We start from the raw sequence: 72,089 nt of genomic DNA, 5'->3' as shown, positions 1-72,089 counted from the left end.
CGAAAAAGAAGCATTATCAAAAGAAGATCTTACAACATAGGGGCAAGTGTAGTTTGACAAACTCTAAAGGATCAAGGAAGTCATTTGATTTAGTTTTAGAAGAAGAATCTGGAAATATTTTGTTCATGATTATCTTATGATCATTATTTAGGCACCTTTGTTTAGACTCAAACACTTTGCTATGCATTTATCATTAGTTTAATGAGATATGTTTTCTTTTCTTTAATAATACCTATCCATTCATTTATTCTCATTTGATATTTCTGTTCACCTCAAATTAAATAGGAGAAACGTGTGATTGCGTTTTGTTTGTCTTGAACTTAAAATGATAAAAAAAAAATGAAAGATCTCAGCATTACTTGTTTTTAAAAAATTGACACAGACAGATGAAAAAGGATGAGAAAAGCATGACAAGGCATTGATGTTGTAGATTTTTGAAGAAAAAATATTCTTAAAGAAGAATACAATGGTCAGATGTTAAGAACAGATTGGTCATATGGCAATTGTTGAGAATTCAAATAAAAGAAGTAAAAAACGAGAGATTTTGAGAACCTTTTTTACTATAATGTATAATTTTGATTGCATTACATGCATTGCATTTAGAGCACTTAGTACATGCATCCATGAGCAGTTATAATAAAGACAGAAACTTTTTATTTCTTAATAAAAAATAAGATTTTGATGTTCGGATGAAGACAATGATCAAACAAAAGGTTTTAAAAGAGAGAAATTTACTTTTCAAAGATGAGAACTCAGTTTTGAGAATAGAAGATTTTTTTAAAATTGTTAAGCCTCTGCTGAGATGAGATTTTTCAAGATTAATTTTAAAGTTGTTGAGCTTCTACTGAAATGAGCTTTTTCAAGATTAATTTTAAAATTGTTAAACCTCTGCTGAGAGGAGCTTTTCCAAGATAGAATTTTAAAGTTGTTGAGCCTCTGCTGAGATGAGCTTTTTCAATATTAATTTTAAGATGAGAACTCAGTTTTGAGAACAGATGATTTTTTTAAAGTTGTTAAGCCTCTGTTGAGATGAGCTTTTTCAAGATTAATTTTAAAGTTGTTGAGCCTCTATTGAGAGGAGCTTTTTCAAGATTAATTTTAAAATTGTTGAGCCTCTGTTGAGATGAGCTTTTTCAAGATAAAATTTTAAAGTTGTTGAGCCTCTGCTAAGAGGAGCTTTTTCAAGATGAAATTTTAAAGTTGTTGAGCCTCTACTGAAAGAAGTTTTTTCAATATTAATTTTAAAGTTGTTGAACCTCTACTGAGAGGAGTTTTTCCAAGATAAATTTTTAAAGTTGTTGTACCTCTGTTAAGAGGAGCATTTTTAAGAATTTTTAAAGTTGTGGAACCTCTGCTTAGAGGAGCTTTTCAAGATGAATTTTTAAAGTTGTTGAGCCTCTGCTGAGATAAGCTTTTTTAAGATGAGATTTTAAAGTTGTTGAGCCTCTGCTAAGAGAAGTCTTTTTCTAAGATAAATTTTAAAATTGTTGAGCATTTATTGAGAAAAGCTTTTTTAAGATGAATTTTTAAAGTTGTGGAGCCTCTGCTGAGTTGAGTTTTTCTAAGATAAATTTTAAAGTTACTGAGCCTCTGTTTAGAGGAGCTTTCTTAAAATGATGAATTTTTAAAGTTGTTGAGCTTCTACTTAGAAAGGCTTTTTCAAGATAAATTTTTAAAGTTGTTGAGCCTCTGCTTAGAGGAGCTTCTTAATTTTTTTTTTTAAAAAAGGGTTTATGCTCAATGTTTCTTTTTTCTGAATAAAATGGTTGTCTATTTATCTTTGCCTTATTCTTGATTCTCAGGAATAGGCAAAGAAGGACAGTTGTAGACACTATTTTATTTATTCCTTCTATTTTTTTTCTTTTTTTTCTTTTTTCTGGTAGCGGCTCTGACAGCCGCCTGTAAGCCACTAGCAGCTGTTCTGACAGTCGATGGCCGCCTTAACCATATGTAATCAAAATTTCAAATTTTTTGAGATTTTGATCTTCTTTTTGCTCTATAAATAGAGCTGTAAAAACATATGCAAGACAAAGAAGGGAAGAGAAGCCCATAAACCTTACAAAAAAAAAACAAAAAAATAGATAAAAAAAACACTACCAAATCCAAAAAAAAAGAAGCTTTACATAAAAAAATCAAACACCAAAATACAAGCAAACTAACAGTCTTTGGAATGGGAACCACAGCACTAGCCTATAGAAAAAAAATCACAAAAATAAGAAAATCTAGTATGACTGAAACCTTTCAGGCCAGATCTCTGCTATTTGGAGCTCTTTTTTGTAAAACTAGGCTCGGATCTGAACTCAGGATGCTGGAAACATTAATTTCAGATATTTTAGATTTTTTCAATGATTGTTAGATAGGGTTGGCATTGGGTCGGGTTCGGGACGGGTTTTGCTCGCCCTGAACCCGACCCTACCCGAAAATTTTTTTGGTTTTTCATACCCGAATCCGACATAATATAAATCGTACCCGACCTGACCTGAACCGAAATTAATAAAATATTATTTTTTAATATAAAATATTATTTTTAAAATATAAATATTTAAAAATATCATTATATAAATATATATATATAATAAAAAATTAAATAATTAATTAAAAAATAATTTTTTATATAATATCGGGTCGGGTCGGGTTTTAGGCAAACCCGACCCAAATTATTTCGTTATTTTACTCGACTTGACCTCGACCCGATACCCGAATTTCAAAAACAAAAACCGACCCCGTGGGGTCGGGTCGAGCCGAAACCCGTCGGGGACGAGTTAGTTCATCGTCCCTATTGTTAGACAGCGGTCAGCGACCACTAACGATAGTCGATGGGGTAGAGCAGTCACCAGATTCTGGGTTTTAGAGAGAGAAAAAGAGTATCTAAGAAGAAAAGAGAGAAAGAAAAAGAAGAAAACTGAAAAAAATAGTTGATTCGACCTTTAAATAGGCCTTCAAAACGACGTCGTTTAGGAAAAAAGCAAAATGACGTCGTTTCGACCCTAGAACATCCGCGCGTCGACCCACGACCTGACCCGAGATCCACGCACCCGACCCAATGACTCGTTATCCCTTTGACCCTCGATCGATCTAGCTAAACCGACCCAGATCGGATCAAACCGTTGTTGAATCATCGAACAGATCAAACTGCCCAGACCAACGTTGATCGATCCTGTTTAAGTAAAAAAAATTTTTTTTTAATTTTTTAGATATTATTTTTTATTATTTTAAATTTTATTATTAATATTTATGCATATAAAAAATGTTTAAATTTACCAAAATAAATTTTTATTATTTTATAATAATAATTAATAAAAATAAATAATAAAAAAATTTTATAAATATAATCAAATAAAAATAATATAAATTAATAAAAAATAAGAACAAGAAAATTTTTACCCGACGATGAGATTTAAAGGTACTCCGAATAGTGATACCTACGAAATCTCTAAGTGAGAAGATTTTTTTTTAAATACTACCAGTGTATTGGAGTATTTATAAAAAGTTTTCAATATAATAAAAATTTTCTTTAATAGAATAATAAAAATTAATTAATAAATTAAGAATAAAGTAATAAAAATGAGAAAAAAAGAAAATTTTACTCAATGATGAGATTCTAAAATTATTTCGAGTAGTATTGCTTTACGAAATCCTTATGTGAGAAAATTTTTAAAAAATATTACCAGTGTATTGGAATATTTATACAAAATCTTCAATATAATAAAAATTATTTTTTCTTCAAAATTTAAATTAAAAATAAAATATCAAATAAAACAATTAATAAAAATTTCTAAAAAAGAGAATAAAATGTGTGCATTAACATGGTAACATTTTGCATTGCATGCATGACATAGTTTTTTTACAAAAGGTAAATTTAAGCCCCCAAATATGAGATTTTAAGGTATTCTGAAAAGTGATGCCTAAAAAATCTCTAGGTGAGAAAATGTTCTTTTAATGTTAACAATGTACTGGAACATTTTAAGAATTATTTCTATAAAAGGGTTTTAATTTATTTTTTTTGAATAAAATTCAAGCACTAAAAAAAACTAATTTCCAATAAATAAAAAAAATAAAAAAATTATTTTTCAAATATCGAAAATAAGACTATTTTTATTAAAATCATAGGATAACACGTAGTTAAGTGGTACTGTTTTTTAAACGGGCATTGTGAGGGTGCTAATCCTTCCCCACAGGTAACCAACTCCCGAATGTAGACTGTTTCGCAAACCATAAAATTAGCTTTTTAATAAATTTTAATTAGTTTTAAAATTTTATTAAAAAGATAAATTTTAATAGGTGGCTAATCGCACCTAGTAAAAAAAAGATTGGTAGCGACTCTTTTTTTATTTTATTTTTTTTCAAATTCGTCGGGCAGACAAAAAATCGTTACGATAATTACTTTTTATTATCATTTTGATATGTGCCAAATTGTTTAACAGAAAGTGAAGTAATAGAGAAGGAAAATAGGAAATGAAGGAACAAAGAATAGAGGAAAGAGATAGAATAAGAGAAGAAAACTTGGAGAGAGAAGTTTTTTTTTAGTATTCCTTATCCGAATGCTTGGTACAATGCCCTTTACCCTCTTATGTTGGTTTAACAACTATGCCAACTACATTATAAAACTCTCCAATTAGCAGCATAATCACACTTTGTTTTCTCATTTTTCTTAGCATTAACAATTAAAAATACAATAAAAGCATAAGGCAAGTAACTTGGCTTAGGCCATACATAAGACAACTAATTACAAATACTAGGCTCATACTTAGTGTTTAAACCCAATAACATTTTATCCACACCTTCAACTTGTAATAGTACCATATGGCTTGAAAAATACTCTATCCCTAAAAAAGATACTTGTCCTCAAAGACCAAATGTTGGGAAATCAGTGCTGTAGAATGAACAAATGCTTCTGCTTTATCCTTGATGATTAAAGCAATTTGATAGCAAGTTTTGAATTTGGGTTAACCATTTCTAATAAAGCACCAGTTGAGGATGGTAACAATACAGTAAGCATTCTTTTCATTAGGCGTGCAATTATGTTTTAGGAAATAAAAGACCTAAAAAGAGTCACTAGTGATAGAAGCTCCTTACATGGAGAATCATATCTAGCTAATAACACCTCTACACTACCAAGAAAAACTAATGACTGTCTAGCTTGAAGATTTGAAACTACCATAGTTTCAACATAGGGGAGACTCTTAATTATAGCATCTGCGAAGTAAAAAATGAACATTGTTTCACATCTTAGCATAAAAACACCTCTCCTATTTTTTGTACTAGATTTTAAAACCAACTTTTTATACTCAACATCAATCTCTTCTAGAGTTTCAATATGCGCACTAACAAAGCTAATCAATACAACTAGAAGACTTTTAACTCTTTTTCACCCTAGCTCAACTATTACTTTATTAGTGTAAGGATTTAACCATTATGTAGTAACATCACTATACCATAAAATCTCTTTCCCATCACCTTGGTTGCAAGCAGATATAAGAACATTTACAAATGTAGTGCTACCTTCTACATTAGTATTATTAACTTTCTTGTCCACTTTTAGCTCTTTTCTTCTACATCAGTATCACTACCAGCATGGTCACTGTTAAATAAAGAAGCTAAAGTTGACCAACTAGCCTAATCATAAGGGTTATAATTACAAAGTTGAAGGTAGAGTTTGAGAGTTGAATTCTACCACCATTTAAGTTGTCCAACTACCTGTTGCCTTCTGTAATCAAGATCCAGCTCTATAATTTACCATTATAAAAAATGAATACCATAGTCATCTTAAAACAATAAGAGTATCATCATAAAAATCAAAAGGATTATCAAAATCTACATCGAATTATTAGGTTTTATTTTCAATTAGTAATGCTAGAAAAAAAGGGAAAAAAAGAATTTGATTGTGCAACTAATCCAAAAGTATTGAAATATGGTTGGCATAGCTGTTGAACCAACATTAGAGGGTGTAAAAGGGTGTTGTACCAAGCATTCGTTTAAGGAATACCAAAAAGAATCTTTTCTTTGCAAGGTTTCTTCTTTCATTCTAACTTCTTCCTTTATTCTTTTTTCCTTCATTTTTTATTTTCTTTCTTCGTTACTTTACTTTTTGTTAAAAAATTTTGGCACATATCACATTCTCGAAAATTACCATTATTAATTTTTTTTGTATTTTACTGAAATCAAAAGCAATTAGATACATCAAAATTTAAATGATTCAAGAATTCATGAAACCTCTCATATAAACTATAAGATATTGCAGACAAGCCTAAACACTTTTTTCTTATATTTCAAACTTCATCTATATGACCTTGAAAACTATTACCTGATTAAAAACAAACATGAATTATAGAGTTCTAAAACAATAATGTAGATTTTTTAGGAAAGAATCTTGGTTTATTTCACATTGTGAAGTTACAATGCTTGTTTCGTATGATCAAGAGACTAATTAAAGCCAAAAAGAGAAAAAAAATGCTTTATGAACAAGAAAGTAGCTATAAGCTATAAGTAGCAAGTGATAGAAGTAAAGACAGTCTCACAACAATTTCAAGAAGTAAAGATAAAAGCAAAAAAGATAAAAGAACAGGGGGAAGATAAAAGACTTAGTCTCAAAACCATACTTTTTTGGTTCATATATGAACAAAAAAAGGGGAAGAGAGTTAATAAGAAAAATTATGGAAAACTTTTATATGCTTTTTGATAGTTATAGTCGTTTTAGACTGTAACTAAAAGATTTTGCAAACAAATCAATGTCTACATTGTCATTTCAACATAAAAACCCTAAAAACTCTTAAGAGGTGTTTAGTTGAGAGGAATTTAAGATTTTTTTCGAGAATGTTACTGTTAGGTATTCGAATTTTCACATTTGGTTCAAGGTATCAAATTTCTAAGGGTAATCTTAGATTCCTAACAGTACCCAAAGTTTCAGAATTATAAATCCACATCTTCTTGTAGTATTTTAATATTTGGGAAAGAAAGTGACTTTTGCCTCACATTTGACCTTAATAATTTTTTTTTTATATATTTTACTCCCATGAAATCAACATATGAAAATTAAGTAATTATGAATTGTTTTTGTTTTAAAATTTTTTTAATTAAGTACTCTTTATTTTTATATTTTCTCACTCAAATACTATATTTGTAGGCTTTGAAATATAGTAATTGTGATTATTTATTACGTTTATTTAAACAAAAAATACATTACTTGACTTGATGACATTTGATTTAATGAGCATTTATTATGGGTAAGACAATTACTGTGTTTCTTTGAACAAAAACGTAGTATTTGACATTTATATTTTTTTATCTGTTTGATTTGATAGCTTTTAATTTAATGAGCATTTATTATGAGTATAGCAATTATTGCATTTCTTTGAACAAAAATGCAGTATTTGGCTTCTTTTTTTTTGTATCACTTGATACTTTTGAGTTAATGAGCATTTATTATGAATTTGTCAATTACTGCATTTCTTTGAAGCTAAACGTAGTGATTGTTCATTGTATTTGTATAATTACTGTGTTTCTAACATTTTTTGGATGAAATTAATGCAGTAATTGATGATTTTTTTTTTTTAATAATTGGCCACTTGAATAATGTGTTTCCTACATTTCTTAAATGAAATTAATGTAGTAATTGACATATTGTTGTATTTATTATATAGTGAAAGATATTATAGTAAAAATACTTGATTAAGTAATCTTAGATTCCCCCAACCAAACACATAAATCTAAAACGAGATATCATGTAAAATCACACTTCCCCCAAAATCACATTTCTTAAAGATCACACTTTCTCTCAGAATCTAAGATTTAGTAAACCAAATGCTTCCTTAATATTTTCAATATATAAAATATTAGAAACTTATTTCAAATCATTGTTTAATTTTTTATAGGTTAAAAGTTAAAAAAAAATCCTTAAATTATAATTCAATAATCATTTAAGTTTTTAACATTATATTACAATCAATCAAGCCTTAATCTTTTATTTCGACTCAATTCAACATTTAAATGGACGAAATCTAGTCTATGGACAAAATTTAATCAATCAATTTTTAAACTACATTCAATTGAACTCTTAGAATAATTTTAGAGAGGGAGAAAAAATTAAAAAGCAAAAAATATAGTTTTTTTATTTAATTTTCACTTATATTAATTGCACTAAGTGGCAAAATTTCATCTAATTTATTAATATCACATAAAATTTTATCTAACAAAAAAATTAATGGTGTTAACTTTTTCATTCAAATAAGAGTTTAATTGGATGCAAATAATATTGAAAGGATTAGTTGATTGTAATAAAAAAAAAACAAATATTTTTTAATTATAGTTATGAACATTTTATAACCTTTAAGCTTTTTCATAAATCTAGAAAATGGTAATGGTTTTCAAAATTCATTTTTATCGATTTTATGTAAAGTAAAAATGAAGATGTATTACATATATTTGCAAATTAGTATTTTGTTTAAATTTGATTTTATTAATAAAAAAGTTGAATTTAAATTTATTTTCTCTCAAATTTTACTTGATAAAAGAAATTAGTATATTTTTAAAGTAAAAATTATTTGTAATTTTGGAAAAGAGGGATAGAGGATGCTGCATATATAGTTGAACTATTGGACCAAACTCTTAAAACGGAGGAACATGCATCATCAATTGGTTCAAACAATCAAATGCCATGTTTCACTTTAGAATTGGCAATCGAGTAATTAGCGATTGTTACTTCAGCCTTGGTAGTTTTAAGTGAAAAAAAAATACTTAGAGTTCTCGGAAATAGGTTATTTGCATTTACACTAATTTTTTTATTTAAACTATTTATATTCAAATTATTTATTTTAAATAAAATAAAATTATTTTGGATTTTAGTACACAAGTTCAAGTTGTAATCTTTTTTGTAATCCAACTGAATTGAAAAGTGAAAAAGGCTTTAGTATTGTTTCCAGTCTGTGGCAATACCTTTTAAAAGCCGCCCTCTACATACAGGCCAGAGACTTGAACATTTTGAAGTCTTATTAATTCAATTTCAACTGGGCTATGAAATGGGTTTTCAAATTGTGGCAGACCAAGACCATTGATCAAGCACACGATTCAAGCGCCCCCCCCCCCCCCCCCCCCCCCCCTCTTCCAGATTTACAGGCCGACGACTCAGTCAGAAAGCATATGCACAAAGAAAAGCTCCATTTTCCATTTCCAAAACATTCCCCAAAACATTTCGACAAAGTCAATTCCATGTTATATGACATTGTCCAGCATGGGTTTTGAAGGTTGAAATCAAAGTCTAAACTGTCGACCATGACCCTGCCTCTGCCTATTTCTCACGTTTTAATTCTGTGTCGACTTCTTGGCTTAGTAAATTATTTTATTACGATTAGCTTCTATCACAAGTTTTCTAATACAAAACTTTGCCACAAATTTCAAAGGGTAAAACCCTACTCAATGGCTAAAGGTTGCTGAGCCAATACAGCAAAATAAAACCGCGTGGACAGCCATGCACATTTATAGTTTCCTTTCCTTTATTTATTGACTTGGGCTTTTGTAGCCATACATATTTTGTTATTTGTTTTTTAAAGGATCCTCTCCACTAGTGAAACTTTTTATTATTTAAAGGTGTAGTTTTATCTAAATTCATAGTTAATATTTATTTAAATCATTTTTATTTTTTAATTAAATTTTATTTATTTTTATATTTATTTTTAAATCATTAAATCTCAACCATAAATTTAGGTGAAAATACATTATTGACCATTAAATAATGTAGTGAAAACTTCTTTACTTTTTAAGTAGTGAAGAGGATCTTTTCTCTTGTTTTTTTTTTCGCCAACTACACTTGGGTGTATTTGAGGTAACACTCTAATGGTGTAGCTGGGAATCCCGATCATGTCATCTCTTCACTTGAAAATTAGGAGGGAAAAGTATTGAAATAAGGCTCTGTTTGCTTAAAAAAAATGATTTTTAAAAAATAAATTTATATTTTCATGTATTTATTTGGTAAAAAGCTAATTAGTTAATAGAAAATGATTAATTAATCAACAAAAAATAAGGTAATTTTTTTAGAAATTATCTTCTCTTAGACAATTTTCAAAAAAGAATTATCTATAAATAAAACTATTTGTTAATGAATTTGAGTATAATTTTACTTAAATTAAACTTTATATATGATTTTTTTTAAAACTCAAATTTAATTTGACTTGACCAAAATATTATTATGTTAATAAATAATATTTTCATTTAATATTACTTAAAATTAAAATATTAATATTAAAAGTTTTTTAAAATTTTAATTTTAAATATTTTTATAGTTTTACTCGGACTTTGAACAAATATTTTAAGCCAAACTTGAATTGATTAGACTTATAATATTATTATATTAATAAAATTATTTTATTTAATTTTAATAAAAAAATTAAAAAATTAGTATTAAAAGTCTTTTGATATTTCAATTTTAAATATTTTTATTTGTATATTATTAAACATAAATATTTTTAGTATTTCAATAGTAAATAGTAGTGTATTATTATTTAAACAACAAATAATAACATAGATAATAATATTTTTATTCTTTTAATAATTAATTTTAAATAATATAATAATAATTTTCAATTAATATAACTATTTTAAATAATTTATTTTTATTTATTAATTTAAAAAAATTTATTTTTTATTTATTAAAGTTTTTATATTGTATTTTAATAATAAATATAAATAAAAAAGATTTTTGTTATGATTCAATAATAGATACTTTTAGTATAAAATATAAATATTTTAATAATAAATATTATTATTTTAATTTTAATAAAAATAATATTTTTAGAATAATAATACTATTTTAAATATTTTAGAATATTAATATAAAAAATAATAAATAGTTTTATTTTAAGTATTTTTATATTAATATAATATTTTAATATTAAATATTATTATTAAAATACAATTATTCTTGAATATTAATAATTTTATAGTAATAAATAATTTTAATATACTTTAATAATAAATAATTTTTAATATTTTAATAGTTATATTAATATTGTTTAAAAAAATTTTCCAAAAAAATCAAATAATAAAAAATATTTTTCATTACTTCATCCAAACAACAAAAACCTTTAATTTTTCAAAAAATATAAATATTTTCTAGTAAACATTTTTCAAAAATTAATTTCAACCAAAAAAATAAAGTTTAAAAATTAATTTTACATTCCCACAGTTAGATTGTTTTTTGTGGCGTAAATGATTGTTATATTTATCTATTACAAATACATATTTTATCATTATTATAAATAATTTCATAATTATCGTTATTTTTAATTTCAATAAAACTAATTTTACTTTTATTTAAATAGATTCTTAAGTTGCCCCTTTTGAAATTTCTTTAAAACCCTATTTAAATTGAATTATCCAATGACAACAACCCCCCGCTTGTAATCTTTTCGCAATAACAATTAAAATTTTAATATTAAAAACAGATACTATTACTATTGCAAATATGGATCCTCTCAAGACAAAACGATGGTGAAAGGTATGCGAAAACGTGTAACAGGGGCGTTTTCAAGCGTGTTGAATAGCAGGGTAAAGTTTTCGAAACATGTACGGAAAATGGATCTGCTCGTGCAAGCAACGCAGCGTGCTTTATGGGGGTTGAAAAAAATAATATGATGGAAACAGTCCCCGTTGTCCCATACTCGTCTCCAGTCTTGCACTTTGAATGCTTTTGTAATTTTGTCTCCTGCACATCAAGCCCTTACAGCTGTTTTAAAATTTTAATTTCCCATATTTTACTCACTATTGTACAAACACAAGGCAGATTAACATTTTAATTAATCTCAAAGCTTGTTATATTAAATAAAAAATTTTTAAATAAATTTATCAATTTGTATATTTTATTATATAAAATATTAATAAATTTATATATTATATTATATTTTATATAAAATTTACGTATAATAAATTATGTTACTAAAAAATACAAAATATATATTTTTTAAATTTATATATAATTTTTATAAAAATTTTAAATTATATCATTTTTATATTTTTTCATATTATTTTCGTGATACTTACGGATATTATTTTTATTTTTTAAATTTATATAATTTTTATTAAAATTTTAACTTATAATATTTTTATATTTTTAAACCATTTTGTATTATATCACTCAATTAATTTGCATAGCCACTTCTTAAAAAAAAAAAACTCATACGGCTGGAGAGTGAAGAGAAAAAAAATTAAAGCAATTTACTAGTACTGTAACAACCAACCTAGCTCATAGGCTTGATTTGACTTTGATTATTAAATTTTTTTAGTTTTAATTATAATTTTAGCAAAGAAATTTCACTAGACTTCCCTACGTTGGAATTCTACATAAACCCAGCTCATCTTGAGCTATACTCAACATACACACATACTCTTCTCTCTTTTTCTCTCTCTCTGTCTCTCTCAAACTTTCCTGAGGTTCTTTTCCAGGCAACCAAATAAAGAAGCATGGGAGATATACTACGTGAAGAACAGATTGTTGAGTTCAAAGAAGCGTTCTGTCTCTTTGACAAAGATGGCGATGGTTTGTTTTTCCTTCATGCTTTATGCTTAAAATTAATGAAGCATAATTCTAGTATTAGTCCTGTGTTAATGGTATTACTATTTGCGTATTTGTTAGGTTGCATTACTGTGGAAGAATTGGCTACAGTGATTAGATCCCTGGATCAAAATCCAACGGAAGAAGAGCTCCAGGACATGATAAATGAAGTTGATGCTGATGGAAATGGAACTATTGAGTTTGCAGAGTTCTTGAACTTGATGGCCAAGAAAATGAAGGTAAAAAACAAATTTTTACCATAAGCATTTTAACACTGCTTCAATTCTATTTGATATGACAATTGCAGCCTGAAAAAAAAAAAAAAAAAAAAAGGACTACAAAAGGGGAAACAAAGTTTAGCATTCAGCACAAGAACTGAAAAAGATTGAACTTGTTTCTGTCAAAAACCAGGAAACTGATGCAGAGGAGGAACTCAAAGAGGCTTTCAAGGTTTTTGACAAGGATCAAAATGGGTATATCTCAGCTACTGAGGTAGGTTTTGATATCTTTTTCTTCTTTTTTTTTTTTTGGGTTATTGAACATTTCCAATTAATAAATCATTAACAGGTTAATCTTCCATGCATTTTTTTTGTACTTTTCCTTTAAATGCAAGTAATACCTTAACCCAACTTTTCTTTTATTTTTGTTTTCTTCCAAGGTTTGTTCAATGAGAGAATTGTTGCTTTGAAGATTCAATCCAGAACATCACCCATTCAATTTTGAAAACTTTTACTTGGAGTTACAACATTCTTTATCTTTTAGATTTGCCTTCATATTGAAAAGTATGCAAAACACAACTAGCTAGGGAGGGCCATTACTATTTGACCATCCATGGAAGTTTGTTTAGAAATTTTCAAACATTATAGTGGTAGCTGGCATGTGAGGGAATAAAGCGAAGTAAGAGAGAAAAAGAATTGGAAAAAAATACCAAAGATTAATACAAGACAAATCTATTAATGTACTGTCAATATGTAAATGTTATATATTGTTAGTGAATCTATGTAAGAGATTTTCATAAAAAAATTAATTTTAAATATATTTTAAAAATTAAATATATTTATTTTTTAAAAATTTTAAAAATTTAAAATTAATTTTTATTAAAATATTATTATATAATTCATTGACAGTGTATTAAATATAATATTCATAATATCATATGTTAAATGAGATATTGACATTGTTGCATTGTTTTACATTGAAATTTGCACATAAAAAATTAAATTATTTATATGGGTATTTCACATGTTTTCACCTAGTTCAAATAAATTTTCATGTGGGCATCTACGCATAGATGATAGGCTGTAATGGTTTTTGCATGCAATGAATATTAGCCATAATCTTTTTATAAGACATTGAATTTGGGGTTTTGCTTCTGAACTTTTTTTATTATATGGTTTGAATCTAAACCAAATTAATTTAAAATTAGTTTCCTCATTTGATTATGCGTGTAGCTGAGGCATGTCATGATCAATCTTGGTGAGAAATTAACTGATGAAGAGGTAGAGCAGATGATCAAAGAAGCTGATTTGGACGGTGATGGTCAGGTTAACTATGATGAATTTGTCAAAATGATGACTACCGTTGGATGAAAAACTAGTACTACTTCATCAACGATTTGATTTGATCAAGATGTATTTCATTAATTCTGAATTCAAAATTCGTTTTGTTTCTATCTCCAAGAAGTGACCAAAAGTTAATTAGAATTACTTGGCAATTTACTAGTACCTTTTAACATTTGTTCAATATATTTCCGCATTTTATTCTTGCATTCTATTTGAATTTTCTTTTTGTATGTTAGCCTTAAGTAATTTTGTTAATTTGTGTATTTATATTTATTTATTTATTTTATATTTAATATATGTAAAATATAAAAAATATATTTTATAATTTACATCAAATATAAAATTTATATTTATATTTTTATTAAATTTACATATAAAATTTTTTAATTTTTAATTTATATTATTTATATTATTTTATATTATTTTCGTATTATATTATAATAGTATATTTAAAATTATCAAATCTAAAACATTGGTATTTTTTTTTTGCCATGATTTTATTTAGTGGTATTTTTTATTTGTTTCAAAATCGAGATTCTATTAAAAGCTTTTTTCATTTTATCTTTTCATTTATTGGGATTTCCCTCTCTTTTTCTCTCTCTCCCCTCCAACTCAGTGGAAGCAAATAGATGTGAAATTTTTCCAACTTGTTGCGCAATTAATTTCTAACTTTGACCGAGGATCAAATGGTCGGCTTGACTACGTTCCAAGATGCCCTCTGGCCTCTTAGCTCTTTCCTCTTTGGAAAAGCTACTACTCAGTTGTCCCTTTCTCTTTAGCTTTTAGCCTATTGCAATATGCCCTTTCTCTTTGCCTCCATAAAGAAGGAAAATACTAGAGTTAAAGGAGGTTTCTTTCATGGTGTTATATTAATTTTCGGTGCATGACCAAGTCCTCTAATATTTTTACATCAAACGTTAGGAGAAAAGAAAAGAAAAAAAAACAAAACAAAACAAGGATAAAGCAGTTAGGAGTTTGGGACTCCGCGTTTGGATCAGGTCATACTTTCCTTTTTCAATCCAAAAAGTAGGGATGGCAATTAATGGGTCAAGTTAGATTTAGATTAGGCCATTTTGAATTAAAAAAATCATATTATTTTAAGTTTAGTTCAAACCATTTAGGTTTAGCAATCGATTGATTTAAATATAAAATTTTCAAATTTAAATTACTGATTTTTTAAAATTAAATTAATTTAAAATTTAATTATTTCAAATTAATTTTTTGAGTTGTTCAAATTAAAATTAATTCTTGTTTACGTCATTTCAAGTTTTATATTGAAAGCAATTTGATAATAGAATGGAGCTCCTCAACTTGAGTTATTGGAAGGTCTATATGGATTTACCGAGTCCAACGATATAGTTAGTTTGGATATACGCTAATACTAGTATGTATAGATACTTTATTTAGTTTGAGATTTAATTCCCATTTTAAGATTAAATTTTGAGATTTTTATTTGTTAATTTTTATTTTATTTAATTTAGGATTATTTTTATTTTTATTTTTTAAAAAAGAAAAAGTTTGAATGAAATTAAAGAGATAATAGGATTGAAAAAAGGATTCTTGGAATTATGTTTAGATTAAAACTTTTGTTATTTCAATTACACTTTTGGTTATCATCAAAACACTATGTATTTAAATGGATTTTAGGTAGAGATGGAAAAGGAAGTTGATTAAAAAATCTAAGATTTAATGAGTGGGATTTGAGGTTTAGTAGTTTAGTTCTATTTTGGTTAATGTTAGAGGTATTTTTGGGTTTAAAGGACAAATTGGTCTTTCCTTCAGTGGAGATTGTTAGCACATAGTTAGGGGCATTTTTTATTTTTGAGCGGACCTCACATATACATTGCCACGTCAAATCGGTTACGTCAATATTTACCTGACAAACCTCTCACATTTTGCTTATAAATAAAGCCATCCAAATACTATTTATCTTATTTAATTTTCTTTTACTCTCTTTACTTTTCACTCTCTTTCTGACCTTTTTTAACCAACCTTTAACTTAAGCATCAAAATGCAAATGCAGAGAATACTCTTTGCCTTTGCCTTTAAACATTCTTTTTCTTTTGTAATTTCAGGATTTTGACCCTTAGCTCAGAGTTTGACACCAATATTTGGCATGCTAGGTAAGAGCTATATTTTTTAGCTGAACAAAACATTATGCCACCTAGAAAAAAAGCCAATAAGGAAAGAGAGCCAACTATTTCAGTCGAGACTGAAACTCACAATAGCCAACCTATAGACTGATCTACATTAGCAACAATAGGGCCGACCATGGAACAATTTCAAACCTTAACCAAATAGTTCCAAGCCCTCAAATAAATGCTCTAAAGCATAACATCACCCCAAGCCTTAAAAGTAGCCTACCTAGTCACCTTTGTTAAACAACCAATAAAAAGACAACTAAGCTATGAGGAAGTTGAGGCTTCTTCAGCCATTAAAGAGTAGGAACACACCATTTCAGCTACCCATTAACACTATCCCAATCACAACTCTGCCCATACAACCACATAAAAATCCAAACAATCGATCTAGAGCCCCAACCGAACAAATACTTAAAAGCCAAGATGCAAGAAATGGAGAAGAAACTAAAAGGAAAAGTTGCATCTTTTAAAGACGAGCTAAAATTCTTGGAGACCTCACCTTTCACTAAAGAAATTGATCAAACCATACTTCTAAATGGGTTCAAAATGTTAACCTTGAAAACCTATGATGGTACCTCTAACCTCTTTAATCATTTAGAGACTAATATGATGATGCAAGGTACAAATAAAGTTCTCTTGTACAAAAGTCTAGCCATAACCCTCAAAGAAGTAGCTCGATCCTAGTATTATAGTCTGAAATCGAGGTCCATTACTACCTTAAAAGAACTCAGCCATTCTTTTTTGTCAAGATTTGTCAACAACAAAAGAACTAAAAAGACCACCCTAAGCCTAATGTCTATCCATCAAGGCAGGAATGAGCTTTTAAAAGATTACATCACATGTTTTGACACGAAAATTCTACAAGTAAAAGACATAGTGCAAATGGCCATAGTAGTCGTCATCACTAGTTGACTCAATGATAGAAAGTACCACCTAAAATTTACACTCTCCTTTGAACTACCAAAGACATCAGCCGATGTGCTACTTGTGTGAAAAATTACATAACGCTAAAGCTATAGTGAAAAACTGAGGTGAGAGAAACTTATTTCTCCTTTTCAGTTAAAAAAAAAAGCATGGAGATCTATGATCCTCCCCTAAGAGGGAGACAATAAAAGTACCCTAAGGCTAGTAACCCAAGCTAGCAATGAAGCTACACTATATTAAATATCTCCAAATAAAAGATTTTGATGCAAATTAAAAAGGAGTCTAAGCTTAAATGGCCAAAGCCACTGAGGTAGAACACTTATCAAGACCACAACAAAAAATGTGAGTTTATAAAGACTTCGACTATAACACTAAAAATTATATCGACCTGAAAAATTAGGTAAAAAGTATGATTAAGAAAGGTCAATTAAGAAGATTTATGGATTGATGAAAAAAGGGTCAAGACAAGTCAAGCTACAAAATTAAAGATCGTAGAGAAGAGCCAGTAAGGAATCAGAGGATATACCAAATGGAAATTGAGGTGGTGGAAATCAGAGAAACAAGCAAGAAGAAAAAGGCCAAGTTATAGATAATATGCCCATTGCTGGCGTAATCAATGTGATTACTGAGGAAAATTCTACGTCGATAAAAAAAAAGTTCGATCAGAGATAGATTGTGGTTATAGGATTATCGACGAAGAAAAAAAAAGCTAAAAAAATGAATCGATCTATTTCACATCGAAAAACATAAAATGAATCCAATTATCTCATGATGACGCTATCGTAGTCATTGCTGTTGTTTATAATTATGTGGTAAAAAATATTTTATTTGACAGTAAGAGCTCGACTATTGTTTTATACTACGCCATAAAGCTAAGAATGGGAACAAAAAAAAAAATTATTGAAGCCATTTATTACCACACTGATCGACTTTAGGAATGAACATGTGTTAGTAAAAGGAACAATCAAACTACCAATTACATTGGGTAACAAGTCGAGGAGCATCCCCTCGATTATTGAATTTATAATGGTAAATAAGCCCTTAACCTTTAACATAATTCTAAGTTGACCAAGCCAGTATGTTATGCGACTAATTGGCTTAACTCTTTAGCTAAAAATTAAGTTTCTGACACCAAACAAGGTTGGAGAGGTCAGAGGAGACTAATACATAATGTAACAATGCTATGTCACGATGATAAAGGGTAAGACTGGAAAGCAGACTAATAGCTCGATCAAGGAAGAAAAGCCAGAAAAAATAAAGACAACTGGTGTAAAGATCAGAAAAGTGAAAGAAGCAAAGCAAAGCAACCTTGGTAAGAAATAGTAAGAAATCGATGAAAAAAAAATCTGCTTTTAAGTCGTTTTGAGCTCTTAAGCTTCATATTTGTGTAAGCCATAACTTTTATAGTTTTTTAATAAATTTACAAAAGTTGAGCTCTTAAGCCAGCATACACACTTGTTAATAGGATTGAGCTATTAAGCCAGCCACAATATAATTTGAAATAGAAATCTACATTTTGATTGAGTTATACTTTGTTGGTATATGCCATTCTACTAACAACAAGAAACTAATTATCACGTCGAGATCTATCTCGATCTAATTGAACAAAAAAATAACCAGACACTTGAGGTTAATGAAAATAGACCAGAACCGGTAAAAGACCTCATCCCTGTACCATTTTGAGAGAATAATATAAAAAAATTGTATGTAAATTGGGATCAAACTTAACCATAAAGAACAACTAATTCAGCTATTAAAAAATAACATTGACCTATTTGTATGAACGCCATCAGATATGCTAGAGATAGATCCTAAAATAATGGTCCATATGTTATACACCAACCCAAACATGAAACTAGTTCGATAAAAGAAGAGAACATTTACCTTAAAGAGGTAAAAAGTGATAAAAAAAAAAGTCAGTAAAATGTTATAAGCAGCTTCATTAAGGAGATATATTACCTTGATTGGATTGCCAATGCAATCATTCTAAAAAAGCATAGCAAAAAATAAAAAATGTATATTGATTTTACTAACTTCAATAGAACTTATCCAAAAGATAGCTTTTCTCTCTCTAGTATAGATTGACTAGTTGATAATAGTAGCAAGCATGGCCTGTTCAATTTCATGAATGCCTATTCAAGCTAAAATAAAATTAAAATGCCAAAAAAGGTTGAGAAAAACATAACTTTTATTATTAAAAAATGTTTATACTATTTTAAAGTCAAGCCTTTTAAGTAGAAGCAACCTGCTAAAGGTTAGTTAATAAGGTCTTCAAAGACCAAATTGGCTGATAGTGAAAAGTAAAAGCTCAACTGAACACCTAAAAGATCTACAAGAGACTTTCAACCCCCTGAAAAATACAACATGAAACTTAACCCAAGCAAATGCACTTTTGGTGTCACGTCAGGTAAGTTTTTTGGTTATATGATCAATAAGAGAGGCATAGAGGCAAACTCAAAAAAAGTTCAGGCCATTCTTAACATGAAAGCACTAACCTTATAGAAAGAAGTGCAAAGATTAACTAAGAAAATAGCTATCTTTAGGAAATTCATGTCCAAATCGACAAAATGATGCCTACCATTTTTAAAAAATTTTAAGAATATCTTAGACTTTAGATAAACACCTTAGTATCAGAAAGCATTTGAAAAGTTTAAAGAGTTTCTCTCTTTCCCTCTTATCCTCTTTAAGTCAGACTTGATGAGGTATTATATTTATATTTGATTGCAACTGATCAAGCTGTTAATTCAGTATTGGTCAAAGATAAATAAAGAAAGCAGAGGCCAGTGTGTACATAAAGTGTTAAAAAAGTTGAAAATAAACTATGCCAAAATATAAAAATTAGCCTATGCAGTAGTCACATTGGCTAGAAAACTTAGACTATACTTCCAAACTCACACAATCCATGTCTTGACCAATTAACCACTTAGGTAAATTCTGTAAAAAATCAAAATTGTCAAGAAAGCTAATTAAATAGACAGTAAAACTTAGTGAGTGCGACCTACACATATTTTTCAGGTCAACTTTAAAATCACAAGTGTTAGCAGATTTGTTATGAAATGCAATCGACCAAAACGGACCTAAAGCCCGATGAAGCTAAAATAGTTAGAAAAGAAAAAAATATGAAACTTTTTGTTAATAGGTCAGCCACCAGCCATAAAAGTGAGGTCGATGTAATTCTGATAAGTCCAAAAGACTTACATTTTTAGTATGCCCTAAAGTTTAGGTTCAAAGCTTCTAATAATGAGACTAAGTATAAAGCCCTAATCATCGACCTAAGACTAACAGTCGAGTTGAATATGAAGAATATCATTGTATATAGTGACTCCTAGCTAGTGGTTGGCTAAATAAATGAAAATTTTAGAGCTAAAAAAAAAAGAATAAAGAGGTACCTGGATAAAACACTGTCTCACTTGGCCATTTTTTTTAAGGCTAAGGTTAGGAAAATATCAAGGTCAAAAAATATACTAGTTGATTCATTGTCGAAGCTAGCCTCAGGAATGACAATGAAAAGCTTAGCTTATGTTTTGGTGGAAAAGCTAACATAGAAGAATATTGAGGAGAAATTGGTCAAACAGATTAAAGAAAAAAAATTATAGATGACCCCGATCAAAGTATACCTGACAATGAAGAAGCTATCTAAAGATAACATTTGAACTAAAGCTCTAATAAGGAAAGCTCCTTGGTACATCGTGATCAATAAGAAATTATACAAGAAATCTTTTAGTTTGCCCCACTTGAGATGTGTAAATGATAAAAAAAAATTATGTACTCAAAGAAATACACAAGATAATTTATGGTTATCACCTCAAACACCAGTCACTTGCTTACAATGTACTCAGACAGGGTTACAATTGACTGGCTATCAAAAATGATACAATCGACCTGGTGAAGAAATGTGATAAATGCCAAAGATTTGCCCATATACAACATCTTTTATCAACCAAGCTAGTCCCTATTATTAGTCATTAACCCTTTACGCATGTCTTAGGCCCATTCACCCTAACCATAAAATAGAGAAGGTTTGTAATCATGACAGTTGATTACTTTATAAAATCACTTAAAATTGAGGCAATAGCCACCATAGTAGAAACCCAGGTCAAAAAAATTCATCTGAAAGAACATAGTGTGCAGATTTGGTCTTTTTTTATTTATAATAACAGATAATAAAAAATAATTTGACATTGAGGTTCTAAGAATGGAATGCCAATCTCTATATCAACATTAGATTCACCTTAGTTGCTTATTTTCAATCTAATGGTCAGGTCAAGATAGCTAATGAAATCATATTATAAGCCTTCAAGAAAAAGCTAAACGAGGCCAAAGGTAAATGGGATGACAAGTTACCTGGTGTACAATAGACCTTTAGAACTACTACCAAAGTCTCCACTAGAAAGATAACATTCCATCTAACATTTGGGACAGAAATTGTGGTACCCGTGGAGATTGGGTCCCTGACCTTAAGAGTCTAGTTTGGATTAGAAGAAGGGAATAAGAAAACCTTAAGGGCCAATTTGGATTTGCCTAAGGAACAAAGAGATAGTTTTAACCAGAATAGCAACCTATCAATAGAAAGTAGCCAACTTCTATAATAAAAAGGTCCTGGGTAAAAATACAAAAAAGGTCAACTTGGTACTTAAAAAAGTGAAAGCTTCAAGAGTCGATGATTGTGGTGAAAATTTAGCTTTGAATTAGGAAGGCCCAACATTGTTAAAGAAGTCATCTATGATATGACCTATAGATTACAATACATGAATAGCAATACCATTATGAGAACATGCAATACGGATAACTTTAAAGTTTACTACTTGTAAAAGATATAGATACGAGCTCATATTTGTAATTTTAAAATATACTTATTGAATAAAAATTCTAACTTTTAATAACAACTAGTATCAACTGAACTAACAAAATGCTCGACTTGGTAGTTAAATAATTAAATCCAATTTAATAAATTTTGAATTAAACTGGCACTTGATTAAATTTTTATCTAATCTTAAAGAACATATTATTGAATTGAACTGGCACTTGAATAATTAAATTTAGTTTATTAGATTGGATGCTCAAGTTAATTTAATACATCCTCAAGTCAATTTATTAAATTAAATAGATCGATCTCATGGTCTTATTTAAGCTAAAATTTGAACAATTATTTTGATCATATGTTTAAATTAAACGGTAAAGTAAAAAGGTATAATCAAAGCTAAAACTTTGAATAAAAGGTATTTGTATTCATTCATTTCAAGAAAAAAATTTTGTTAAAGGATTATAAAAGTATGATCTAACAGAAGTTTATCAAAACGATCTGATTAGAGCTCATTACAAAAACTTAACCTTTCACTTAAAACAAAAATAATAAGCAAAAACAAAAGCTATTTCTCCATTCTTTTCATTCTCTTTCCTTTTTAGCATCAACAGATTTCCCTTTGTCACAGGCCCAAGGGCAACATTGAGCTGAGCATCTATAGCAATGTCCCTATTATCATCGTCATCTTTTTCTTCCCAATTAGACATAAGTGGAGACCTAGTTTTGAGGTTGTCCAGCCTAATGTCAGATAGGTCGAGGTTCAGCTAGCAAATTTGAACTACACATCATCCTTGCAAAGTTCGAAGGCACCAAGGATGTTCTGTCGAGAAAATTTGACTTGAGAATATCTCTAAGAAGCCATGAACTCTTGAATGATTTCTTTTTTAACCTATTTTTTAGCTTTCACTCTGCTTAAAACTTCGACCTCAAGTTGGCGATCTTCGCTTGAGCCTCATTAAGTTTGAGCTAAATTTATTTTTTCTTAGACTTAGTTGAGGCTTTTTGGACTTGCAACTTAGCTTGGCTACCAAGTCATCAGTTTTTTTCCTATATTCCTCTTTTTTTTTTTTTTTATGTAGGGCAAAAAGATTAGCCCTGGGCTTGGCTATCATATCATTATTTTTGTAATTCTCCTAAGCATATTTTTTGAAGTTCTACTTAATCTTTTAATAGCAAGCTAGAGGTTTGTAAATGCAAAACAAGCTTTTGTTGGCTATGTTGGAAGGGTAGGTTGGAAGCTTCTTCGAATCTACATAAAAAATTCAAGCTTAGACTTTAGAAATAACAAAATTAACAAAAAAAATTCAAAAATCGAGCTAAAAGATAACTCACTTCTTTGAAGAACAATAACCTTTATGAACTTTCTAGCTATGTCAGTGTCCATTAAAGGATTTTCAGTGGAGTCATACTCTAAAGTGTTAGAGAAATGCTCCGAGGTGGGCTTTAGAATTTAGACCTAAAGCACCTCTATAGAGGTAAAAGCTTTAGTTTTTTTCCTTTCAAAGGAAGAGGTCTTTTGACCAGTCGTGGTCTTCTGATTACTTTTGGTAGCAGTAAGAGCTTGACTTATAGAGCTTAACATCTGAGAGAAATGAGGATCAATTATTTTAATCCTTCTCTAGAAGGAGCCTGAACTAGACAGGCTATTTTTAGCCTTTTTTCAACCTTGGTTGGTGGAGAAATTTATGAAATTCAAACTTTTTAGAGGGTTTGACACCATCAGAAATATCTACAAGATGAGCTAAGTGTTAGAAAAAATTTACAGAACCAAATACCTTATGAAGTTACCTTAAACCTACCCTAATATTTGGTCTCCCTACTACTTTAAAGGAGGTCAACTCATACACATCTATGACTATATCTCCATTTTTAGTGAAATCCAAAATCTTGTCCTGAGTAATGAGGTCATTCATTGTTAGAGGAACGAGTTCATTTTCAAAAATACCGAGCTTATTCAATGTCTTCCATACCTTGGGCTCATTGTTTTTATTTTTATTTTCCTTCTCAATACAAAGAAAGAGTAGCTCTCAATTCTTTATTAAGCTTGGACAATTTGCAAAAATCTTTTTGGTTGGATAAGCTGTGATGTAAAATTAGCTCTTATCATGGGGATATTTTTTAACTGAGAAGAATTTTTTGAATAAAGAGAGTAAGAAAAATGTCTAAGTTTTTATAAAGAATGATAAAGGCTATTATGTACATAAAAAAATTAGGGGGAGCTGAGTAATTGTCAAATTATAAGAAAGAAAAAATTCAATAATAAAAAAATGTAAAGGAAGCCTCAAATCGACCACTATAAAATTCTAGTAAACCTAGATTTGGTGACTCTATAAGGGAAAAGTGACTCGATCTTTGATGGTCAACGTCAAGATATTGTACCCCTCCTTTAAAAAGTCAAAGTTGATGTAATGAGCATAGTATATGTGCGAGCAGTCCTCAAGATTAACCTTGTCTTTCAAGCTCTTTATCACATCCTTAAAGTTTAAGAGTAAAATATAAGAAAGGTAAAACAGAACCTAAGCAAGACATCTAAATTAAAGAGGACACCTCTTAATTTTTACCTTTCTTCTTAACCTGATTGGTTTCTTATTCTTGCTTTCCATCAAATCCTTTCTTGTTATCAGAGTCTTCATGTCAAAAAATTCAAACTCTAGAGCAAAAGTAATAATGGAGACTAACACAACATTAAAAAAATAAAAGGGATAGTGAAAAAAGATAAAGAATATCAATTGAGGCTAGCTTAGTAGAGGAAAAAAAAGATGAGAAATATCAACTAAGGCTAGCTTAGTAGAAAGAAGATGAATGAAGAAAGAACATAAGGTTTGATTTTTAAAAAAAAATAGTAAAAGAAGAAAGAAGGTCAGTCAGAGAAGTTGGGCTGACCTTAAACTCTAAAACTAAAAAGTTCTCGATCTTAAAGTCAATAACAGCCACGAATTCATCTATCTTATGATAAACCTATTTTTCCCTAGTGTTAACACTATTTTTGACTTTTTTTTACTCTTTTTTAGTCATTGGGTTCAGCTAAAAAACATAAATAAAGTAGTTCATTCTTGTAATGACAAAAAGGACCCTATCATCCTCATCCCTACTGCTATGTTAACCTCCTCTAAAAACTATCTTGTAACTTTTCAAACCTTCAAAACTTGCACTAAAAAATATTATAAATGAGACAAGGGAAAGAAACATATCGAAGTAAAAAGAAAGAAAGAAAGTTAGTTGAAATAAAGTAAAATTTTTTAAGTTGGTGAAGGCATATCAGTTTAAAAGCAAAAAGACAGCAAGATGAAAAATGAAAGTGCTAAGACGCCTTTTATATAGCTAACGTTGAGATCAAATAAACATCCCATATCATGTCACGTGTCCTAAATGCTTAAAAGGGATGACCATTTGCCTTTCTAGCTTTGGGTTTTTACTGCCCAAATACATCTTTCCTCATTAAATGCTATTTTCAAACAGTAAAGAGGCAACCGATCATTCCACCTATTCGAGCCAGCTAGATCGATCGTAAAACCTAGGTCGAACCGACTGATTGCGAGGTTAACCATGTATTAGACTTGAAAATCAAACTCCAACACTAAGAAAAACATAAATCTCACATTAGTATGCACCATGTCAAAAACATAAATCATGTCAATAATTATTCCTAAACTCACTTGACCCAATTTTGGTCTGCTTATACATAACATCATTCACCTTAACAACGCCAGAATGGATCAATTAAACATATAATCTAAAACCCACGCTTAGGATCAAGCTTAGCACCTTTGCTCACACATCAAATTGGCATACTCCAAAGTTGCTAAGGCAATACTCAACAATCCGTAATTAATCATAAACCTCTTATACTTTACCGTCACGTCAACCTCAAGAGCATTTAACTTTGACAACGTGAGGTCAAGTCTAAAGCATAAATTTTTAAAATCATGTTTAAAAAACTTACGGTTGGATTAGCAAACACGTATGCCAGAAGGGTTTAATCAAGCACCTATCAATCCTATACTCAGATTACTTAGTGAAGGGATAGACTATTAGGGTATTTTTAGGTGTAAAGGGTAAACTATCATTTTCCCTCATTAGAGACTATTAGTAGAAAGCCAAAGGCATTTTCAATTTTTGAGCTGACCTAACATACATAGTACCACGTTAGCTCAGCTATGTCATTATTTTATCCCACAAATCTCTTACCTTTCACCTCTAAATAAAGCCATCAAGGTACTATCTATCTTGTTTTATTTTCTCTTACTCTCTTCACTTTCCATTTTTCTTCCAAACTTTGACTTGAGTGTCAAAGTATAAATGCAGGGAACACTCCTTGCCTTTACCCTTAATTATTTTTTTTCTCTTGTAATTTCAAGGTATTGACCCTTAACTCGAAGTTTGATACTAACAGTTAAGATTAAATCCCTATTTAATGAACCATTTATAGCCAACCACAATAGAGGAAGAAAGAATCAGTAACAATCAACAATTAAGAGAATAATTGGCAAGCAATAAAAAATGGAGCAAAAGCATAGTAATTTGCTCTAATATTATTTTAGTGTTTGAAGTTAGGCTTATTAATAGTGAGGGTCTATTAGGAGATTCATTCAATTCAACATTGAGTTTGGTGCAACAATTAACGTCTTGTTTGTGGTCTAAAAGGATACAAGAAGTCAAGAACTAAGGGCAAACTTAAACCTTACTTTTACTATTGTGTAAAATAGGTTAAGGTAATTATACATTGGATAAATTCTTAACCATGCTAAGAAAAATGAGTAAGGAAAAGGTGATGCCTAGTGCTAGTGATATTTCAATTTAGGTTTTGAAAATTCATTGTGTTGTTGTTTTGTACCATGGGACGTGATATTACTAGATTTGGAGTTGGAGCCAAACAAGAGGCAAATTAGATTATATTATGCAAATAGTGGTAGTTAGGGATTATCAAATGACAACAGTCAATTATATCATAATTTTATAATTTTTATATAATTTTATGAATTTATTATTTTTAGTCATATTTAAATTCTTATATTAAGACATGTTTTAATAACATAAAAAATAAGATATCGATTAGATAATGATTGATAGATTAAATTTTCTTGTATTTTCTTTTGTGTTTTTATCATGTAATTTTTATAAAAAAAAATTAAAAACAAGTGAAAATTTGACTAATAATGAAATTCTAAAAAAGTTATGGATGGTAATTTTTTAAAAAAAATTTAGGTAAGAAAACATTTTCTAAATTTGATCAAAGTATTAAAGGATTTAGAAATTGGGCTCAATATAAGAATTTTTATTTATTTTTAATTTGAGATCAAAATTAAAATTGAAACAAATTTTGATTTTTTCATGATTAATTATTTGTGATTATATGTTATAAAATATGTATTTGTTCATGTATATAAAAATAATTTTTTTCATAAAATACTTAATAAATCCGATAATGAAGCCTCTTAAAAAATAATTGTATTACTTGAATACTCTTAAGGTGATTTTTAGGGGTTCAATTAAGGTACTGAATAAAATCTAAAACTATTTCTTATATTTAAATATCAAAATTAATAAAAATAAGTAGGGACCACTGAATTAAAGCCCAGAAAAAAAATTTAAGGATAATTTGTATCATTTTAGAATGGGTATTATAGGGGTGTTATAATTTTTTTTTACCTATAATCAAACTCTTGAACCCAATTTTAAGATGTACACTGAACATATTCTTTTAAAAACTCTTAATCAAACTTAAGATCTCTTTAAAAAAATAGATTTATTAGGTAATGAATTACATTTAACAAAAAAAAAAAATTAATGATGACTCTTAATTTTATGTACAATGATAAATTCATGGACAAACGTTATGACAATATGTATACTCGTATAAACGTACAAGTGTTGGTCTACCTAGCATGAAAATATGGTATAGTAAATTAATACTATATATAAAAGTTTCAAAGTACAAATAGTGAAGTATGTATTCTCTTAATAGTTTTTTAAATTAACTATTTTATTCATAGTTAAAGATACTTTTGTTAAATTAAAATATTAACTAATTTTTATTTATTTTCTCATTAAAATCCTTGATTATATAAGCTTTCCCTAATTGGTAATTTTCTTTTTAAATTGAAATATTAATTAATTTTTATTTATCTTTTATTAACATTAAAATCATTGATTATTAAAGTAATTTTGTCCTTAATGAACAATTTTCTTATTAAATTAAATATTAACTAATTTTTAAAATGATAGTATTATTATGGTGGAGTTTTCAATAAATAACTATTAATATAAAAAATTAGCACCTAAATTCTTGTATATGTGTATATGTATGTATTCTTTTCGCTTTAGTTTATAATTAACATTTCCAATATTTTACAAAAATACATTTAAACTTTTGCATAAGACTTTTAATAGACATATCACTGAAAGATATATGTGTAAAATTAATTACAATAAAATAAGAAAAACATAATAATGACAAAAAAAAAAAAAAAAACATGTTACCTGAATTTTGTGTAGTCATCCCTTCCTTGAATTCGCCGACGGAAGCGTTGTGTGTATTACCTATAATTAATGTTTTTTAAAGCGTTTCTAAGTGTTCTTTTTCAAATACAAAAGATTTTAAAATACATGTTAGAAATCAAATAGTTTCCATAAAGGTTGAATTTAAAAATCTAAAATTTAATTTATATTATTATTTTAAAAAATAACATTTAATAAATTTATTATTCAAACCATAGTACCGCAATCATTTCTCCAATCCTTAAATTATGATTTCCATTATAGCAAAAGCAAAGACAGAAAATTAATAAAGTAAAGGTCAAACAATAATTTTAAAGGGAAAGAAGGAATCAAGTGGGACTCATCATAACAAGGGAGGTAAAATATTTTTGGGGGGTCGTGACGCTGCTTGCCCTCGTCTGGTGCTGCTCATGCTTTATAGTTATGTCAATAGATAAATTATAGGATGAGTAGTAAAATATTTTTTATTCTCATTATTAATTTTTTTATATTATATCAATCTCTATATTTATATTTAATAGATATTTTAAATTTATTTTAATCTTATTTATGTGGATATTTAATGAGTATACATAATTTTTTTCCCGTAATTTTTTTTTCAAAATAAAATTTATTTTTTTTAGGTTTTTATTTTTATTGTGCACATTTATGTAATATTTCATAAATACATGATTTTTTAAATATAAATATATTAATTCTAATTAATCTTAAAATTATATTATTAAATAAAAATTAATTTGTTAAATATATATAATATACAAATACAATACTATTTTATTCATTTTCTTTCTCGTACATGATAAAAATTTAAAAGCATATTTATCCACGTCTCAAAAATTTAATACTCATCCCAGTCCATATCAAAATAAAAAATTAGATTCTTTATTAGGTTTGAGTAAGATTGACTCTACTACTTTGTAAAATAAAATAAAATAAAATTTGAGTTTAAAATGTTGAAAATAATAATAAAAAAAAAGGCTTTGAAATGAAAAATGATTTTTTGTTAAAAAATTATGTCTAGCATTTTTGTTTTGATAGAAAATTTTCTTATGAAATTCGAATCCCCATTAGAGTTCAATATCAATTCTAATTAAAAAAATATAAATGATTTAAAATGATAATTAATAAAAAAAATTATCAAATCTATAATCTAAAACGATATATGGTAATCTCCCAATTAGAACAATGTATTGGGCTAATTTACATTTGTCATTTAATTAGGCTTCACTTTTTTTTCTTTAGTATTTGCCTTGGTTTTTTAAATACGAAAAAATAAGAAATAAGAATTCAAAGCAAAAAAAAAAAAAAATTTTGAATTTTTTTTTTAAATCTATTAAAACATATCAATTTGCTTAATTTTTACTAAATTAAATCGAATAATTAAAAATATTTATTTAAAAAACTCTTTAAATAAAAATTTTAAAAATGTTGTAATTTATAATTTTTTATATCTTTGTATGTAAATAAGGAAATATATATTTAAATTCAAATAATTTATATTATTTTAAAATTAAAAAATGATCTCAGTGTTGTCGGGTTCTAATCATAATTTAAAAACTATTTTTTATTATAATTATGATATTCATTACAAAAACTAACTAAAACAATACTTCCAATTCATAGAAACCATATCTTTTCTAACCGTGTTAAAATAAAAATAAAAATGGGCAAATATTGCAATCAAAGGCAGCAAATCCTGCCTATCTTACAAATTGTCTACCCATACCATACAAATTCTCTGTCAATCAACAAAACTTACATCAAACGGCAAGGGTAAGTCTATACAAATTAAATTGACCAAAAAAAAAAAAAAAGAGCCAGCCATAGTTACAAAGTTATTTCACACTTTATCATTTCATCTCAAACAAATTAACTAGTCCACAGCTTGACAAACTCCATTTTTGAAAACTTCAATTGGATAAAAGATGAAAGTTTTAAACCCAACTCAACCAAAACAAATTAAATAAAAAAATGGAACTGAGGAACATGAGAAAAGCATTCCAAAGTGTTTAATTTATCACAGTTGCACAACACATGCAGGTGCCAAAGAGAGAAGCCCTAGGCTTGCGCTTCTCTTTACCTTTTTTTGAAGCATATGTGACTTCCTTGGCTGAAACCTTGGTTGCCTTCTTTGTAGCAGATTGGTTGTCTTGTTTCTTTGGATTGATTAACATGTGATCAGCTTCTTCATCATCTTTCAAGAAGCCAAGGAATGGAGTTTTTGACTTGTCAGAATCACTTCCTTCTATTGTAACAACTTTCTCCTCTACTGCTATTGCCTCATACTCCAATGAGTTTTTACCATACTCAGCGTTTGCTACTGGTTTTCCAGGATCAGTAACATCAGCTTGGCTTGAGAAGCTTTCGATTGTAGTCTTATCCTGAACCAGCAAAGGGGTTTGATCTGATTCTTCTGCTCTTGCATCAATTCGGAGATCAAGATGAAAGCTCGGGGATTTCCGCGTTTGAGCATGAATGCTCGTGTTATGAGGATTCGATTCGATGCTGAGCCTTCCCACACTTTCTTGTTGGTAATAATCACCTTTAGCAATAGCTTCAGGTGTTTTTGCAAGTGCACAATGTTCACTAGACTGTTTTACGGAAGACTTAGTCTCTGCCATTGCCAGTCGATTTGATTTTGGACATTCTGAAAGATCCCATAGAGATTTGTCACCTGTAAATTCAACTACGGAAACAACATTTTTCTCTGTCAAGTTTTTGGTTACGAAAGAAGCAGTGGTAGAAAACTCACAAAAACTTTCTTCCTTTACTTCTGCTATGGACTCGTTGCTATTTTGAACTTTCCTGCATTCCATGTCACTGTACTGCCGCTGCTTCTCAGGCAAAGCATGGAGAAAAGGAGATGGGCTAAGAAATGCTTCTGCTTGTTCTATAGGATATGAGCCAGATATACATTGCTCTCCATTTTCTCTTCTTGATGTATCAATTCCAATGAGATTTGAATCTTTCTTCTTTTCGACCATTTCTTCTATAATTTTCTTCTCTTCTGATTCTTCTTCTTTGTATTTTTGATCCCTGAGGAAAGTATCTGCCGAAATCACTGCAGGGTCAGTGACCAACTGAACTTTTTGTGATTCCTTTTGTTGTTCTTCAGTAGCTTCATAGTGGTAGTTAATGGACGCATCAAGCAGGTGACCACTCTCGAGAATCTTTGCCTCCTCAAATTGACAGTACTTATTACAGCTCTTCGAATCACAAGATGTACCGAGCAGACATCTTTCGTCCTCGTTCTGATGACCGTTCATCACAAACTGAGGCGGAGAGGCATTTTGCTTATCAGCTTTTGATCCTTCCTCTGACCCCAGGCCATTTGATTTTTCGATTGACTCCTCTCCAGATTGAATTTGGCAATGAGAATGCTTGCTATTTCCATTTTCTGATTCTTCCTTTACCGATGTGGCTTTTTGACTAAGAACTATGCCCTTGTCTTCAGTTTCGGAAACTTCCACTATGAACTTCTGCGTCTCATCTGAAAGAACAGCTTCAGCTTTTGATTCAGGGGAATCATTTTTAATTGAGTTCATCTCACTTGGCAACTTTCCATTGCATTTGGCTCCAAATCCCTTAGGCAAACCTCTCATTATTGTGGTTATGGTTCCTAAATTATTCCCAGCCTCATCCCCGTCTTTAAGTTCAAACTTCTCTTCACTGCTCACTTCTTTAGTCACCATCTCTTTCACTGAAAACTCATCCCTTTCCTTTCCTACCTCCAGACTTTGATCGGGAAAAACACTCTCGAACGTATCAGTTGATATGCTTGAATCTAAAACGAAACCATTTTCCTGATCTGGGCATGTTAAAGATAGTATGATCATATCCTCAATTGTCAGTGGCCCACTGCACACTTGTACCTGTTGCTCTGTATGGATTTTGGCCAATTCATGTTCGTCAGGCTCTAGAACTGCAAGTTCTTGAGGTACAGAATCATGTGAAGGAGAAGATGCTGCCCCAGAAATTGAATTTCTAGTCCCCTCATCATCTGTTGCAAAATAAGTGCCAAATAACTAAAGTGGATATCTTGTGTTTATTGTGCATCTAAAGTAAAAACTTATAAAACAAATTGATATTTATGATGTATCAATATCTTTTAGCACTCACTTACAGAAGAGTACTAACCTTCCATCATGGAATTCTGGTTCTCAAAATGATGAATTCTTCCAGATAGATTCTTCTCGAAATTTGATTCTTTTTGCACCTCATTATCGTCCAAGCTCTTGGATGAAAAAACTGGTCGGGTTTCATTGCCTTCAACTGCTTCACTTGGTTTTGCATCAACCTTTGTAGATTGAGCTGGAGGATGAAGTTCAGTTTTTCCTTGTTCTATAAATAAGGAAGGGCCAAAATAAGTTTTAAACAGATCACTCCAGGAACAGATGAATATTAAACTCAAATAAAAGGCCAAATAAATTCGGGTATAACTTCAGCATGCTAGAATGAGAATTTACTAACCTTGCCTTTTCAATGTCTTATTATCAAGAGTTTCTCCTGCTACCATCGGCTCACCGGAAACCGATTCTGCGTCTGTGTTATTATAACCTTCACCTTCAGCTGCAGGAATTGATAATTTTTTTTCTTCACCATCATCTGCCTGATTATCTTTTGCCAGATGCTTTTCTTGATGTTCAGCATTCGTGTTGTTCTCTTCTGCATTGATCAGGATTGTAAATAGACAACCATATATTGGCAAATAAAATACTGCATTTACTAACCTTTCTCATGCTCTTTCGGATTGTCACCAAGAGGATCTGCTGTTCCCTCAGGATCACTGAAAACCAAGCCTGTTTCATTTCCTTGAGCATTTTTACCATCAACTGCAGCAAGTAGATGATCTTGTCTTTCTAATTCATCTGTGCTAGCAGGTTCTTTTGAGGATTGCTTCTCAGCTTCATCATTAATGTTAATATCTTCTTCTGCACCAGTCCAATAGCATTAGGAATATACCAACATAATTTAGAGAGTGTGATGCTGAAACATGTTTTTCTGCATTAATTCGTTGGAATTGTAACACATTGGCAACAAAACACTGTATCTACTAACCTTTCTCATCATGTTTATTCTTGTCAACACGAGTATGTGTCATTCCATCACGGTCACTAGAAACCAACCCTGTCTCAGTTCCATTAGTATTTTCATCTCCACCTGCAGGAACTCGGTGAACTTCTGCATTTGTTTCATCTGTACTAGCGACTTCTTGCAAGGGTATTTCCTCTGCTTCAGGAATTGTGCTAGTATCTTGTTCTGTATCAATCCATCATTGTTACAAGTAAAATAATATATTTTACCGAGGGTGATGCTGATATTATGGGACTGTTAATAGACAACCATATATCAGCAATCAAGATACTCTATATACTAACCTTTCTCATCCTGCTTCCGGGTATCAACATGAGGAGATGCTAGGCCATCATGTTCAGTAGAACAAAACTCTGTTTCATTTCCATGAGTATTTTTATCCTCAGCTGCAGGAACTAAATGATCTTGTCTTTTTGCCTCAACTGCATAACCAGCATCTTGCATGGATTTTTCCTTATCTATAGGAATCGTGTTATTATTTTCTTTTGCACCAGTCATCATCATTATATATATAGAAACAACTTTAGCAAGTTTGATGTTCACATTATATGTTTCTGCTTTAGTCCATTGGGATTGTACATAGACAACCATTTAATGGCAAGAAAATACTGCACTGACTAACCTTTCTCATCCTGTTTCTGGTTGTCATCATGAGGTTCTGCCACTCCCCCCAGATTAATAGAAGCCAAAACTGCCTCTTTTTCATTTACATATATAGTTTCAGATGCAAGAACTTCATGATTTTGTTCCTTATTATCTATTCGAGCAGCGTCTTGCATAGATTTCTTGCCTTCGGTTTTCATGTTATCTTCTTCTGCATTATCCCACCAGAATTATAAATAGAAAAAAAAAAATATATATATATATATATATTTTTGAGCATGTCAAATGCTGAATTTAACCTTTATTTTCTGGTTTTTGGTCATGACCATTGGGATCTTCTCTTCCTACATCACCAGAAACCAACCCTGTCTCTTTTCCTTGAGAATCCTTATCTAGAGTTGCAGGAACTACATGATTTTCTCCTTTCAAGTCATCTGTATGAGCAAATTCTTGCTGAGATTTATCCTGAGCTGTGTTATCTTCATCTGAAATATAGTACACCAGCACTATAAGTAGCTTAACATGTAGTACATTTTAGCAAGCATTAACTTAAACATGAATTTAGAAACACCTTGTGATTCGACTTACCTTGCAATCCAGATGTGTTGTTGTTCCCCATTTCATTTCCCATGGTCAATTCACCAAGCCCTGAATATATTGAAGCTGAAAGATCAAAGGTTGTGGTAATCAGCTATGATAGCCAGAGACTTTCCTGCTGAAGTATATGAACTAAAGAGAGCCAATTTCAAAATATACCGGTCCAGAAAACCTTACCATTATTATGATGATATTCACATGCAAGTAACTATAAACATTTGAGTACAGCTTGATTTCTGTGAGACTGCCAGGGTGTTACAGCAGTTGATGAAATGGTTACTTCATTGGTGTTGCTTAAAGCATAAGCCAGAGTCGGGTCCCCTGTCAGCCTAATTGATATATCTCACTAAAGTTGCAGAACATTTGCCTCATTCTCCTTTCCTTTTTGTGTGACATTGACTTTCTGTGACCACAAACTTTATAGGAGTACAATCCATCAGGACAATATTAACTAAATAATGTTCACTGTCGGCAACTCAAATCTACCTATTATTGTCCTTTCTTGGACATAAAATTAATGTTGAGCTTGATTCTTAAATAGGATTATTCCAATTTCTAGGCAATCTTGGAGGAACAAATAGGTTAATCTAACCTTTCTAGGCACTAATTTCTGTATGTGCTGCAGATGCTCCAGAGGTGTTTAGATGGCATATTCTCAATATGTTAGTCCTAGGAAGAGGAACAGGTACATAACACCGCCTTTGGTAGGTTTTTTGAGGATGCCTTTTATTTTTTGCCAAGTAGGAACTTGTTGGAACACAAATGAGTTGGATTTTAGGTCGGCTGATCTTAGACAGTTAAGAAAAATAAAATAAAAAGCCTCATTTTTCTAAGATCATCTCCTGGTTTTCGTCTGAACATTGATAAAGAATAAGAGAAAAGACCTACATGGTTGTACAAAGCTACCTTTATGATCAAAAGATGGCTAAAGGGGCATTATAAGAATCCAAAGACAACTAAAAAATCCCAGCAAACTTTGTAATTTTTATGGTCCAGATGAACTAGTCTATTATCAGATTGACAGATATTCAATATCTAATCCACTAAAGATTATATCTACTGGCTTGTTTCTTTACCCTGTAATTGGTATGGAATAATTGTTCTGATAAGGCCATGATCGGGTGGGTCTGTTCTTCAAAATTTCTTGGTCTTAAAGCTTGTTCTTGTTCTTACAGGGTGGCTAAGGACATATACATATATACATACATATAAATAAATATATATATATATATATATATATTAAAGCTAAACTCATCATGGTTATTTATTTGCTTTATAAATCTTTTACCTTTGAACTTGCTCAAAAACTAAGTAATTGGACCCCTTTCATCTTCCTTTTCTAATTGAGGGGAATGGTGGGTGGATATCCACCATAATCGCTTCTTTAACAAAAGATTAGCCATTGAAATGATTGTACCATCTGAGGTGTTGTGACTTTTGTCATTCCCCTCCAATCAAACTAAATTAGCTCTGATTTGTGCACAAAAATCAAGGGCTTTTGGTCAGCCTATTGGAATAGAATGTCTCCATATCTTTTTAGGTGGCATATGAATCAATAAATAATACTGAAGAAACAATGATTATGGCTACCAATTATTAAGAATTGTTGCGACAAAATATTGAAATTGCTCTTTCACTTCACAATGAATTGAAATGTGGACTAATTATTGAATGAAAATGTTAATAAGTTGGCACTCGAACAATGGCTCCGAAGTTGATGCATAATCTCTTTATTTAAAGTGTTACAATAGTTGTTGGATTGTTAAATGAATTTAAAAACACAAGGAATCATTATCAATATTTTTTAATTAAATGTGATTGATCATTTATTAAAATTTAATTTTTTAATAAAATCTTAAAATTAATTAAAAGATAATTTTTGAATTTATAAAAATAACTTTGATTCGAGAAAATGGTTAAACGTAAGAAATGATTAGTACTTTTACAACACTCGTTTTAAAAATAATATCAATTAATTATGTGTTATCATTTAATCTTAAAAAAATGCTCTTAATTTTATATTTAAAATTAATTTTCTTGACTCCCTTTTTATTCATCACAATTTTAGCTTTCATTTTTTATTTTATTTTCTTCACAAAGTTTTCTCTTTTTATTTTTTATTATTTTTTAAAAAAATTGTTATTCTACTTTTGTTTGAAAAAATAAATTAAAATCTTATTATTGAAAAACTTTTAAAATATTCCAATACGTTTGTAATATTGAAAAAAATTGTCTTACTTAATGATTTCTTAAAAATCACTAGTCGAATTTTTTTAAAATCCCATCCTCAAATGTTCACATTTATTTTTTCATGATTTAGTAAAACACATACAATTTAAATAATGAAACATAATATTCATGTATTGATATGCATATTTTATTTATGTATTTATATTTTATTTTATTTTATAAATCATTTTGTCTTTTTTTGAGAAAAAATTTATTTTTTCCTTTTTATATATTTTTTGTATTTTTTACATTTTTTATAGAAGAAAAAGCAAAATTTTTTTTCATTGAAAATATTTTATAAACACTCAAATACATTGGTAGTATTTAAAAAAAATAATTTCTCACTTAAAAATTTCATAAGAATCATTATACAAATTTTTTTAGAATTTCATCATTGGAAAGTTTCCACCCATTTTTTATTTTGTTAAATTTATATGGTGAAATAAATATAATTGCACTAGATAAAATTAAATTTATAATCTTAATTATACAACTAAACTTGCTCATAAACCAGGCTGGATTGAGTTCGAACTGAACTTGGTATGATATTCTAATATTTTAAGCAAGCTTAAGCCCAACCCGATCTGATTTTTTAGATCTTATTTTTTATCCAAGCCCCTTTCTACATGTAATAATAATGTCCAAATCGGCCCAAAACATTAGTATTTAAAATTAAGAAAAAAAGTTTTTTTATGTTTCTTTGTAAATTATTAATTTAATTAATTTTAATTGAATTTATGAGTTATTTAGGCTTGTGTCCAACTTAATTTTATTAAATGTAATTTAAAATTAGATCATTATTTTGTATAAAGAAAATTGGGCTTTATTATATTATAAGTAATAAAGTAAATGGATTTTGTCTATTACAAAAAAAAAAAAAAAAGATAAAGCAAATGAGTTTTGTTCCATTATAATAAAAAATATTTTTTAATTTTTGGGCCAAGCCGAGCCAGGTCTTAAATGGTGAAACTTAAGTCCAGCCTTTGTTTTTTTATTAGGTCCATTTATTTGTCCAAACACATTTAATGAGCTTAATATTCATATTCAAGCCCTTCAAAATTTCAAACGAGTTTTCGAGATTTGGTCTGGCTACCTAACCTATAAGCAAGTCTATATACACCATTTGAATTTTTTTTAAAGATATTTTTACCATCATAAATAAATATATGATAAATAAACCAATAAAACAAAATAAATAGATAAGGTTGAAATATACCTATAAGATTAGGCTAAACCCAATTTAAAATTCAAAGCAAGACCATTAAATTAACTGACCTAGAGTTGCAATAAGTTTAAAGTATAGACCAAAAAAAGGTCGATCAACAAATCCTGTTTAGGCTGACAAGTCCAAAGTCAATCAACAGAAGCTTTTTTTGTTCTACTTTATAAAGCCTTAAGCATTTTTTTTATATTCATTTTATTCTTTTTTTTGAAAAAAATCCCAATCACTTTAAACAAACTTTTTAACCTAAAAACTGGCAGCTTCTCTACCTTCGTTACCATCATTATTTCATTGTATGCCGCTGATGACCAAAGCCAAAAATCCTTCAAAATTCATCTCCTAATTCATTTTGACCTTTTTTTAGATTATTTTTTACCTTAGTTTTTCCTAGAAATGCCTCAATTTTGCTATATCTAAACTCAAAGTTTCGATTTCAACACAAAAGGGACCTTTCCATCGTAGCAAATGCCACCTCTTTTAACTATATAGTTCCTTTTCTTTTAGTCTTTTTCCTCACCCAAAAAAAAAAAAAAACCCCAACTTCAAAACTTTCGAATCTTCTTTGAGCTCTTCCAAACTGAAGCTTCCTTGATACTTTTGTTTCTTCTTTTTTTTTTCAATTTGAAATTTTTTTGGCTTATTATTGCTTTTTCCCAAAGGGGATATGGAATTTATTTTAGGTCTTAGGTGCCTTTGGGTTGATGGGTTTTTTTTGGGTTTACTATTGGTGTGATATAAGATAACTGATGGTAGAGGGTTTGATATTGACAGTGGGATCTTTTGGTTTAAGTGAGTTCTTGGTGTAAATAGGCTATGATAGATTTAAGTGTTTAACAGTGGGTGGGGTTCGATTGTAGAAAGAAGGTCTAAGCAGAGTTAGTTATGGGTGAAATGAGGTTATGAAGGTGGTTTGTGGAGGCTTGTTGTGGTTTACTTATGGTAAAAGGCCTCTGGTGGTTTGAGGTTTGAGTAGTATTGGATATAAAGGATTTTTGTTAAGTTTTTCATTCAAAATTAGCCTTTTTTTCTCTGTTTTAAGTCTAAAATCTTTACAGTTGGTTCGGATTTCAAATATTAGATTTTCAAAAAAGAAGAGGTTTCAAAGCATCATTGGCAGCAAGAAAGCTTGTTGGATATTTCACTACAAATGAGGCTTTGCAATGTCTTGTATTTGTCATCAATTTATGTTGAATTTTATAATTACAATCTCTTAGATTTCTTTTAAGAAAGGGATAACAAATGTATCCATATTAGGTTAATCACAAATGAGGGTAAATTGCAAGGTAGGTCAACTGGTAGGGGAATAAAAATTGCAGACCTCTTCTTTTTCTTTTTTTTTTAATTTTTTTATTTTGATTTTTTTAAAAATTGATTGATTTTTTTAATTAAAATTTTTCAAATTTTTAATCAAAACTTAACTAATCCTAATGAAACAAGTTTGGGTTTTCAATATAGAAATTGAACCTTAGGCTTTCAAAATTCAAACCCAACCAATTTGGACCTTAAGCTTTCAAGCCCAAAATAAATTAGATTTGATTGAATTTGGTTTATACAGTCGAGCCCACTGGAGCACAAATAACAAACTCAAATGAGATGTACAAAATGAGGTCCATTTCAAATAACTCAGACAAAATTAAATGTCTACACAAGAAGTAGGGTATGAATCTTTTTCCCAATTGAATTTGAATAATTAGGATGAATTGTTGGGATCATGAAAACTTTTATTTCAATTGTAAGCAATTAAACTATCAAGCTAATGGAAGTATAATAAAATAATCAATCAACAACATAAGAAACAATAATTTAATGTGATTTGACTCATTCCAAAATTACATATGTCCATAGATGAAAAGAAGAAAATCTATTAGTTATTGAGAATTACAAACATATAATACTATTAGTCAACACTCATAATTAATATTCATAGACCCTTTTATCATTCTCTAATCCTATAACGTATTCTCAATCTAAAGAAACACATACCTATGTAGCTTACTATACTTATGTCTACCTTTTTATTCTTTTCTAATCTACTCAAATATACACACTCATAAAAATTCTCTCAATCTCTTCTAATCTTATTGGGTGTTTATCCCATAAAATCTTACAATTCTCTAATATATTTTTTTATACTTAATCCTATAAAAACTTTTACTATTTATAAGCATACACACTAACCTATTAAAAATTTATTTTCTTTTAAAACTCTTCTCTTGCAAGTATTTTTCTCTATCAAATAATATCCAATAGATCTTTAAAAAAATCTCAAACAAATCTTTCATGGGATTTGAGTCAATCCCAACAATCTTCACCTTGACTCAAATTACTTCAAATCACAATGTTCATGCTAAATATGTTTGACTCCCTCTTCAATTAAAATTTCATACCGATCTCTCAAAATACAAACTTGAACTCCTTCATTTAATTGAGCTAATTCAAAATTATCTTTTCGCATGTCACAAACCTTTGCTCTAATACTAATTGTTAGAATTATGATAGTTTTAATTCTAGTTGTTAAACATAAAAAATCAAAGCAATTAGACAATCAAATCAAAAGAAGTATATTTAAACAATCAATCAATCGCACAAAATATAATAATTTAACGTGATTCAGCTTAACCGACTTATGTCAATTGATGAAAAAAAAGAAGAGATTAACTAGTTGTAAAAAATTACAAACAAATTAAATCGTCAACAATCAATCTCAAACATCAATACCCATGAACCTTTTCATTCTCTTATTATCTTATTAAATATTCTCAAACCAAATAAGTATATACCAATGTGGCTCACGACATATATAAACCCTTTCATTCTTTTTTAATTCACTCAAACATACATATTTAAAAAAATCTTCTCAATTTTTTAAATTTTATGATGTCTATCTAATAAAACACTATAACTCTTTTATATTTTTTTTTCATATCTAATATTACATAGACTTATATTTATAAGACTATTAATTTACTTATCATGAATTTTTTTTAGAATTATTTTCTTATATTTTTTCATAAAAAAATATCTAATCAATTTCAAATCAAATTTTTTTATGAAATTTAAGTTATTATTCAACGAGAATTGCGGATACCATTCTAGCGTATACTTGAGCTAGATATAGTGAACCAAAGATGAAAGAGAACATGGCTTGGTGAAACACCACTCTCATAAAAAGCGGTGAAATCGAGGATTCAAGGACATGGATCTTGGTGTGACTGACCCACCTATTTTTTTCTGAGCCCGCATAATTTTGTAATTTTCTTTTGACTTTAAGTAAGATTCTTATCAGAATTAAAACAGTGATTTTCATATGAAAATATTAAATTTATTTCTATGTTTGGTTACACTGATTGAAGACCTATATGCCTTAAGACTTACATGACTTTACATAATCATACTTGTATAGGAAATCCTGAATGATTTAAGTTTCATTCAATTAAAATCGGAATAATCCATGTTTCATTCAATACTTAATCATTTTAGTAAAAAAAAAAAAAACTTAAACTTTTTTATATAAAAAAATCATAATTTGAAAATAAAAAATTATAAATATTAAAATTTAAACCTCAATTTTATTAAATATCATCTTTTAATCATAATTGCCCAACATCAACTTAGTTAAATTCAAAAAAAAAAAAATTATACCTCAAACAGAACTCTACAAGTATGATTTTCCTCGAAAGAACGTCTCCTGCATATCAATTTTCCCCGAAAGAACCGTCAAAGCGTCCTCTATGTATTTATTTCTATGGACCCCTTGTACGGGCTTTACACAGAGAGAGTGTGGAAACTATTAGCAAATGACAAGTTGAACAACACCCCAATTTCCAAGTTTATTACATAAAATTTTATGATAAAGTGGTAATTAAGAGAAAATACAATGACCAAGTAAAATAAAATGTTGTTAGATAAAACAAAAAATCCTTAATTTCATCAATAAAATGTTTTTCTATATACATAATTGTTTTCTCTAAGAAAAATTTTGGGAAAATCAATTTGAAACATGAAAAAAAAAAAGAGTATTAATTTTTTTAAAATAAAAAGAGTTTATTTTGGGATTCATAAAAAATATGGAACAATTATAAAATGAAGGCAAGTTTTCAACGACATTGGACTGGAGTCACATCCCTCCGACTCCATTATTTTTCCGCGACTTCACTTCCTATTGAACAAAGAAAAGAAATACTAATTAAGATTAACGCGTCTTCTTTAACGTGGCTTGCCATTCGGCTGAAAGCGACGGTTCAAAAGAGAAAGCATCCAATTTCATTTACACCATTTTCATCATGTATATCGAATTTAAATTAATTTAAAATATTTAATTATTTATTTAATGCAATTGATAAATATTTATTAAAAAATAACATTTTTAATCAATATAATATAAATAACAAATCAACTCAAAATTTCACGTGCTCAAAGAATATGATTTAACGATTATTTTGTTAAATCGTCGGTTGTTTTTATTAAAATATTAGTAATATTATTAAAATTTTAAAAAGACGTAAAAGTAAATTGGTTTGTAAGGTGGTTGTTTCTATAATTGTATAATTTGGTTTTTCTTCCTATTAAAATAATAATATATATAATAAATAGTAAAACAGTAATAGATAATAAATATTTTAAGAGAATTAATTAATGATTAAAGTTGTACTTTTAATGTTAAAATATTAAAACAAAACCTTTGAATTGTTTTAATTTTCTTTGAAAAATTCTTATATTTTTATTATATTAAAATAAATAATTATCCATTGATTTGTGTTCAATAAGTTTTAATTTCAAAAGAAAAATTAATTTATTTTAAGAGATCATTTAGGTATAAATTAAAATTAAGACTTATTTATATGTAAATTAAAAGTTAAATTTTTGTTTTAATAAAAATTAAAATTTTATTTAAATATAATAAAAATAAAAAATTATATATAAATATATAAAATAATATGATTCAAAGATTTTTTTTTATTTTACCATATTTTTTATTAAAAAAAAAAGTCTTAGCGTCAAAATTGTTGTTACACGTTGGAGTCTTGGTGCCAAAGATTTACATTGCTGGGGAGAGCCTGAGAATCGCATCGGCCTCCCGCGTTTTGACTAGTCAATAAATCTTGGGATATTTGCAAACCCTTCTTTCCTATGTTAAAAACCTGGAAGCAATACCCTTTTTTTTTTTTTAATGACAGGTGAAAAGGCTAATAATCTAATTAATTGTAACCGTTGCAAACTTTTTCCGTCTCGAATAAAGACTTTCTACGCAACTTCGAAGCATAAATTTTGTTTCTTCGCTTCTCCTTCCAATTTACAGATAATAGAAATGGGAAACAGCTGATTTCTACGAAACAGCTTATTTCTACGACGGTGTTTCTAACGCGGTGGACTTTACTTAAAAGCCTGAGATGCTCCAGAGTTTTTCATTTCAAGAAAACCGTTTCCTATAATATCATTTCCTTCACAGTTACTGCCTTTACAGTTTCTTTTTGCCGTGATTCGGAGTTCTGAAAACCATGATTACCATTCTTCAATCAAACTTGCTTGGCATGGAATGTATAGTCCAAGTCCCTCCCACCAGCAAATCCAAAAAGAAATGGCACTCCATTTTCATTACCATCCGTTGTTCTAGAACATTTTCATCCCTTGTCACCAAGTCCCCAACAGCCGTAGAAAAAACCAATGTCATTCCTCGCTCACCATCTCATGTTTCACTCACTGTTATACAAGAAAACAGTCCTTTCCAAATTGATCAAACAACTCTCATTGAGCTGGTGAAAGAGAAAAAAATCGAGAGGCTGCAGAACCTTGATGGGATTGCTGCTGTGGCTTCTGCTATTGGAACCGACACTGAGCTTGGCATTTCTGGCAGCATCGATGACATTGAACGCCGACACAAGGCATTCGGTTCCAACACTTATAAGAAACCGCCAACAAAGAGCTTTCTCCATTTTGTCATTGAAGCATTTAAAGACCTTACTATAATAATTCTTTTAGGCTGTGCAGCACTTTCACTTGGCTTTGGAATCAAAGAACATGGGCCTAAAGAAGGTTGGTATGACGGTGGAAGTATTTTTGTAGCTGTATTTCTTGTCATTGCTGTTTCTGCTATAAGTAACTATAGACAGAACAGACAATTTGACAAGTTATCAAAAGTCAGCAACAATATTCAGATTGATGTTGTTCGAGGAGGTCGTCGCCAACAATTTTCAATATTTGATATCGTTGTTGGAGACATTGTGTGTCTAAAGATTGGAGATCAAGTTCCTGCTGATGGGTTGTTCTTAGATGGACAGTCCTTGCAAGTAGATGAATCAAGCATGACTGGGGAAAGTGACCATGTTGAGGTAAATGTCAGCCAAAATCCATTCTTGTTTTCAGGGACCAAGGTGGCCGATGGGTATGGTCGGATGCTTGTCACTTCGGTTGGCATGAATACAACGTGGGGCCAAATGATGAGCCAGATCAGCCGTGATACCAATGAACAGACACCCTTACAAGCGCGTTTAAACAAGCTGACCTCATCGATTGGTAAGGTTGGCTTAGCAGTTGCTTTCCTGGTTCTTGTCGTTTTGCTGGTTCGTTACTTCACAGGCAACACAACAGATGAGAATGGAAACCGGGAATTCAATGGAAGCAAGACAAAGGCTCATGATATTATGAACGCTGTTGTGGGAATTGTAGCTGCAGCTGTTACCATCATTGTAGTTGCAATTCCAGAAGGACTGCCACTAGCTGTCACACTGACTCTTGCTTATTCGATGAAGAGAATGATGGCAGATCATGCAATGGTGAGAAAGCTTTCTGCCTGTGAGACAATGGGATCTGCCACCACAATTTGTACAGACAAAACGGGTACTCTGACACTCAACCGAATGAAGCTGACAAAATTTTGGCTTGGCCAAGAATCTATGGAAGAGGTTGCTTCTTCAATTTCTCCATATGTTGTAGACTTGATCCATCAGGGAGTTGCTTTAAACACTACTGGTAGTGTTTACAGAGCTTCTTCAGGAACAGAATTTGAATTCTCAGGCAGTCCAACAGAAAAGGCAATCCTTTCTTGGGCTGTCCTGGAACTGAAGATGGATATGGAGAAAACGAAGAAGAGTTGTGCCACACTCCAAGTTGAAGCCTTCAATTCTCAGAAAAAACGTAGTGGGGTTTTGATTGGGAGGAAAGATGATGACACTGTCCATGTCCACTGGAAAGGAGCTGCAGAGATGATTCTAGGAATGTGCTCAAGCTACTATGATGCTTCTGGTGTCATGAAAGATCTCAATGATAGCGAAAGGAAGAAATTTGAGCAAATTATTCAAGGCATGGCTGCGAGCAGCCTCAGGTGCATTGCTTTTGCCCATAAACAAGTTCCAGAGGAAGAGTACGAAAATCTAGAAGAGCAGAAAAAGCTTAATGAAGACGGCTTAACCCTGTTAGGGCTGGTGGGTATAAAGGATCCATGCAGACCTGGAGTTAAGAAAGCTGTGGAAGACTGCCGATATGCTGGAGTAAACATCAAAATGATAACTGGCGATAATGTTTTCACAGCCAGAGCCATAGCAACTGAATGTGGGATTCTCAGGCCTGGTGAGGATATGCCCAGCGGTGTGGTGGTAGAAGGTGAGGAATTCAGAAATTACACACCACAGGAGAGGATGGAGAAAGTTGAAAAAATACGAGTTATGGCAAGGTCCTCTCCTTTTGATAAACTTCTCATGGTACAGTGCTTGAAAAAGAAAGGACATGTCGTTGCAGTCACAGGTGATGGCACAAATGATGCACCAGCACTCAAGGAAGCAGATATAGGACTATCCATGGGAATTCAGGGGACTGAAGTGGCGAAAGAGAGCTCAGATATTGTCATCTTGGACGATAATTTTGCCTCTGTTGCCACAGTCTTGAGGTGGGGAAGATGTGTCTATACCAACATCCAGAAATTTATTCAGTTCCAGCTTACTGTAAATGTTGCTGCACTTTGTATCAACTTCGTATCAGCAGTTTCAGCAGGTGAAGTCCCTCTAACAGCAGTCCAGTTATTGTGGGTGAACTTGATCATGGACACATTGGGTGCTCTGGCTCTTGCCACAGGGCGGCCTACGAAGGAGTTAATGGAGAAACCACCCGTTGGTCGAACAGAGCCACTCATCACAAATATCATGTGGAGGAACCTACTTGCTCAAGCTTTGTACCAGATAGCGGTGCTTCTCACCCTACAATTCAGCGGTGAATCAATCTTTGGCGTAACAGAGAAGGTAAATGATACATTGATCTTCAATACTTTTGTCCTGTGCCAAGTCTTCAACGAATTCAATGCAAGGAAGCTCGAAAAGAAGAACGTATTTGAGGGGATACACAAGAATAAGTTGTTTATGGGAATCATCGCGATAACCATTCTTCTGCAAGTGGTGATGGTAGAATTTCTGAAACGGTTTGCAGATACAGAGAGGTTGAATTGGGGCCAATGGGGTGCCTGCATCGCAATTGCAGCAATGTCTTGGCCCATTGGTTGGGTTGTCAAGTGCATACCTGTTCCACAGAAACCCATTTTCAGCTATATGAAATGGAGGAAGTAGGACATCGTATCATAATTCAGATTGCCAAGCTCATTGTTATTCTTTTATTATTCTTTCATGTTCTGCCCTACTTAGTGAAACATTTTTAGGGCCCTCATCTTTACGGATTACGTTCACAATTATTTTTACAGCAATAAAGTATTTGAGGGCAGTTTGAAATTTGTTTATGATGCTTGAATGTGAAAATTGGACAACTTCACCATGAGTCTGTTACAAACTGACCAAACTGTGTTGCTGACTCCCAAAATAATCCATAAAATAAGTCTAAGAGATTTATTCGCAATTAGGTTTAATCCAATTAAAATAATTAATGTGGACAGGATCAATGTCAAATTAATTAAAGCCCCCAAACTATAAATGTTTTTAGTATCTTCTCATCCAATATAACTACAAATGAGGCTTTGCTGTCATGTAGTTGTCATCAATTTATGTTGAATTTTATAATTGCAGTCTTCCCACTTGGTAGAGAAAAGAAAGCAAAAATCTTATCAGTTTTAGCCCAGGCAACTTTCTTTCTTTTTTTTTTCTTAAAATGATGCAATTATAGGCCCAAAGGGGATGCCCACAATCATCGAAGAAAGTCAAATTTCACGCCAAAATCACACAAACAAGTTCTAGATTCATTTGCCCATGACAAAAACCCCTATAAGGTGCCTTTTTTTTTTTTTTTTTAAGTTGTGCTTCATTTATTCAAAGAAAAGCAGGAATCTGCTACAATCCAACTACAATACAACTACAATTAGTATACACTAACATTCATTATTTGCATAGCAGTCAACATATTGGTGTTAATATTTCAAGCTTCACACAAATTCTTATTCATTGAGTCCGCAGCAACCGAGTGTAGGCCTTCTTATAGATTCTTGATATCTTCCCTACCTCTGTACAACTTGAGGTTCTTTTCTCTCCATGCCTGATATATACAATCACTCCAATCAATTCGAAAAATGACTGGGATCAACACTTCCCTTTCGTCTTGCTTTCTGCCCACCTAAACTCTGCAGCCCATTCACCTATCCATCTTACCATATTGATTTTGTGAACGCGCATTCAAAATACAAATGATCCCTGGATTCATTGCCATTCCTGCATAAACAGCATTGCTCATCCACCTCCATTCCCCATGCGCTTAGTCTATCCTTGGCTAAGAGCCTGTTTAGGATTGCCATCAATGCAATCGATTAGTGTTTTGATATATGATGCTGGAATCATATCAACTTATGCCATTCCACCATCCCTTGCTTTGGCCTAATCTCAATTTACACTGCCTTAGCTGAATGGCAGTTCCCAGGAATAGACCATACTTCAACACCATTGTCTTGCCTCAAAAATTGTTATGCTGTGTGCCTTAGCTGAAACAGTTTTCTCCAAGTCCAGCTGCTCCCTTGCAGTGAAGAAACCTGCCAGTACTTCTAGCTTTCAGCATTTTTCATTCCCCCCCCCCCCCCCCCCTTTTTTTTTCTTTTATAATTGATAAGTAAATGAAGATAACAAACCCCCTTTTTGGAAAACTAAAATAGTTTACAGAAAGTACGAGAATCCTTGAAACATCTCCCACAATCCATGTTCTTCATAAGAGCACAACCACGCGATATATTCATAAGAACACAACCACGCGATATATTACTATGTGCCCTCATGCTCAAGGCCAAGGGCAACAATGCTGGATGCCTTAACGGGCATCGCAATTACAGGGTGGCAATTTCATGTCTCCATAACAGTGCGTCTCGCCGTTCTATTGAAGAGATCCGGACAGGGCAACTTTACAAGATTCGGACCACAAATTGGAGATAAATAGTGTTATGGTTTCTCCCAATCAGATAGCAATAGATTATGATACAGGAAATTCATCTAAGCAGGAATAGATTCAGGAATTCTGCCATTGTCTGATGGTGTTAAGCAGTCGTAGTACTCGACCAGAACATCCCAGCCACCAGGGCACATAAATCCATCAGGAGGGTTCTCTTTGTTCTTTGCCAGTGTCCGCATCTGCAAAATGCAAGCACCCATTTTTTAGACAAATTTGTTCGAAAACAACCAAACATTGAAATCAAAATCTTTTCTTTCTCACTCATGTTTATATTTCTACCAGATGTTAGAATCTAGTCAGTAGTAATAATAGGAAAAAGAAGATACATTTGTGCCTGATATGAAGAGGAAGTCTTGAGCCCTCGAGGGATCAAAGAAAGCCATTTTACCTTGGGTCTTATCATATGCTGCAACCTTCAATCAAAACACATTAATATTGAACGGGATTTCAAATTTTATGCCACAAGTAGCATCATTGTACCAGAAAATAACAATGAGACTGAATGCTTGTTATACCCTCAAAGGAAGGATGTTCAGCCGCTCAAGTCCTGGAGCCATGCTCAAGACCTTTTTCCCATGATCAGCGTCATACAAATCTCTCTTCTCGACTGGATGGCCCATGCCAGCTGGGTCTCTACCAACAATGTAAAAATTGGCTCCAGCATTAATCCGAGCCTTAGCATGCCACTGCACTTCAGTTGGGCCAGCATAGTGCATAGGAGATGGGAATATAGAGACCACAGTTGTTTCAGGATCAAGAACACCATCCTCAAGCACCTGATTAACATATTTATCATCAAACTTTCAGGCATTTGAATGTAAAGTTACACAGCAAATATATAACCTTTTTCATACAGCAACGGTTTTCAAGGGAATTATGTGTGGACCTGAATAAGCAAAGTAACAGACTCTGGTCTGCAGAACCTATGTTTCTCTCAGTTTTCCCTTCTCACCAAAGAGGGGGTCAGAAAACCTATGAAAGGATCATAAGAGACAGTGAGAATTTTTAAGATTGAATGGTGGACTTAGGTGAATAAGGTTCTTACTATTGTACGCGAGATATGCATGGCTAAAATGAAAATTTTATATATATATATATATATATATATAAATAGAAAAGAAGTTTGGTATAGAAACTGCAGCCATTAAAATCCAGGTTGCTGGGCTTTCAGGCCCCCTCCATATGGTATCGCAAACAAAGCAACCCCACATGGAGTAAAATGACAATGGATTGAAAAGGCTGCATAAATACCTTCTCATGTTGCTTCATTTGCCAACTAAGAGGAACATCATGTGCCTTGTGTAGCCTCCCAATGGATGAAGCAAAAGTATGGGATTCTTGTAGCCCATCTCAAGAAGCAGACAGCGAGTATTAGTCATTAGCAAAGCATGGCCATTGTGAACAGGATTCCTCAGCTGGAAAGCAAACACGGCATCAGCATTGCCCCTTTCGAACTCTTGCCATAGTTCCACAGGTGACAACCGATAAAGATCAAGACCATCATTGACCTTGATCGGTTCTATAAACTCCAATTAGCCAATTTCCAGCATTTATTATTGTTTCTTCAACATATGGTAAAGGTAAACCAAGGGCAGTAGTTCCCCAAGTCCTTGCTATCCTTTCTTCCTTGGGGTGCTGGTAAATCTCAATGCTGAAACAATCCAGCAATTAAGCAAAGAATAAGACTCTTAATTGAATTTCACAAAAATACACCTATGGTTCATGAACTATAAAAGAATTCCAAGATAACTCAGTGAAATCTCATGCAAATTGTTCAAGTCATAGAAAGTTTATATTATATGAACCGTGTTTCCCTGCTTCTGATTCAACTGTGGTCTCCCAAGAATTGAAACAACATATAGTCAGTGCAAAAACCTTAAGGTTTTTCATTTTGATAAGAAAACTCACTCTGAATTCAAAACCCAGATAATAAGATGACCCACATTCAACAAGTTTCAATTATACAACTTTTCTAAATTCAAATAATTCCCATCCCCTAGTTTTGTACCAAGGACCTAGGAAAACGCTGCCTTCACCAAGTATCATATGAGGTTTACACAAGCTAAGGGCTGCACCACACCACCTTCTTCCCTGTACCATTCCCCAACCCCAATTTCATTGAACATCAGCAACAAGCCGGGGCACTTTCTAATCTAGAATACGGTATGATATGAAAGCATATCAAAGTGATCTATCAACTCACCTGTTTATACATCAGATTTGAGGAATGATGAAAATTCATATTGGGCATTATTCAGGGGGCAACAAAAAAATGAAAAAAAAAAAAAAAACCACTGATAGAACATGAACCTGAAAGTATCTAAAATGAACAAATCAACCGCAATTAACAATAACAGCTTCTACTTCCCCATTTCTACTCCATCCTCGTTTCTTTCATTTTTATTTTATTTAAAACTCTCTAACATAAGCTTCTCTTGCAACAAATGGAAATAATGCTCAATTACATACTTCAATGATTCTTACATACCGTACCAGCTAACATTAAATAACTCATACAAATATACAATGTGCTATTAAGGCTTAGAAGAAACAAAAATATTCCACAAGTCATATTTCATTCTTTTTACCAACATTTTCATAATGCAAAAATAAAATTAGAAAAATAAAGATACGAGAGCACTCTTTTCTAATATTTCATAAATGATCTAAAATAGTAAAATCAAAAGTAGAACTAAACATTAATCATTTTGTTTCTTTCATTTTCTTTCTCTTTCTTCCCTTCCCAACCACCGCTAGTCAATTTTAACCTTCATTTTTTTTCAAAAAGCAATACAATGAACTAAATCTTGCAGCGTAAAATTGAAACGTAATATCTTTAAGCTTCAATTTTGAAAATCAATTGTTTATTCAAATGCTAAAGAATTACACGTAAAATTTCAAAAATCTTAACGTAGCAAGTTGAATTAAATTGAAAAGAAATCAGCAACCTTTTTTTTCATAATAAAGGAAAGTCCAACAAAACTAGGAAAAAAAAACCACAAAAATAATTACATCAACCAAACAAAACGTCAAGAACCCATATAAACTTGTATGAAAAAAAATATTCCTTTAAACAGCAAACTAGGGTGTTGAACTGAACGAAAATATTAAAGGGAAAAGGAATAAAGTGCAGTTCTCATTGCATAATAATTACTATATTACGAGTTTATCAACTTACTCGGTTAGGATGGCGACCAGCTTATCATCAGAGTCAACGAGCGCGACTATGTTGGACTCACGGATACTCCCCTTTTGAGAATCATCAATAGCCAAGACAATCGGCACCGACATATTGACGAAGGAACCATCTGTAGTCGGAGCGAGTTAAAATAAAGAGTTTGGAGGAACTCGGATTCCCTCATGAACCCGGTGGGCGGGCTAGCCCAGCCTTCACTCAAAACGTGCACCCATTGCACGTCGATCCTAGTCAGTTTCACCCTGGGCGATAAAGCCGCTTCCCGCTTCTTAAACTCCCTCTCCGACTCCGCCACGTGGAGGTCCACGAGTTTCCCTCCGTCCGGCTCTATCAACCGGGGCTCGGATAGAGAAGCGTTTGGGCGGGAGTTCCTCGGTGCGTATAATTCGATTTTAATAGAATTAATTTAATTCGATTAATCAATTCGATTATTAAATTAATTTTAATTAATTAATAAATTTTTTTAAAAATTTTGTTTAATTAATTAATTTGATTAAAAAATTAAATTAATCAAAATTTAACATAATATAAATATAAAATATATTGAATAAATTATTTAATTTTATAATTTGTTAAAATTTTTTATATAATATTTTAATATTTTAATATTTTATTAGATAATTTTATTTAATCTATTTAAAATATAAAAAATTTAAAATATAATTTAATTTAAATATATTTATTATTTAATTAATCAAAAAATTAATCAAATCAATCAAATTTAATTCGATCGATTAATTTTTAAATTCATAAATTTGATTATATTAATAAAAATAAAATTATTTTATTTTATTTTAAATAATTTGATTCAAAATTAATTTAATCGATTGAATAATCACTCTTTTTTAAGTATTTCGTGTTTGAAAGAGGGAAACATAGAGTTTGAAGGAAGGGACAAAATGGGTATTCAAGGATTTGTGCAAAGACTTGGACCGAAACGAAATAGGGATGAAAATGGTTGAAGTCATTGGAAGAGCAAATAAGAGACCCAAACCGTTTTGATTCTGCTTTCTTCTTCTGCCTCTTCTTGGTTTGGCTTTTGAGAGATTGTTTAGTTACTTTGAGTAAAATATTAAGAGTAATAGTAAATGCTCTCCATTTTTATTTTCATATATATTTTTATTTTAAATGAAATTATTTAATTTATTATCATTTTCACACAAATTTTTGAAAATAAATTTTTTAAAAATTATAAATTTTTCAAAAATAAAATTTTAAAAACCTTTTAAAACTTTCAAAAATAAATTTTTGAAAACCTTTAAAATCTTTAGAAAAAAATTTTTGAAAGATTTTAAAGGTTTTGTAACATTCATTGTTGAAAACTTTTAAAGTTTTTTAAAAATTTATTTCTAGAAAATTTCAATCACACAAAAATATTTCAACAAGAAATTATACAAAATTAAACATAAAATCAAATAAAAAAGTAAAAAGAACAAATGATTTATTTTTATTTTTTATTTAAAATGTGTGAAATTTCTTTTAAATTTGATTTAATTGGATTTAAAATCATTTAAAATTTTTGGTTAAAAAGAAAGAAAAGAGATAGGGTGTGAGAGAAAGAGAGATAAAGTATTTGGATTTTTTAGTAAAATTAAATTTTAAGCGTAAAAAATTGAAAGTTAAAAATAGAGGAGTAATTAAATAATTTTGTTTATAAAGATTTTTAAAAAAAATTTAAAAAGGTGAAGACAAAAAGTTAGATAGCATTTAACAACACTCCAATATTAACGGAGGAATGAGAGAGTGGGGTAGAGTTCGAACGGTGGGAATATAAAAAAATAATCTGGATTTAGCTGTTTTTTTTTTTTTTTTTATTTATTATTATTATTATTATTATTATTATATCATGAAGATAAAATTTTAAATTAAATCTTTGATATTTCTTCAAGTATTTTTAATCATTGGATTAAAGGTTGGGAATTTTAATTTAATCTTTGGTATTTGGTTTGGATAAGAAACTAGGAGACAAGGACAGTTGAGATGATTATGTTTATGTTAATCATGATTAAGGAAGACCACAGGTTGAAACGGTTTTCATTCTATCTGATTTTTTTATATTTATAATGGAATTGAATTTGATATTAAAATATTATTTTTTATATTTGATTTAATTTGTATATTTATAAATTGTATTTGATTTGTTTTTATTTAAAATTAATTTAATCATTTTAATTTAATATAATATTTATGAATTGTTAATAATAAAATTATTATTTATGAATTATTTATGAATTGTTTTTATTTATTTATTAAACTTAATAGATAATTTAAAATAATATTTTGATAATAGTTTAACAAGTGAAACAAATATAAACAGGATATATTTCGCTCACTTATGTTCGTAAATAAATTTATTTAATGTTAATAAATAAATTTAATAAATATTTTTTTTTATATATATATTTTTTATAAGATAGATTACATTATAATTAAATATCTTTTAAACAAAATTTCAATCACAATTGAATATTAATACATTAAAAATATATTTAACATATATTAAAAATCTTTCATAATATTTTTAAAATATTATTATAAATCGTACCGAGTGATTTGTAAAGCTCTAATTGCAATAAATCATAATTTACTAAAACTAAAACTCCCACACCTATGCTAATTGACATGTCGTCTGCTGCAATTGGAGAGATTGTCAAGGTTAATGTCTTCCCTCGCAAGTATGTCGGATAAGTAGAGTAGATGGATTGAAGGTTTCATGGGTAGTTAGAAAATTTTAAAAAAAAAAAAAAATCCCACGTGATACCAGTACATCGCATTATTGTTGCTGAAAAAGGCACAGGGTTGTGGCTGCTTGATAACTCTGGAGTTGGGTCAGACTCTCCACCCTATCGACGCATGGTAAAATTAAGAAAAAAAAAGAATAAATATTTGATAATTTTGATTTAGGGTGGATCCTAAATGGCGAAACTGATGTTTTTGAATAAACTAGATTGTATTTTCAACAACATTTAAAAAGGATTTCATAGTCACCAGAATCCCAAAGATCATGCGGATGGAACGGAACTCGATAAACATTACTACTATTCTGAAAAAATTAATTACTCTGATCAGACTGCCAAAAGCTTGTTCGATGTGGGCATCTGCAAATTCCATTTTGCCATGCATGTGTTAAAAATGAGTGCGGTATGGGCTGAAAGATCCTCAGCTGTGTGATAAAACGTAAAACAGGATACAATGTAAAAATAATTTAAAAAATAAAAATAACATAATTTAAAATTTTAACAAAAATTATATATGAATTTAATAAAATTTAAAAATATATTTTATATTTTTATATTAATACAAATTATAATACATAATTTTTATATAAAATATAATATAAATATACAAATTATTAATATTTTATATAATAAAAATATATAAATCGTCAATTAATTTTATAGGTAAACATATAAATTTACGGAATTGACTCTGCCCACGTTGGAAATGTGGTGGTAGCAGGTATGGAGTATCCTTTTTTCTGTCTTTTTCTCTTTACAGAGGAAGCAATGAGCTCTATCATGGTGAATGCCTGTGAGTGGCATCGATCGATCAGTCATGACCACGCCAGGACCCAGCCAAGCAGCAGCCAGGGAACCAATATTTATTTATCTGTTCTTCCAATCAGGTTTCCTATAAATATATATATATATATATTATTTTTTTGGTTTCAGGTTTCCTATACTTTAAATGCTGGATGCAGCAGAAACAAATTATTTCCCTTCAGATTAGAAGCATGCATTACGACCTCTTTGTTAAGAAAAAGTAGACAAAGAGTTTTCAAGCTTTAACAATTACTAATTTATTGCCAAAAGCCGATATCAAAATGTAGACTGATCCTCCTTTATTTATTTCATATTGATACCTGCCAATAATTTCAGTGGACATGATGAACACAAGATGTGGAGGGTCCCCAAAGATTTAATGTGGAAAGTTGGTGCATCATAGGATCTAGTTGGACAAATGCCACTACATTTGCTGCAGAGTCTCACTCTTTAGCTGAAACTAGAGGGAAAACCCTCGAGATGCTTTTAGTGATTCTTGGGAAAGTGAATAATGCATAGTAAATTAATAAATATAATTCAAATGCATATTCAGAAACTTAGAAAGAAAAGTGAACTTTACAAAAGAATTTAAGAAAAAAATTGATATACTTTCACAGGAAAGTGGCATTAAAAGAACATAAAAATCTTCATATTCATTCATAATGTAGACCTACAATGATAATAAATATTATTTATCGAGCAACAAAAAAATAATTTCTAGATTACCAAATTTTTACTAAGATTGAAACTTGTTTGAAGGTGTTGTAGTGACTCTATCACTGTCATTAGTTCTTTGTTAACCTGCCATGAGAACAAATGTCATCAGGAGAAATTTGTGGCTGCAATTTAGTATTGGCATAAAAGAACAATGCTAGCATCATTCAATATGTTTGTATTGCAAAACTCAATTCTATTAGATCCATTAACCAGACTTCTTAAATAAATATTCTATATTATTAAAATCAAAAAGTATCTTGAATAAAGAGCTCCCCTTAAAACACTTTAGCATAGATGAAATTCACATGTTACGTGTAATGCGCTCTCCAATATATCAAGACTACACGTGACATAGCCTCTAATGCCTGAGGATTCTGAAGAAATTCAGTCAGATCATTTGAACAAGAAGGGCATTTAATTATGTTCTTCCGTGCTTAAAGTGTTCTCCTGCCTTCACATGTCCCCGGTCTGGTGAAACTTTGACCAGCAAAAGCAGCCTCTAAACGTGTTTTGCAAAAATGGTGAGCACAATGGGTTATAAGTGGTGAAGTCACCATATCCCTACAAATTTGGCAGCCAAACTCTACATGGCCAAGCACCTATCAGCAAGAATAGCTTCATTAGTAATATTTATTCAATACCATAATAGTGAAAGAATCATATGATATTGAGATCAACATAACAGAAAATGTTTGTAACTATGGAAATGATTAGAATAAAACCTTTGAGAAGTTTTTCTCTAATAGACAATGTTCTTTTAGCTCTCCTCATTTTCTTCCCTTCTACAATATTTCCATCATCCATTTGTTTTCTACAGGAAGGAGCCAGGTTCTTCCATATCCAGCAAATGTTTACCTATTGAGAAGCAAAAGTTCGCTGGCATCAGTTGCATTCTTCTTCAATTCTTTCACTGGTCTAATTACTTCACCAAGTAATGTGGCTTTATCCATTTACAATGAGCAATTGAACAGCAGGGTTAAAGATGGATCATGAAATTACTATCAACTCTAAAACATCTTTTGACTTTTGTAGAAAAATAAATAGGATGCTAGTCTCGCCAATAGCAAACTAACCAATCAAATTATTGGTTCCAACTACCATTATATTCTTCTAACAGACCTGTCCACTTAAGCAAGTAGCAATACAACCAAGATAATTCTTCTTAAAGCGTAGTCTCCAACCAGGGATAGATAATTCCTCAACTATGAAAACATGCCATATAGACTCAGATAAATCAGCTATAGTAGGAATCAGATCAAACCAGTAACTACCTGGTATATGATGCATAGACTTTGATCCAGAAAACAACATAGATGAATCTTTTGACTTAGTTAATTATTAAAAAAATCATTGACAAATAGAGAAGAGCAACAAAAAAAGCAAGTAATATAAGGACCTTTCTAATTATCCTAGATGTCTAATTCTTGCTTACGTTCCAACCATAATATAAAATCACATTACTCTGCTAACCAACACATATCTATGTATGCCTCATATAATTAGTTAATATATTGAAGAAATAGGCCACACGAGGGTCCACAATAGAAGAACAGTTGTTACATTGCTCCACCAATCCAATCATTATCACCATAGTCACTTTTGAATCTCTTTATTATGGTTTTCTATTGTTCCTTTTAAGCAACTTTTACATATTTTTCTATTGTTCATATGCATCATCTACTCTTTTAAGTTTATGCACTTAGAAGCCAGCTCTCCTTCTGGAATGTTTCAAGTCATAATTATTGTACCATGGATTAATGTAAAAGATTATTCAACATTGGATAAAATGGAATAAAAGAACTTATTTCTTTGTTTTAAGATATTTCAAATGATTGAATTCAAGACTAAAATTCAATTTTTTGACATACATTTTCAGGTGCAAGAGAATTTTGGTCATCTGTTAGACTCAAAACTAGGAAGGAAAGGTTCCATAACAGCATTTTGCATCTTAAATGCCTTCTTTGGTTGCCTTAAATCATTAGTCTCAAACTACTTCACATATCTTTTACTCCGCTTTGTAAAGTACTTGAAATTGCATTTTGACTTGCTTTCAGAATCTGGCAATAGAAAACAAATATACCACACTTTGATTAAGGGAGACAGTAACACCTTTATACTTGCAAAAAAGGCTTTTTTTTTAACTATGAAGTCAGAGATCTAACTTTGAGGTTAAAAATAAGCAAATTTATCATGAAGTAAACAATGATGATATGAGAGATCCTCACTATTCAATCAGATGCTTCGTACCGTCTAAGGTATTTCTGAGCAGCATTGCAATGGTCATTAGGCCAATACCAACTGAACTTCACTATATCCCCGTTAAAACAAAAATTTTGAGCAATAAGAAACTTTTCATAATCTCGACAACCAAATATTAATATTTCAGTCTTGGATGGAATAATTATTAAATTGCCAATACATAACACATCCAAATATAAGCAAAAAGAATAAACAACTAAATCCAAATGAGTGATTAATATTATTTACTTACCTCCTCGGCATAAAGACCACTAAACACTACAATCATTTCATGAGCCAAATTTGACCACATAGCCTGTCTCTACACTGCTGTATCTGCATTTTTAAAAAAATCTCCTCCGTTCAAGTGCTATTCTATCCTATTTAAAAATAAGCACGTTATTCCATTGCTATGGAAGGTTTAATAAAAAAACATTTCGAAATTAATGCTGAAACTATACATGAAATGAACTGTGCTATGAGAAAAATAAAACACAAAAAAATGAAGTACAGACCTAATATAAAGAACTATAATTGTACTTCACATGAAAAGTCTATAGAATAGCACTACCTTTGTTACAGGAAGTAGTGCAGCAGCATGTGAAAATGCAACATCAATTAATGCCGCGGGCAATGGGTTAGAAGCAACATCTACCACAAAAGTCCTTCTATGAATATCTCTCAACGCATGCAATGAAAGTTTCCATAAAAGTTCAACAAATCTACAGCAAAAAACGCGAGAAAACCTAATGTGAAGATGAATTAACAAATTTCAACAGCAAAGAAAACCTACTCATAAATAAAAAGATTCAAACTTTTTGAATATTACATTGACCATTAGTGCCAAAATATAGAAAAAAACTTTAATGAGCCAAATGCAAATAGAACTAAGTAAAAGAAACAAGCTAATTAATACACTTTCTTATTTTGCTTAACTTTCTTGAATTTTCTTTGCAACCAAATAGTTATTTACCTGAATGGGCAGACTATTCCAAGATTGTTTTCTACCACTAATAACTATGAAGGCAGGGATAGGAACTCCAATTTGCATGTCGAGGATAACAATCTCAGTTACAGCTCCGCTGGGGAAGTTGCATGCATGTCGAGATAAAGTGGGTGGCTCGCGATTTTCACACCTTTCATGGTAATTCCTATTGGATCTTCATATTTTTGTGGGGAAGCCACAGCGGCTGCGGTGAAGAAACGATGAATAACGGTTGTTGTATTGGTTTTTGTTAGGCTTTGACAAAGAATCTTCAAGGCCATTTTAAGGACACTTCTTCAATGTTTCTCTTGTGACTTTTTTTCCTTTCTTCCTTTTCAACAATCTTGCGTATAAATAATTAAATTCAACCCAAAAATCAACAACTTTGAAAATCCAAGCTATTAAAAGGAAAAAGAATGAGGACTATAAAAATCCTATAATTTAAGGCTCTGATATGAGCTAAAAACTAAGATCAAATAAATATGAAAATGAAAAAAAAAATGAGAGAGTGAGAGGAAGAGAAAATGTGGAGGAGAAAAGGGAGCATGAGATGAAAAGAAAAGGAGAAGCTTTGGAAAAGCTTTAATCTTTTTCTTTCCAAATTTATCCCCCAATTTTGTTTTATGACACTTAAGAGGTGTTGAACAAATCACAATTGGGATTGTTATTATATATAGTTATAGATTTTGGATAGTTCAGCCTGAATTGTAATGGAAAAAAAAGGAGACAATAACCTCATTTCTACCTGCACGTCTATGAAAAAAAAAAAAAGGATAATATCTTATATGACCTCTGAATTATTGTAATTTGTTATATTTGGTATCTAAATTAAAAAAATTACTAAATAGGTGCCTAAACTCTAAAATCATGTATCAATATAGGCTGAGAGTTAACTTCATTAACTGAATTGCTGACTTGACTGTTTTAACCAATAAAAAATCACCATTTAGACACAAAACCAGGACCCAAGGCTTTTTGTACTTGCTCTACCATACCACCCAAGGCTTTTTCTACTTGCTATACCATATTGCCCTTAAACCTGACACAAGATTACTCCTTGTAATCATGCCTTTCAATCCATTTTTCATCTCCTTCTTTCCTTTCAATACTGCTAATTCTTTATCCATAACTGATTTTCCTATCAAGCTAGCATCTGCATAACTACTATGAAAAGGATTTTCAATGCCTAACAAGAATGACTATTCCTTTGCAAATGAGCTAGAATTGGCTTTAAAAGGCAGTCTTTTACAATTAACCATATGGTTAACACAATCACTTATAGCAACTCTAAACAAATGATCTTGCAACAAGACACTTGAATTGGAATTTTGAGAGCCTTCCAAAAACGAGTTGTGCACTTTTAACTTTCTGATTTAGGAAATGATTAAAAGAAAAATTAGAAATTTGAGGCTAAAAAACAAGCCAAAAATTTCTCACCCTTTGGAAGATAAAGTAGAAGGTTGATAATATACTTCTGATGACTGTGGATTGAATACCAAGTTTTGGTGAAGAAGGTCCATTAAAGCTTTTTTAGAGTTTTCATGAACCCCTTCAGTTGATGCCAAGTGGTTGAATCAACTTCAAACTCCCTTCTTTGCAACTCTGCTTCAAAATTTAATTGTTGTATTTGTTTTTCAGTCCAACTATTTTCTAGTTACCCATATTTCTAAAAGTGGTAGTATCTATTGCATCTGGATGAGAAGCACATGCATCACCCGAAATATGCTAGCTAAGAGAGTGGTTACTAAAAGAACAAAGACCAAGTTGCTTGTCTGAGTGCATTTGGAGATGTTCAGCTAGATCTAGAGAATCTCATTGTCCACTTTCATGCCATGAGCAGCAGTAAGAAAAGTGGACCTACCAAATGTTGTCAGGCTGGGGTAAAAAATCCCTCGCTGCTGTAGCTCCTGCAAAGCATGATTCCTTTGAGATTGTTGAATTGCTCTTCAAAAGGTGAAAGCCTATGTTGGCAAAGATCTGAAGCATTCAATCCCACTAATTGAGCCTGCTGATGACTGCTAGGATTCCTGACAAACGGACTAACTTCTTCTACAGACGATGAACCAGCGAGTCACCTATCCGCCTCCCGTCCTAATTGCTGCATAATTTCCCAACCCAATGAATATGATCTCATCTGGATCCACTTTTCTTTAATGAATCTTCAACAGAACCTCCATATCTTCTTTCAACCATCTTGTTTTCTTCGTTTGTCATTGATTTAGTAAAGGTTGCAGATTAGTTTTCACAAGGTAACAGTTTCAATTTCACAAGCTTCCCGCTAACCTTTCACAAGCTTTGAATTTTGCTAAAATTTTAAAGAGTTCTTCGAATTTGAGGTTTAGGATTTGGACATTGAATTTGGAGTCTACGATTTAAGGGGGAATTATATTTTTTTTCAAAATATTTGACCACATCAGTAATCCTTGTCATATTTATATGTCATTTTGTGTCTAGATAATATATTTTTATTGGTTAAAATAGTCAAGTCAGTATCTAGGCTAACAGAATTAACTCTGGGATCAAATTGATATATGATTTCAGAGTTTAGATACTTATTTAACAATTTTTTTAATTTAAGTACCAAGTTCAATAATTTATAATAATTCAAGGGCCATATAGGATATTATCCCAAAAAAAAAGCTAGTTGAATTGTGCGACTACAACTCTCCACAAAAGTGTACTTAAAACGTTCATAATTCAATTTTAATTGAATTGAATGATTTAATTGATTTAATTTGTGATCTATTATTAAATTAATTTTAATAAATTATTGAAAATAAATTAAAAATTTTTGATTTTTGGATAATTTAATTTGAAAATCGAATTAACTTAATTAACCAAAATTTTAATCAAAATATTATAAAATTTATATATATAACTAAAAATATATAAAATTGTTCATTTCATTTTCAGTTGTTAGAGTTTTTAACTAGATATTTTGGAGTTTAAATATTTTTGTTAGATGATTTTATTTAATTTGTTTTATATATGAGAAATTAAGAAATTAAAATTTAATTAATATATTTTATTATTTGATTAATAAAAAAATTAATCAAATTAATTTTTATAATTAACCGGTTGAATAATTTCAATAAGTTAATTTTTAAAATTAGAAAATTAGACTCAATTAAATAAAATAATAGAATTTAATTAATTCAATTTTAAATAATTCAGTTTGAAATTAATCAAATTGATCAAATAAACACCTCTGATGAAAATATGTGGGTTGACATCTCAGGTCAAGTAAATTATTGCTTATTAACACAAAAGAAAAAGCATACTATATATATTTGTTAATAAATATTTTATAATATTATGTAATTTCGTTGTTAAATATAATATTAAAGATTATAATAATATTTAGGATTACAACATAATTACCGTATTTTTTAATTAGTGAGAATTTTTTATATATAAATAGAACGTCTCAGTATAATATTTTCTCAAACTAATTAATTTAGAATTTCTTCTTTACTATGTGGTTGACTTTTTTAAGGTAACCGGCCCCAAGCTATTAATAGGCAACTTAAAAAGGGTTCTGCCTTCTGGCGCCTCTCATCCGCTGGTTCGTCCGCCTTAAGTTGGGTTCATGGCAAAAATTTCAGGTTTCTTTCAAATTCTTAGTGATCATCTAATTCCTATGGGTCGTTTCTTTTATATTTTAAAGTAAGGTTCTAAATATTTTTATTAACAAAATAAAAAGTTAAACATCTCGTATATATATATATATATATATATATATATATAAATATATATCTGTTCAACTTTTCATATCAGACTAGTAAGAGAAAAATAATCTTTCAAATGGTTGATGCTTTTGATTATTTTGGTTTTTATGATGGGTAGACCCAATTTAGTTTTAAAGCAAAATTGCTTCCCTGCTTAATTTCTGGGGTCGTTGCTTAATTGGACATGAAATTGGATCACACACATAAAAAGTGAAAAAGTTTGAAAAAAAATCCTATAAATTAAAGGCAATAGTCAACATGCATGTAGGCTAGCACAAGCACACTGATCTTCAATACATACAAGGCATATGTAAATTATTTTCAAACAAATATTTAATTATGAATAACAAAGATGTTTTGGATCATCTTGACATTCAATGATCATTCAGTACATTTATCACTGAGTTAATTATGTTTAATTATCTATTGATTATGACTCAAATCTAAAAAATTTGGATAAAATTTTTAGACTTGCTCAAATATTGGTGGCAAAAGAAAAAAAAATTTGCAGAAAAGATGTTGCTTGTGTAAATGATACACAGCAACAATAACTAACAGATCATAGCAGCCTTAAGAGATTATAGCCAGCTAAACAAGTTAGAGCAAAGCTACAACAACCGTAGATCAAGGCAAATGCAGAATTTGAAACTCCTAAAGAAATGCTTGTACAATAATAATTTTTCTTTTAATTTCTAATCTACCTTTGAACCCCTACTCTTATAAGTTACTTCAAACCTGCAAGCTCTAAGCACCTAGCCGCTAACTCCAATAACATATCAATTGATTCAAAGGTAAGCCAACAATAAATTTTTAAATTTCAAGTTTGAGATTTCAAATAATCTTCCGAATTTTACACATATCTATAACATATTCACATCCGTGATCAACAATAGTCAAGGCTTTCAATTTCAAAAATATCTTTGCATTTACATGTATCAGAGCATACCTGCTTAACTACTATCTCGATCCAACCTTTTACATGACAGCATCAAACAATTTCTCTGCAAATCAACTACATGCTTACCCCACAGTAACACACCTAGTCCTGTTTCCATCAATGCCGCTGCCTAACGACCCTGAAATTGAGTTCCATGAACTTTCCTTCTTGGCAAATTCAACTAAATTTAACAGGGATAACTTCACAAAGCAATGATTAAAACAGCAGCTTTCACATTAGCTATGCTTTCCAAAATTCTATCTCTTGATGCATCACTTTTTGTTTATAACAAAGACTCCTTTCTTATCTGTTTCTTGGTTCATGTAGATTACTTGTTAGTCACAGGCAACAATACTGCAGCTATAAAATAGCTCCAACAGCAGCTAGCAAGAGATTTTCTCTTATAGATCTTGATCAGTTATACTACTCCCATGGCTACCAACATGAAATGGAAGCTCAAAAATGGCACTGGCATCATGGTTTGTTCTTGAAGAAGAACTCTTAGTCGACTATATCAGCCTTTAGTGGTTCTAAATCGGCAGGGATCTCCATGACTATGTGTCAATCTCAAAAATATGTCATATTTTTTATATTTAATAATAAAATAAATCCCAATAAATTCATATATCTATAGTTTGACAATTTCGATATTATTAAATTGGTCCAAATTTTCCTAACAAGCTAGAAAGATGATCAATGAATAGGAATGAGCATTAAGTTAGTTTGTTTGATGGTGGTAGGCACTAGGCAAACAAGAAGTTCCTAATAAAAGAGAAATTACATTCATACTCAAGTAAATCAAATAGATAAATCAATTAAGTTACTAATCAGCATATAAAATCAAGAAATTTGAAGATTGCAACATGGGTGCAATTTACATAGGTGAATTAGATGTGAGAATTGTAAGTATACGGTTTCTAAATAGTTACAGTAATTAATTCATGGGATGGGAGGAACATTTTATTAATATGATTAAATTTTTTAATAAACTGCAAAATATTAAACATGCCATTTTTTTTTGTTCCTAAAGGACTTAAAACCAATAATGACTGAAATATAAGTAGTTTTATTCAAGTAGCGATAAGTAAAGTGCTTTCCTAATTTATTAAAAAAAAAAAAACAATTTATGTATCTAGTTTTTATTTAGACATATGATTATTTAAACTCCTTGAAATTTCTGTATAAGAAAAAACTCTATATGTAATTTAATAATTCACTTTAGGTTGATAGAGTAGCAAAAGATAAGATTTAATAAGGTATGATCAAGTCCGGCTGGCAAGCAAGCCCATCCAAATGTTCGATGGAAAGCTTCTAGCGAATGCCAGGAGACGTGTACGTAGCTGGCCCCTGCTTCTCACTTCCACACACTTTCTTCCTGGTTATTTGGGAATGATCTCCACGAATTTTATGAGGACGAGGATGGATAACATGCCTGTTTTAATATACATTTTTATTTGATAACAAACAATATTGCCATAACCAAGGAAGAATGACGACCTTCTGCAACACTCAGCGGCCTATCCGTTTAGGAAGACATGAACAACCAAAAATGAAGGGAAAAAAAAAAAAAACTGATAAGTTCAAATGCTATGCACATCATTTTAGGCAATAGGCGAAGTTGAATGTACAATCAATAATCTATCTAAATAATCGTACAAAATGATGAATTGAAATCAAAGATACTTGGACTCTTATAACCAAGCTTTGCATTTCATGAAAGGAACACTCTTTCTCCACTGTCACCAATAATCCAAACAAGAACAAGTTCCATTTTTGAAGTGATGAAACCGGTTTCGATCTCTTACTATAATCTCTCTTCCATATACTACTGAAATAAGCTTAGTACTTTCATGGCAATCACTACAAATACGAAGATTGTTAATGATCCGAATAAGGGCAGTTGAATCAGAAGCAATCAGAGCAAATGCAATGGCTAACCTTTCGCTATGGTAAGTAAGGGCATCTTCTTTTTCCTCCTCATCTATGTCAAACAACACTTCTTTGGTTCTTGGCTTATGGCCATATTGCTGTAGCCTTCTGCCAACCTCTTCAAGCTTCAAATAAATTTCTCTTGTACAAGGGTGTGTCTTGTCTCCACTGAGGAATTCGTGCGTGGCACCATTAAGCTCAACTAAGCTACTGCCAGGCATTTTATGAATCCCATGATCTTTCATTAATTTTCTCACTCTTTTAACGTCTTCCCATCTATCAATGCTTGCATACATATTTGATAAAAGCACATAGTTCCCACTAGTTTCCGGCTCCAATTCTATTAACTGCTTCAATGCAACTTCCCCAACCTCCAAATTCCCATGAATCCTTGCTGCCCCAAGTAAAGACCTCCACAAAATGGCATTTGGTTTCATGGGCATTTCCCTGAGCTTTTCCTCAGCCTCCTGAACCCTCCCAGATCTACCTAAAAGGTCAATCAAGCACGCATAATGTTCGAGCTTTGGCTCCCTACCATAATCTTCTTTTATGGACTCGAAAATCTTGCAGCCCTTCTCTACTAACCCAACATGCGAGCAAGCACACATTGTAACAACAAATGTCACATCATCAGGAACTAACCCTTGAATCTTCATTTTCTCATAAAGTTCAAGTGCCCTATGACCATAACCATGAATAGCAAACCCTCCAATCATTGCATTGTAACATAATATGTCCCTTTCAGGTAATTGATCAAATAGCTGATATGCCAAGTCCAAACACCCACATTTTGAGTACATACTGATTAAAGCAGTACCCACATAGTAGTTTAACTTAATATTGCACTTTACTACAAAAACATGTGCCCATATGCCTTGGCTAAGAGCACCTAAATTTGCACATGCACCAATTACAGCCACCAGGGTAACTTCATTTGGCTTCACTAAAGAATTTTGCATCTCGTTGAATAAATATAATGCCTCCATTGGTAACCCACTGTCCTCACTGGAAACATTACTATTACTTACATAATAACTAGAACTATAACAACTTGCATAAGCAGATAAAACAGAATTCCACGTGGCTAAATCTGGGTCGCTAATTTGATCGAATAAATATCTAGCCACAAGCAATTTGCCACAATTAGCATAGAAATTAAGCAACGAGGTTTGAACAAAACTATCATATGGGGTTTCAAGGAATTTTAGGACATGGGCATGGAGGGCTAGCCCATGGTGCAGCCAAGGGTGAGAGCCACAAGCCTTGAAGAGAGATGGGTAAGTGTGGGAATTGGGTTTAATTGTTTTGTTACAAAGAATTCTTTCATAGAGGGAAAAGGCCAGGAGGGTGTGACTTTTCTGGTTAGTTGTTATTGAGGAAATGAGAGTGTTGAAAAGAAAAATTGTTGGGTTTGGAATTTTGTTAAAGATTGTGAGGGCATAGGATAAAGCTACAGTGGATGATAAGTAAAGGAGTTTACTGAGAGGGTAAGTATGGAGAGTGAGGCCAGTTGTTATCATTTGGGCATGGACTTGCTTGAGAGAGCAAAGTGTCTGGCATTTTGATAAATAGTTCAAGGTTGGGTGAGTGGCGATTGGATTTGAAGAATTCATCAGCTGTTAAACTTTGTAAATGGATGGCTCCAAGGCTTGGTGGCAAAAAATGAAATAGAGAGGGAATGGCCAATGACCGCTAAAAGCATGTATAACATGGTTACATTTAAATAGGGCATCTTGATGGGCTAGATTTAGGTTTTTAGGGCTACACTGTCCTGGAACTTAGCCTTATATTTTATTCAACTTCTGGTTACTCAATGAAGCCCAATGGATTCCCTTATCTGGGCTTTGAATCTCTTTCTATGTAATGGACAATAGATTGACTATAAGATTCAACCGATTTGGTTTTATGATTGAATTTGATTTGGGTATCCGAAATTGATTAAATTTAATTAAATTAATTTGATTAATTCAATTTTGATTTTTTTATTAAATAAATTGATTTAATTAGTTAATTTAGTTTATTTTTTAATTAATAATTAGTTGACTGAATCAATTAATTTTTTTAATAAAATTTTAAATATATTATATAATATTTTTATTTATATTTTTATGAATGACAAATATGATATTAATGATAAAATTATAAGATCAATTTTATTAAGTGAAAATTATTATAAAATTAGTCTTCAAAGTTAATGACAAAAAAATTAAGGAAATTTTTTGTTTTTTACCAATTGATTGATCTCATGTCAATTCGATTATGTTTTACTAATAAAAGTAAGTCAATCGATTCGATTATTATTATTATTTTTTTAAATCAAATAGATAGTTTATTTATTCGTACTAAACAATTCACGATGTTACGATTGTGAGTTTAGACACTTGGACTATTAATTAGATAAATAAACTCTCTGTTCCTAACCATAACCATATATGGAGTTATCTTTTCAATTAATCATTAATAGATCTCTCAATTGCAAATTCAAATCTACATATCAAGAAAAAAAATTTTCATTATTATCCCCCACATTATTTTATTATTTTATTTATAATCTAATGTTTCAATTTTATTATTAAAATAGAGTAATGACATAAAAATCAATCACATTTTAATGAAATTATAAAATTATTTTTACTTTTATTTTTTACGTCGGACAAAATCATAAATGAAAAAAAAAAATTCTACAATAAAAAAAATCGCATATCACATGGAGAATATGAGTTTTATAAAAAAAAAAAAAAAAAAAGAATAATGGATGAGATATGGTCGTACGTAGATATGATTGCTTTAACCAATAATTTGAAGGTGAATGGGAACCCACCAACAAATATTCAAGCAATCATGATTTCATGATCATTTTGAGCACAACCTTTTCGGCCTCAGTAATTAGGTGATTCCACCTTAATTGACCGCCAAAAGTGCATCTACTGTGGAAGTCAATAGTAACGTATTAACCATTGTCTTCAATCAATCTTGGTCCTTCATTTAGGCCCCTTTTTTCTTTACCTTCTCTTTTTTTGCTTTAACAAAAAATATATATAATACTATTTAAAAGATAAATTAGTAGAATTAATATTAATAATTTTTATTATAAAAGCATTTGATTCAATAATGACTAAATTTATAAGTTATTTGTTATGTTGAATACTTGAGTTGTGCCAAAGACATTTGGTCAAACTAAAGCTTCTCTTAAATCTTAACATTTATATATTAATGTAACTTTCATATTTTTTTAATTTTTAAATCAAAATTAAATAAATAACTCATTTAAATTAAAAATAATATTTTTAAATTTAATAATTTTAATCTAAAAATTTTAAAAATTAAAAGAATTATATTAATATAAATGGTTCATCATATATATATGTATATATATGTATTAGAGTACGAAGAATTTGAACTCAACTTTTTAAGAAAATGAAAATGTTTTTATCCGTTGAGTCAAATAATTGAATAAAAAATTTTAAGTTCGTTGATAAAATATTAAAATTTTAATTTTATTAATCAGAATTTGATTTTTTTTATAATAATAAAATTATTCTGAAATAAAGATATCTTAGTGAAAATTTTGAATGGAAGTCAGGTCAGACCTAAAAGGAAAACGAAAGGCATAGGGACAATAAGTTAAATTAAATATAGTAGGATTAACCATGATGTCGGTACATAAATTAAACCCCAAAAGTTTCATATAATATAATAATAAATAATAAAATAAAAGGATGAAAAGATTAGCAGGGAAGGGAGATAATGCAATGTCAGGCACGCATAAGCATTGCCAAAGCAGCAGTCAAAGAAAAGAAAGCAAAAGGATGATGTTTGGGCTTTCATACATCAAAAACGCTCGCTTTTTGTTGCCTGTTGGTCCCAACAGCAATGACCTTTTGTCATCTCCAATGAGTTTATCAATGTGAAAGTGAAACCCTTTCGCAGCTTTTTTTTTTTTTTTCCTTTAGGCAAAACTTTTGTCGAAAATGATGCAACGATTTTGTTTTTTATTTTTATCCTACCACCATGCATGATTGAGAATTTGAACCTAACAACAAAGCAAAAGCACAAAAATTGAAAAAGCTTCTCTTTTTCCTTCAAAAATATTGATATGTCTTAAAATTTTAAATTTTAAATCTTTTATCTTAAGATTATTTAAAAAAAAATAACAAAATCCAATACGTTATAGTGAGCTTGTAATGGGTACGAAATAACTAGGCAACTAGCCCATTTAACTGTACGGACGAAAGTTGAGGTGGGTTTTGAAAGGACTGCATAAATAGATGGGCCACTACTCATTAGCCCATGGTTTTCTGCAGCTTTGTGGGGTCCAATATGACACAAAAATGACTCACCATTGACAAGATTAAAACCTAATGCCACTTGTTTTCTTTTTCTAGTAGTAATAAGCTTATCTCTTACTGAATTTCTCGAATCCTTGGAGAAAGAGGGGGGGTTTTTCACAGAGGAGCATATAGGTGATTTAAGGGTGGAGATGTGAGAGTACCACTATATTTTTTGAACTTTCTGACTAGTTTGCTTTTGAAGTGAATGATGAAAGGTTGTGGGTGGCTTTGGACTTTTTGATGTATTTGCTCAAGGTTGGGAAAGATTATGTTGGAAGGACAAAGATGCCAATACCTCCCAATTATGCTCAACAAGACAAAAAAAAAAATAAAAAATTATTGCTGGTTTTTCTAATGCATGTATCTTGGAGAAAAGAACAGTCTCAACTCTCAACTCTCAATGGCACCAATGGCTTTAGAGTTTTGTGGGAATCATATTTTCTTGCTTTTAGTCATTAAATTGGTGGGTTTATTGATTGGTTTAATTCTTGTCAAAATTTTAAGTTTAAGCCAACATGCACGTGGTATGTTAACAAAGACTATTACACTTTTTATTTTAATAATTAAAATTTAATTTCGGACAACTTTAATTAAAAAAAATCTTTAAGCTCAAAGTACCCAAAAGGGTATCTTAACAATTAAATAATTGAAAAAAGTCCCTAAGTTCAAAGTACCCAAAGGGTATTTTAACAATTAAAACATGATTAACGTTTGTTAATTTGAATGATAAAAAAATTGATTTTTTTAACTAAAGTTTTAATTTTAAATTTTGTGAATAAAAAAAATAAATATTAAAAAAATTTATTTATTTTATAAAATTTTATAAAATTCGATTTTGAAATGATTAAAGCCTAAAATGACTATGGGAGGGTCTTAGACCAAAAACAATTAAATCATAGGCTTGTTTAAAATAAATAAATAAATAAAGCACAGGCTAATAATTACAACCCTTTAGGGCGGTAAAGGTAATAATGTAAAGCTTTTAAAGTTATTTAAACTGGGTCCTCTTGCGGTGGCCCAACTTAGCTAGCTATTCAAGGAGCTGCTAGAATGGGCCTGGCTGCATCCCCTAACCTGCTGCGTATTTGTGTCAATCAAAAGCGTTTGTTGGTGGCTCTCCCAATCATTTGCTAATAAAAGGATTTCAAAGTTTTACAAAGGTGAAAATAATTAAAAGATATCTTAATTTTTATAATTTTATTTAGATAAATATTTGTATTATTATTTTATTTAAATAAACTTCAAAATTTTAATTTGTATCTAAATAAATTTTTAATTTTTAATTTGTATTTAAATAAATCATTAAAATTTTAATTTGTATGTAAATAAAACATTTAACATAAATCATTCTTTCATTTAAAATAAGGGTTTATTTGAATAAAAATCAAAGTAAAAAAATTTATATACAATAAGGATAAGAGCTTATTTAAAAAAAGTAAAATAGTTCATGGGATTTTTTAATATTTTAGCCTTTTTTAAAAAAATTGAAATGATGGTGTTCATGGGATTAATAATTACTTTGTTGAGTAAACTAAATTATAGCACTTAATAAAATTTTTAATACCTAAAAAATAAAAATAATAACAATAGAATCTTTTAATGACTATAGTGTTCTTTTATTAATAATGAGAAAGTATTAAGGACAATTATACTTATAAACATAGATATGAAAATTTTAAACTGCACAAACAAAATCATAAGATTAACAAATGTTTTAATAAAATATATATAAAAATTAAATATATTAAGAAAAATTATTAATCGAACACCCATCAATTTTTTAGATATGTTTATGAAATTTTAAAAAGTACCAAATCAGTAATTAGTAAAATTTGAAAAAAAATATATATTATGACCTAGTTTAGCATTACTGTTTAAATTGGTTTTTACATTCAAAAGCTGATTTTGG

At 30.3% G+C, this 72,089-nt stretch overlaps 3 protein-coding genes, 2 long non-coding RNA genes and 3 pseudogenes across 9 annotated transcripts; 3 read left to right on the top strand and 5 right to left on the bottom strand.

The window, feature by feature from the left end:
* The first annotated feature begins 12,335 nt into the window (after positions 1-12,335).
* On the top strand, positions 12,336-14,314 carry LOC111306670 (calmodulin-like protein 11). Of its 2 annotated transcripts, XM_022904467.2 has the most exons (4): positions 12,341-12,526; positions 12,623-12,780; positions 12,953-13,033; positions 13,993-14,314. In XM_022904467.2, the coding sequence occupies exons 1-4, from the start codon at positions 12,451-12,453 to the stop codon at positions 14,128-14,130; spliced, it is 453 nt and encodes a 150-aa protein (XP_022760202.1). In that variant the 5' UTR covers positions 12,341-12,450; the 3' UTR covers positions 14,131-14,314. The 2 variants fall into 2 exon arrangements, with proteins under 2 accessions (XP_022760201.2, XP_022760202.1); XM_022904466.2 differs by having other exon boundaries at positions 12,336-12,780.
* Positions 14,315-30,086: 15,772 nt separating this feature from the next.
* Positions 30,087-35,153, bottom strand: LOC111306669 (uncharacterized). 2 transcript variants are annotated; one of them, XM_089751863.1, is made up of 10 exons: positions 34,942-35,153; positions 34,756-34,830; positions 34,467-34,652; positions 34,187-34,378; positions 33,849-34,022; positions 33,529-33,729; positions 33,201-33,401; positions 32,941-33,135; positions 32,608-32,811; positions 30,087-32,470 (listed from the first exon to the last, which is right to left on the bottom strand). In XM_089751863.1, exons 2-10 carry the CDS (start codon positions 34,796-34,798, stop codon positions 30,480-30,482), a joined length of 3,387 nt encoding a protein of 1,128 aa, XP_089607989.1. In that variant the 5' UTR covers positions 34,799-34,830; positions 34,942-35,153; the 3' UTR covers positions 30,087-30,479. The 2 variants fall into 2 exon arrangements, with proteins under 2 accessions (XP_089607989.1, XP_089607990.1); XM_089751864.1 differs by having other exon boundaries at positions 34,467-34,646; positions 34,942-35,059.
* Positions 35,154-43,477: 8,324 nt separating this feature from the next.
* LOC111306668 (putative calcium-transporting ATPase 13, plasma membrane-type pseudogene) lies at positions 43,478-46,934 on the top strand (annotated as a pseudogene). Its single transcript, XR_016331858.1, has one exon. The product of XR_016331858.1 is annotated as a putative calcium-transporting ATPase 13, plasma membrane-type pseudogene (transcript).
* A 1,334-nt stretch (positions 46,935-48,268) lies between these two features.
* On the bottom strand, positions 48,269-54,542 carry LOC111306667 (ATP sulfurylase 1, chloroplastic-like; annotated as a pseudogene).
* Positions 54,543-56,284: 1,742 nt separating this feature from the next.
* Positions 56,285-59,720, bottom strand: LOC149512636 (uncharacterized). Its single transcript, XR_016332045.1, has 3 exons — positions 59,244-59,720; positions 58,524-58,606; positions 56,285-56,887 (listed from the first exon to the last, which is right to left on the bottom strand). It is a non-coding gene; the product is annotated as an uncharacterized LOC149512636 (long non-coding RNA).
* A 545-nt stretch (positions 59,721-60,265) lies between these two features.
* LOC149512635 (uncharacterized) lies at positions 60,266-61,241 on the bottom strand (annotated as a pseudogene).
* A 1,494-nt stretch (positions 61,242-62,735) lies between these two features.
* Positions 62,736-64,549, top strand: LOC149512634 (uncharacterized). The gene is made up of 2 exons (XR_016332132.1): positions 62,736-62,860; positions 64,248-64,549. It is a non-coding gene; the product is annotated as an uncharacterized LOC149512634 (long non-coding RNA).
* A 946-nt stretch (positions 64,550-65,495) lies between these two features.
* LOC111307355 (pentatricopeptide repeat-containing protein At5g43790) lies at positions 65,496-67,534 on the bottom strand. 2 transcript variants are annotated; one of them, XM_022905363.2, is made up of 2 exons: positions 65,859-67,534; positions 65,496-65,780 (listed from the first exon to the last, which is right to left on the bottom strand). In XM_022905363.2, exons 1-2 carry the CDS (start codon positions 67,460-67,462, stop codon positions 65,660-65,662), a joined length of 1,725 nt encoding a protein of 574 aa, XP_022761098.2. In that variant the 5' UTR covers positions 67,463-67,534; the 3' UTR covers positions 65,496-65,659. The 2 variants fall into 2 exon arrangements, with proteins under 2 accessions (XP_022761098.2, XP_089608105.1); XM_089751979.1 differs by having other exon boundaries at positions 65,496-67,528.
* Between the last annotated feature and the right edge of the window lie 4,555 nt (positions 67,535-72,089).

Source organism: Durio zibethinus, chromosome 22 (genome assembly GCF_047325235.1).
Source record: "Durio zibethinus cultivar Kanyao isolate XHJ-2024 chromosome 22, ASM4732523v1, whole genome shotgun sequence".
In the NCBI taxonomy this organism is placed as follows: domain Eukaryota; kingdom Viridiplantae; phylum Streptophyta; class Magnoliopsida; order Malvales; family Malvaceae; genus Durio; species Durio zibethinus.
Note: the sequence above shows the minus strand (reverse complement) of the source record. Positions and strands in the feature narration are given on the sequence as shown.

Coding starts and splice junctions, on each gene's coding strand:
- LOC111307355 (XM_089751979.1), bottom strand. CDS start 67,462: ATGAATTCTTCAAATCCAATCGCCACTCACCCAACCTTGAACTATTTA.
- LOC111306669 (XM_089751863.1), bottom strand. CDS start 34,798: ATGGGAAATGAAATGGGGAACAACAACACATCTGGATTGCAAG. Junction 33,136..33,200: donor TCCGAAAGAGCATGAGAAAG/GTTAGTAAATGC, acceptor TGATCAATGCAG/AAGAGAACAACACGAATGCT. Junction 32,812..32,940: donor TAAGACATTGAAAAGGCAAG/GTTAGTAAATTC, acceptor CCTTATTTATAG/AACAAGGAAAAACTGAACTT.
- LOC111306670 (XM_022904466.2), top strand. CDS start 12,451: ATGGGAGATATACTACGTGAAGAACAGATTGTTGAGTTCAAAGAAGCG. Junction 12,781..12,952: donor TGATGGCCAAGAAAATGAAG/GTAAAAAACAAA, acceptor GTCAAAAACCAG/GAAACTGATGCAGAGGAGGA. Junction 13,034..13,992: donor GGTATATCTCAGCTACTGAG/GTAGGTTTTGAT, acceptor TTATGCGTGTAG/CTGAGGCATGTCATGATCAA.